This window comes from Tauraco erythrolophus, chromosome 20 (genome assembly GCF_009769465.1).
Source record: "Tauraco erythrolophus isolate bTauEry1 chromosome 20, bTauEry1.pri, whole genome shotgun sequence".
NCBI classification, from domain to species: Eukaryota; Metazoa; Chordata; class Aves; order Musophagiformes; family Musophagidae; genus Tauraco; species Tauraco erythrolophus.
In genome coordinates this window covers 2,879,315-2,948,460 of record NC_141484.1, presented here as the reverse complement: position 1 = coordinate 2,948,460, position 69,146 = coordinate 2,879,315, and the positions used below count along the sequence as shown (strand labels likewise).

The window sequence follows — 69,146 nt, the reverse complement described above, 5'->3', positions numbered from 1 at the left end:
CAGCAGGGTTTTGGCAGTGAATGAAGAGCCAGGGAGGCTGTGGGAGAGCTTCTCACCGGTCCCACAGCACAGCCTTGTTCCCCACTTCGAGACAAATCACCACCTACCTCAACACACTTGAGAGTTATAACGGAGCTTGGAACCAAGAATTCCCATGGATCAACAACAACTGAGGGACTCGCTCCTTTGCACAACGACGACTTTTTCACAGAGAGATCAAATCAAAACATGCACCATTTGGTGGAGACCTGTTCCTGTTTTATTTGCCACTGTTTTCCTCTGTTAATGCCTTGTATGGGATTTGGCTTTCTCTGGACTTTTAATGCAGTATCGCTGTCACACAGAAGCCCGGGCAAAAGGCTCCGGTGTCACAGCACACGCAGAACCTGTCACCACTTTAAATCCTGAATGTAGACTGAAAAAGTGATTTCTCTGCTATCTACCCAAGTATCTGCAGCATCTTCAAATCTCTCCAGGTTTGTCTGTGTTACGGCTGGAGGATGAGCTCAGCCCAGGATTTGAATCCAAGTTCATAAAGCAGCCAAGGAACGCAGATGCATCATCTTCAGGCCATCTCCACAGCAGCACATGGGGAAAAGCCTGAACTTATTTTATCCTCACACTAATCTCCTAGAGCTGCTAAGCAGAACCTCCCAGTTTATTTTTATGCATATACATCTATCTGCAATTCAAAGAAAGTCTTTATTTTGCCAGCTCCATTGTAAGTTTAAGTGAAAAAAATCAATTTAGGACAGATTTAATTGTAGTACAGGAACTTCTGGTCAAACAGAGCTTTACTGGAAACTCAACCCAGAGTTTCCTTATGGGAGAGCCTTACTGCAGGACTCACTGTTGCTAACTGAGGAGAGGCTGATTATATACAATTACACAGACTGGTTATTTCTTCATCATAAAATGTCCTCTGCTTCTTATGGCATATACTTTGAAAATAATTACGGACAAAAAGAAAATATGACTTAAAATCCTCCAAAAGGGCTCCAGCTTGCACGAAGCTGTGTCAGTTCAGAGAATAACACTCTAAAAACCTTCTTGTAAGTGGCCTGAATGTTTTCTATACCTTTAAAAATAAAACAAAGCTGCTAGCAGTACTTGAGAAGCAGCCTTTCACCTCATCCACAGAGTTCAAGTTACTCCTGGGTTTAGTTACCAACTCTGAAGGTCTGATCTGCAACCAAGATGGCAGAGGTGGGCCTGAAGTCAGGATGTGGAATCCAAGGGAGGGAGGAAGATGAAAAGGTGGCTTTTTGGCAGAGCTGCATGCTGAATAGGCAAGAAGGCAGGCAACAAAAAGTCTTTGTGTAACTGCCACAAAAACAAGGACTCAGCTTCATTTTACTGAAGCAAACAGTTGTGGCAGATGGTATCTGCAGCCATCCTGCTCCTCTGCCAGAGGTCACCAAGCCTGGAGTGGAGCTGACAGAAGAGGACAGGTACCTACCCCTCCAGCCCCACTTCACAGTCTCTGTGCAAACCTACCCAGGCCGCCAGCAGGGTCCCAGCTGGAAAGTCATCACTAGCAAAGAGCCAGAGTGGGAAAACTCTGGCTAACACTTTTCCCAGCCTCTTACCTGACGGTTCAGCCGGATGGACAGTATCTTACTGGAATAGCTGTAGTTGCAGATCTCTGTGCCTTTCTTGAAGTGGTAGACATTCATCTGCTGTGGCCTGGCATGACTGACCACAACCACAAGGCTGCTGGAGAACAGACGCTCCACGATGTAAACATCTGGGATTTCATCTGGGCACAGAAGGAAAGCAAGACAGTCTTTAGCCTGGCTTATGGTTGCTTCGTTTGCAGCAACCAGTGAGACTCAACTCAGAGGGAATCGGGTTGGAAGGCTCAGTGCCAAGGTCTTCAACATCTGCTTTTGTTAAAAATCTCTCCTACCTGGCACAAAGCATTTAGGTGAGAGCAAGAAGGGGTTAATAAACGTTCCCCTGAAGGCAGAATTTAAGCCAGGCCCCTTTGACATCCCTGTTTGGCCTTTCCTGGGCAGGGCCCTCCAGCTGAAGCTAATCCTTGGGAAGGGGATAAAAAAGGGAGGAGCTCAGCCAGCTTGGTTAGGGGTTTTCTTGGAGGGAGTGAGCAAGCTGGGCTTTATTGAGGTAAGGAACAAGCTGTGTGTAACTCACTATTTATTCTGTGGAGTGTCTGATTTCTCCCAGCCTCTTCAGGGAAGGCTGACATGTTTGAGCCCTCCCTGTCACTGTGATTGTGGTCTCTAGAGAGCTCTAGCATGGCTGTGGTGAACAGTCATGTGGTAGGTCTCGCAGAGACCATGTCTGGGATGGTGCCTGTTGGGTTGGGAAGGCACCATTACAATGGTCCTGGAGGACCTGTACCTAAACCATGAGGTGCTGTGACTTCTAGTGCAGGCAGCCCTAAATGGTGCTCAGTGCTGGGGCTGTGTGGTGTTGGAGGTCCAAGGACTGCTCCACGGCCATGATGTGGGACTGCTCATGTCTCAGCCCGTCACTTTGTGTGTCACCAGCAGGGATCTGTTTCTCTTTGGCTAGACTCTGGGGGCAATCCAACCCCCTAAATACTCTTTAATATAAGTTTATGGCTTGCTGCTGTATAGCAGCTCAGTTATCCTGTGAGACAGGAAAGGAGCCTGGACTTTGCTCCAGATGATGCAGCTATGTCTGGTTGCTGAGGCTCCTTGTATTGCCAGTGGAGACAGACTAGCACCTCCCAGGAGTGAGGTGTATTTTTGGTGCATCTTAGCTGAAACACTTCTGGCCGTGGCCTGAGCCAGGCTAGATAGAGTACATGCTCTGAGGCCTGACTTGTTTTGGGCTGTTAAGTGCATTGCATGCTGCTGTGAGCACAGCTAATAGCTGAAAGCCTGCTGTGAATGACCTTCTTACATGGGAAACCTGTTAAAAACATCTTGCTTGTAAATACCACATTGGATTAAAAGCCTGCAAGTTATCCAGCATCCACGCTGGGATTCTGCAGTCTCCTGTCCATGCATCTGAAACATGCTAGTGATAAACTACCTCTGAATGCTGGTTTGCAGGACAAACTACTGTCATCAGACTGACAGCAGTGAAAAACAAGCTGGACTCTAAACTTGTGGGACTCCTTCAACTTTATTAAAGTATTACTGACTGTTCAGAAGCTTCTCCAAGGCTGTAGCTCACTCTAAAGGCTGCTGCGCACAGGGCAATAACCAGAACTGTTCCTCTCCTGACATGGGTACAGCAGAAACAGCTGCCACACATGCAATGGCAGAGCAGAACCAGCCCCTCGGTGCAGTACTACAGGTACAGTCTGTCAGCCAACATTCCACTGCAGCAAAACAGGAGACTTACTGCTTTCATGGACCTGGTCCAGTTGCTCCACAGAACTTAAGGAGAAAAGCCTGTATCCAGTTGTTGTTCCAATTGCCAGGGAGCTGCAAAGACAAGACAAAAGCTTGCTAGTGTAATTCTTGTGGCCTCCAGGTGATAGCAAGAGTCCCTGCATGTAGGGGAAATGGGTATTTCCTGGTACAGTGATCTGTGAAGGCACAACTTCAGTTTCCAATCTCAACCTAAAGCATTTAAGGTAACAAATGAAGAATCCTGCTTTCTATCTGAGGCTACTGCAGCCTACAGAAGGACAGACTTGTGAGGGCTACAGAAGCTCTGCTCGTGGCAGTGGGTGCAGGCATGCAGCACAAGGCACAGCCATGCCAAGCGCTGGCTCTGCTCGGTTCCAGATATAGTAAGAAGCAACGTCCAGGTCTTAAATCAGCAGCCAGCCCAGAGTGCCAACGCACAGCATTCGTGCTGCTGGTGGTGGTGGTGGCCAGCAGGTTCACGTCAGCAGCGTGTTGCCACCCATCGAAGCGCTTTTTGTTTAGACACAGTAAATGCAAAGCAGTGCTGCAAAGGTAATGGTATTTCCAGGTGTGAGACTGTTATTAGTGATTCTTATCTTGCACCCCATGATCTGGGCTGATCCTGGCTCTGAGCTACAATTCCGGACACCGTGCAGCTCTCTGCTTTGGGATGTCTATTGTCCTGCTTGGAAATGCTTCTTAAATGACCAGCTTTGAAGCAGGTAAACCACAGGTTAGCAAGAGTGTAAGGGTGAGAGGCTCCAAGGCAACCCTCTGGTGTCTTGAGGTGGTGGTGGGGTGGTACTTTGGGGGGTGCCTGTGCAGGGCTCTCGGCACAGAGCCCTGGGCAACTTTGCCACCTACAAAGTGGCCGCAGCACAGGCCAGCCAGAGATCGGCACGGAGGGGCTGTCAGCAGACAAAGCCCTCGCAGAAAGTCTTCTCTGATCATCCGAAAACTCTTCCCAGACTGCTGCGGAAGTAAAACGCAGTGATTCCTCTGAGTGTGCTGCCTCCCTCGGGCTCCCAGAGACCGAACTCGGGGCAGCTGAGGATGTCCAGCGAGATCCCGGTGCCCCAAAGAGGGGCCCGGGGGATCCTCAGGGCCAGCCCCGTTCGGGCCGCGGGGGGAACGGCCGAGCCCCACGGAGCCGGATCCGTGGGGGGGTCCCCACGGGGATCGCCCCAGACGGGCTCGCCCCTGCAGGACCAGCGCTATCGGAGGTCCCGTGGGGCCAACCCCGCTCCGACCTGCCATGCCCCGCGGGGGCTGTGGGACCAGCCCCGCTGCGGGACGCCGCGGGGCCGAGCCAGCCCCACCCGGCCGCCGTCGCCCCCCCCGCCCCGCGGCGCCCGCCCCGCTTACGTGCAGTCCTGGTTGTAGGAGAAGCAGCTGAGCGCCGCGGGCGCCCCCGGGGCCTCGGCCGCGGCCTCCATGGAGCGGGCGCGGCGGCTCGGCCCGCTCCGGCCCCCGCGGCGGCTCCGGCCCCGGCCCCGGCCCGCTGCGCTGGCGGCCGCCGGGGCGGTGCCGCCTCCCATTGGCCCGCGAGCCGCCGGAGGCACCGCCCAGCCCGCCGATGGACTCGCGGATAGACCTATCCGCTACGGGCGGCAGGAAAAGCCCCGCCTCCGAGGTTGGCGGAACCGGCTGCTATTGGCTGGCGGCGGGGAACAGCTGTGCGTGGCCACGTGGTGATGTTGTGGTTGCATCAGACGCGCCCGGGCAGCTGTGGCGGGCGGGGAGGGGGGGGGGGTGGCACATCTGGAGGGGGCTCACCGCTGCCTACAGCGGCCGGAGCGGCGGTACAGGGAGGGGACACGCGTTCTGCCGTGGCGCGGTACAAGGAGGGGCAGCAAGTGGATGTTGGGGGGGGGGGAGCGGGTCTGGCGTCAGGGAAGCGCCGTGCGGGGTGGGCGAGGGGCTGGAGCCTGGAAGGGCTCAGGGGTGCGGGAAAAACACCGGTGTCTCACTGACCGGAAAACAAGACAGCCCTCTTCTCTGCCCCCTTGGCTAAATAGTGCCTTGAAGGGTCTGGTTTTTCCTCCTTTACACAATTTAAACTTCCTGCGTTCGTGCCCAGAACAGCTTTATTCATGCGATTAGTGCCGCCGCTACCTGGCGGGGTCAAATCTACCGGGGAAAATACAACGAAAAACAAACCCTAGAGCCGGTCGCTAAATGACAAATGTTCTGGAAGTCGGTACAATGACATTAACAGTGCACAGAAACACAGGGGCAGAGCCTGCAAACCCCCTAATTAGATGAGTAATCCTCATGTGAGTGCTGAAGTCATTGGCCCTAGATCACTTGATGTGCACCACAGGACTTTTGGAAAAAGAGCCACACGCAATACCACGTAAATGAGGCCGATTCCATGTGGACACATATATCTGCCTAGATTAATCCCCCTTTGCAGCACGTAGGCCTTTGAGTGTCCGTAATATTCTCCTGTTACAGAGTTTAAGACATACAACTGTGAAGATGATTGATTTTTGGAAGGAAGTATGAAAACACACAGCTTCAAAACAGCATTCGCTTGGAGTGAGGCTAATGGCAGATCGTCCTTAGGACACGGAGTACATGAGCGACACTGTAAAGGCAGCAGGGGAATAATTTTAAATTCATCATGTTTTTGGGGAAAACATCTATTCATAGGGCCCTAGTGGGAAGCTTTAATAAAACCCAAAAATTAAACAGAAAAGCTGGTTTTGAATGTCCTGAGACTGTCCCTGTGGATCAGCATAGTTTGATTTTGAAACAGGGATGTCAGATGGCAAATGGGGTTGCAGAGCAGGAAAAAGTCTAAAAACAAAATAAAAACCCCCAACAAAACCAGAGTCAGTGCCTTGTATTTCAAAAAACAGTCTCCGAGCAACTGCTACAGTTGGATGTTTGCTGTTTGGGTCATCACCATGAGCTGGTTTTAAAATGAAGCCTTGATAAAGCAGAGCCGCAGGAGCATCTGAGACTTGGGCAACATCATTTTTGTAGCTTGACTGATGCAACCATGTTGGTCAATCTTCCTTTCAGTTAGCTGCATACAATGGCTACTTCATTAGTGGAGGTGGGAGAAACAAACAGTTCTTGTCCTCTACTATAGCGTGAAAACCTTTGGTGGCCTTTGGAGCAGGTGTTGCTGTTGAGTACAGCCATGCCACAGTGATGACCGTGGCTGTAAGACCAGAGCCAGCATCAGGGCAAGCTGTTCCTCTGGCTGGAATAGCTTCTGGGTGTTGGTAAGCCCCAACTTCGTAGGAGCTCTTGGAGACCTCAGGATCTGTGCTCTGGCAGATCGGGGCACTTGGGCTTTGGGCATGAAATAGAAGTTGAGGTGCTGTGTGTGGAAATTGTGGGTCTTGCTGGTAAAGAAATGAGGTGTCTCTGGTGTCTAAAAGAAATAGCTAAACTGTGGTTTTCAGGAACACAGCTTTGGAAGGTTATAGTTAGGCGCTGAGTTCTTTCTTGGGATCTGAGTATATGTCACACCTGGGGAAAATGGTCTGAGACAGCAGAGTCACGCCAGACATCGGAAGGACAGTTCTTGCTCTGATGTGTGTGTGTGCTGGGAAGAATATACCAGGAGTTGGCTTCCCTTTCCTGACAGCCCTGTGACTGCAGTAACCCTGCTTCGTGTGCAGTAACCATTGACAGTAACAACCTCAACTCAGTCATTAACTCTAAAACTAATCCAGAGTGTGACCATTTGATAGTGAACATTTTTCAGTGCAGAAAACTTGGTACAACAGATGTTGGTTCGCGTTCTCCACCCCGGATGTACGTATTCAAGCCTTAAAGAGGAAACTGAGGTGAAGAAGCTGGGAAACCAGCCACTGTGCCTCAAAGGGTCTTTCCCAGCCATGGCATCCTGCGCGTTGCCGTTCGACGTGAAAAGGATTAGGCATCTTTTGATGGTTTTTAGGCTTTTCCCTTGCTCAGTGTTTAAATTCCAGCCGTGCTCTTCCCTCTCAGGTAAAAGTCTGCTCCTACTGATTTGTCTGGTATTTGAATGAAATCTGCTACAGGAAAAAAAAAAAAAAAAGGTCTTGACAGGGGCTAAATCAGCTCAATGTCCTTCACTGGTATTCATGATAACTGGGAGCCTGTTGAGGGACTAGAGCCTGCCAGGAGAAAAATAGGCAGGAGGTCCAATAAGGAGATCAAGCATTTCACATAGCAAGGAAACCATCTTTTGCAGGTGAAAGGAGTGGGGAGAGATGGCACATACACGTTTGCTTTGCTCTTCTCTATTACCCTCCCCAAGTGGTATCATGATCATGGAGGAGGAGGAGGAGGAGGAGGAAGAAGGGGCTGCAGCATGAACTATCAAGCACTGAACTGCCAGTCCCGGCTGTTCTAGGACATCCTGACAATAAATGCTGCCATCTGGTGCCCCGAGACCTGCTGCACACATCGTTCGTGTCCGTCCGGCATCAGCACGCAGCGATGTTTCTACACAGCACTTGCTAAACGGAGAGAGCAGTCTTTGCGTGCTCTTGGGATTAGCCACTGGATTATCTGCAGCTCCACTGGCTTTCAGTTCTGTTGTAGTAAAAGCCACTGACTTCAGAGAGAGTAATCCTGCTAATAAAACGCTATAGAAAGGAATATGGAATTTATGCCTTGCATTCTCCTCTTACTTCGACGAGCTAGTTCTTTTTATGCCAGGACAGATAAGTTTTGTTTGGTTGGTTGGGTTTTTTTTCTCTTATACAGTGGAAAAGTAAGAAAAAAGTGGAGAACTGGACTGTATATGTCAGAGGCCAATCTAAGTTTGGAAGAACCCTGATCACAAAATCATAGAAACATCACAGAACAGTTTGAGTTGGAAGGGACTCCCTTCAAGATCATCTAGTTCCAACCCCCCTGCCATGGCCAGGGACAGCTTCCCCTAAATCAGGTTGCTCAAAGCCTCATCCAACCTGGCCTTGAACACTTTCAGGGATGGGGCAGCCACAGCTTCTCTGGGCACCACCTTCAGAGTGAAGAATTTCTTGAAGAACTGGACACCAGTGAAGTCATCAGTTCAAAGCCTTTTTATTCATATCATGATTCCTGCATCAGATATAAAATGTGGGAAAGAAAAAACCATGGACATATTTGTGACAGTCACCAGCAGACTGGCTTTTCTTGCTAAATTGTCTGGACAGATACTAACTCAGTGTGGTGAAGGGAAGGGGTACACAGTGGAAGTGTGTGTGTCGTGTGCCTACAAGAAATCTCATTGCGCTCTGGTTAGGTACAGAAGTCAGGAAAGACGCATCGAGACCTCGAGAGCCATCTGCTGGCACTCACATCAGTCAGAGCGATGGAAGGGCAAGAGCGGTCGTTCCTGACTCCACAGCCAGTCGGAATGTCATCAAAGTTTTGAGAGTTTTGCTTCTAGTAGTTTTTTCAATGCTGACCCTGAGCCAGGTCCTGCCATTTACAAGCTGTGTTTGTGAGCAGCCCTTTCAGAAGTGCTTGCCAAGGTCAGGGAAGAGCTTGCAAGCTAATGCTATGTTTCCTTGTAAGTTGGGTTAATGCTCCTTATCTTGTCCTCTGCTTTGGCAAACATCCCATTTCCCTAACTAGGATTAGGACATCGCACTTACCCTGGTAATGGATTATCTCACTGGAGGCTTTCAGAGGTTGACTTGACACACTGCTCGCAGGGGTGGCTGATCTTCATGTCTCTTTGGGGTGCACACTGAACTCTTTAAAGTCGTGGAATCTCTTCAGCTGTAAGACCTGCACCACAGAGAGCAAAGGGGTTAAAACTGGAAGCGGAGAGAGAGAAACTTTTGCCTTCCCCCTAACTCTTGGATACAGCACTAACTGTAATTCCTCTGTAAGTATCTAAAGAGCAAAGAATGTTCTGACATGAGAGATCAGAACAAGTAACATTGCAAGAGGGAGACTGGGAGCACACGGAGTCCTGGACAGACAGGGGAACGTTGGGTTCCTGCAGAGCCTGGTGTGACCAGACCAGAGGAGCAGTTCTGCTTAGTGAGGCTGTGGAGGGATAACGTTGGGAGACACAGGCTCACTGCCCGAGCTCCTAGCACGTAAGCAAATCTCATGACCTGGGTGACTTTCTCCCCTTTCATGCTAGAGGAGACAAGGAGGGGCTTTGAGGAGAAATGGCACAAAACATTGGTATAATAAAGACATTCAGCGCAGGAACAACTTGGGTTTTGTTCAAACAGAGAATGCAGGGAGGTGTCTACGCTGTCCATGGGACTGTGGTGTACACAGAGCCAAGGTAACCGCAGCCACTGCGAGCCGTAGCCTCCAAGTTCATGTGGATGCAGCTTCATGACTTCTTTTGCAAACCGCATTGCATCAGCTCTCGCGTGACTGGCTTAAAGCTTGTTCAAGTAATTCAACTACTGATCCTCGTTACTGGAGCATGCAAACATCTCATGAGCTTGGCTTCATCCTCGGCCCAGAAAGCGCTTTTATCCTCATCCTGCTGGGGAGGCAGAGATGGAGCGAGGCTACGAGACTTCCGCAGGAGAGCCTGGAAGTCAGCAGCAGAGCAGGAAACTAGACCTGCACCTCTTAATCATCTTGCTGCTTCAGATTTAAGGGTTACAGCTGGAGAATGGAAAAGGCTATATCGTATTCCTGCGGCACACAGCACGTGCCAAACAAGCCTTAGCTGTGACATCTCAAAGACCCGTTGTTTTTCAAGTGGGTTCCTTCCATCTGGGAAAATGTTCTATTATCTTGGGGGGAGAGAGGCAGAAACTTGCTTTAGAAATCGCTTGATTCTGTAGCCGGTTTGTTTGATGTTGGTCCAGACATTGTTGGGACGTCAGTCCAGACCAAGAACAGTGGATCTGACCGACTGCATGATGTGTTTACTTTGCAACCTGCTTTCAGAGACAAGCACGGAAGCGAATGGCTGTTTTGAATGCTTTTATGTGTGCATTTAGCTTGCAACAGAACTGTGTCACGGATGGTGCTCAGAGAGGGAGCTCTCCCCAACCTGCTTCTATGTTAAAAGCACAGGAACTGAGGATTCTTGTCAATGAGGGTGTTTGAATTCTATCACAAAACAAACACTGGTAGTATTTCACACACGTTCCCGGAACAGCAGTCAAAAGTAGCTGCCTGTTATCTCATTGCTCTTTAGTTTGGTTTGCGTCAGAGAGATCTTAAAGTCAAGAATCACATTTGCAGATGCTCGGGCAGTCCGAGAACTGCTGAAGCTGCCCAGAGGTTGTGTAAAGTTAACAATGCAAATCACAGATAGTTCACATCCAAATTGCAGGAGGCAAAGACCTGCCGCTCTCCCATCTCCTTCCTTCTCTCTGGAGGACTGAGCCTCACAGGGTCTTTTTTTTTCAGTGCTCCAGATGCTGTTTTTTGTCTCCCAGTTCTTGTGAGGCAGCCCAGCACTCAGACCTGCATCTGTTTCCCACTGTGCTAATCCCTGTCCTCACTCAGAGCTGAGGAGAGAGAAAGTGTCCCTGAAGTCCTTCAGACTTGTGCATAGACACCTAAGCAAGGTGTTTCCAATAAATATTTTCAGGAGGGTGCTTAGAAACTTCTTGCCCTGTTGCTGAGGTGCAGGTTAATTGCTGGTCTAGGCACAGCTCCTTAGGTCAGAAGAAAGAGAGAACACTGAGTTCAGGCTGAGCACGGTCGGATGGCAGACAGAACACCATTGTCTGTGTTAGAATTTAATCAGGGTATCATGGCTTTTTCAAAGTGTCATTGAGCCTGTCCTTAAGCAAACACTGGAGAGTGATGCGACATACCTCGGATAATGATGGCACTCGGGAGGGCTGCACTGCCTCCCGCATGCTGCTGAGCTGTTTAGCATTTAGTCAGGAGGCAAAATGTTCCCAAAGTTGCCCCTTGGGTGTTGGAAGCCCTCCAGCTGGGAACCACATCGAGTGTGTGACGGGCTGTGTTGCAGCAGATGTAAATGTAGATGTCTTGCAGATATAATTGGATTCCTGACTGTCTTTAAGATCTGGGCACTTCAGGGCATTTTTTTCTTGGCTCTTGGTTACTCTGTTTTGAGTCTTACCCGTCATTTGCTTCTTCAAAGTAACATATGGAGATGATTTGAGATCTGCTGCTCAAAGCAAACTCACTCTGCACTGGGGACCATTTCACACAGCTGTCTGCCCAGCCGATGTGCAGCAAGACCAGAGCCAGCCTCCACGCACCATCTTTCAGGGGCCTGAGTGGTTTTCAGCCCATGGCACAGGTCATGATGGGGTTAGAGCAGGAAGCTCAAGTGCTGTCTTTCAGATTGCACATTTTTTGATCACATCAATCCCTTGCTTTGTTCCTTTGTCGCCGTTCCTGTGGCAAAATTACAGATGTTGATACTAGACTTATTTGTGCTGCAACTCATCCAGAGGCTCAGACTACCTGGCAAACACTGTGCTTTGCTGGGCACTGGGTGGCAAGTACCCTTTTTCTCTCCTTGCGTGCAGGTATATCAAAGTGTCACAGTGAAAGCTGTCAGGCTTGTACAGTCAACTCCAGAGTTTGGCATGGAACTCAGAAGCCCTCAAATAGTCTATTGTGAAACAGGAATACATTTTTTTCTGTCTTTTGGCTCCTAATCTATGGATCTTCCTATGAATCACACTGTATAGTCTCAGAGAGATGAGGTGTGCAGCAATAGGCATTTACTTTCTATGCTTGTTAAAGAAAAAAAGTACAAGAAGACATGCCAAAGGACACAGCATGAACTCTACCTCTGATATCGTCATGGTCCGCAGTGAGCTTACAGGTTTTAGTTCCACTGACTTTCTAATTGCTGGTTGATGTGGATTTTAGGGCTGTTGGGGCTAATGGCAGCTTCTGTTGGTAGAAGAAACGTTTCTGTACCACTGGAGCTTCTTCATCCCCCCTTTCACCCTGCCCCAAGGCAGTCACCCCGATCAAGTGCTGCCTGTTGAGCTGTGCCTCTTTGGACCCTGCTTGTACATCAAGGGTGATAGATTTGCCATGATTTAACGTGTAAAACCGTGTGGGACAAACATTGGCTGCTTCAGTCTGACACTTGTTTGATTCATTTGATTTCAATCCCAGTGACTGCTCTGAGGTGGTGGTACCTCATGGGCAGAACACGATACTCCGTTGGGATGGTATCTTCAGTAGAAACCCCTGCTGTTGTAACTCCTGTGAAGTATTCCAGCTCCCACAGGCACTGTTAATTTTGCTGCCACTAAAGTACCAATCAAGCAGCTTTTTCAGTTCTATGCACACAGCAGGGGCAGACGACTTCTATGCTCCCATTTGTCATCTTGGCTCATATAAGTTTTTTTCCCCCTGAGCTCCCCAGTCACTGCCCCACTGCTATTCCTGGCAGAGTGCGATTGCTCATGGAGGTATTTTTTCTGGCTTAGTGGTCTATGATTTTTTTTTTTTTTACATTTTCCTTTCAGTTGGAACTAGTGACTCCTCAGCCACTTCAGCTTCAAGCTGCTTTCACACTCCTTTAACACTGCTCCTTGTGCCCTCTCCCCATGTCATCCTCGCTGTGCCACGCACAGCCGCCTTACCCAGCCGCCTTGGCCTGGATCTCCTTCCCGCTGGAGCTAACCCACTGTGCTCTCATTTACTTCCTCGGTGAATGCTGCAATGCTTTATGCTTACAGGATAATCCTGACTCAGTATCTCTGTGGGGTTTATATGATTGCAGGATGGTAAGCAGAACAGAAAGCTTTGACTTCACTGCTTCCCAGTGACCATTCTTAGCTTCTATTGCTGCTGATCATGATGTTGATGAATAGCACCATAAAAATTAGAGCAATAGATTTAGTCTTTGTAAGAGCTTCTGGGAAGCTTTGTTAAAAAGCAAACAAATTATCTTCCCACTTGGGATATTTCAGATGCTTTTTACAGGCAAATTTATTGGTCTTTTATGAGACGAGAAATATGTATCCTACATGACTTAAAGCAGAATGGAGATGAGCCAAATGCCTAAGAATGATGAGGTGGCATTATCACTCAGTTGATGAAGGAACTGTGATGATCTTGAAGAGGACTGCTGTTTTTAATCATGAAAATAGTGCTTTTGAATCCTCCTTTGGAGGCTGAAGCAGAATATGAAGTGGCTAAATACATAAACCTAACAGTAGAGCACTTTACAAAAACGAGTGGATATACTGGTCCAGGTTCTCCAAGAAAGTTAGGTAGCCAACTTCTCTTAACTTGCAGGGACTTAAACACCTTCAGACATTTTCTTCCAGAATCTGCCTAGAAATATACTTCAGGCAGTGTTTCTTGGTTTAAAAGTAAGAGCAACCAGGCTGCGAAAATTCGGCAATTCCTACCTGCAGCTTTCTGCAAGTCCATGCTGTGACACATGATGATTCACAGCCCCTGCCTGGAGAGTCATCTCTCCTCGTCCATGCTCAGACTTCACCACTATTTACCAGTCTAGAAAACTGCATGTCCCACCAGTAAGGACATGATATGCTTACCATTGCTGAAATCACTACCTTGCCAACCCTTGGTCCTTGCCATTGGGGTTTGAACCAGGACTGACTTCTAGATTTGTCTAAAAAATGAATAAAATGGTGCTTCAGGACAGTCTCTGCTACAGGATACGAGATGAAACCGAATTGGGAAAAATTATCCTGTGGAGTTCTTATTAAATGTAACTAAAAGCAGCTAGTACAGCTCTGTGAGAGTCCCCACCTCACCTCTCTTCATGGTGGCTCCCTGGCTGCGTCACGCCGTGTCTCTTAACGTTGCCTTGGTATATTCTGCTGGCAGTCTGGGCAGCTCCCTGCTCTTCAACAGCCACAGCCTCGGGGAACAGATTGCTTCATGAGAAACTCTAATGCATAAAATTGTTTGAAATGAAAACTGTGGGAATAGTGCTGATGGTAATGCAAGTAATTTACTCCGGAATGTTTATTATTTAATTAGACAGTTAATACCAGAGTCTGACTGTAATTCAGACCAGACCAAATGGAATAGGGCTTTGTTTGATTTTAATTTCTCTCATGTCTTTAACAGCGCAAGAATTAACACATGAATATGCACGAACATATGCTCAGGAGAAGCATGATTTAACTTTCAAAGATAAATCAGTGCTGACTCATGGTGAAGGAGCTGTGCACAGTTAACAAGAGGGACCTCAGGTTGGCATCACAGGGCTCCTTCTGAAAGCCTGTTCTGTTCCCTTGATGACACTCCTGCCTTGCCATCTGAACTCTCTGGCTCCAGAGCTCAGCAAAGGATTGGATCAAGAGCACACAAGAGCTGTACAACAGCGTATTTGTTTTCTTAATAAAGAGAATGTTGTAGAACAGGTTTTACGTACGGGTCTGATCTCTGTTCCAGATGGGATCTATCCCAAAACAGCACCGGGACTTGTCCAAACAAGGAGGAGTGAGATGTGACAACAGCAGACAGCTTGCAAAAAGGGAAGATAAAAAGCAGGGGAAAAAAAAAAACCACAACAAAAGCATGTAGGGAGCAATGCACACAACTTTTTTTCAGTGTTCAGAAACATGTAGTATTTTTATGTCAGAGAAAGTAATATTGTGTTACCCGTTGAGCAGGTAGATTTGCCATTCACGAATACTGTTCTCTGACAGTATTTCACAAATATTAATGATTCCTTACAATTAATGCTGAGATGGAACTGATTTTTCCTAACAGCTCCAGCTTTTGGCTCAGTGTCAGAAAATCCTGAACCCTGGCTTCTAATTAACCCTGTAACAGACAGAAGCTCTGGAACGCTGAAGGATTCCCGTGAACTCAGGGATAGCTTTGGTCCGTCACAAAGGCAGATCTAAGCCCTAGACCTAAGCTGTTATCCTTTATTTCTCTAGTGTGAGAACCAGTAAACAAGAAATGCCATGACAGACAGCTCCTGGTGCCTTGTCACGTCATTGCAAAAGCACCAATATCTTCTAAGCTCAAAATGCACATTAAAACCAGTTATTGGAACTATTTTGGTTGGGTGTTACACGATTCTCCCGAACAGGTGAAGCACTGGTGAATTTTGGCTGAAACGCTGTCCGGGCAGTTGTAACACCGGGTCGTACAGCTGCGTTATGCTCTCGGTTACAGGGAGATGGGCAGACGCGGGATTTAGGATTCACTCCCCAGGTCCTCGCACCGGGTCCGGGAGCCTCTGCCAGCGCTTCCGAGGCCTTTGGCGACATTGTTACCCAGCAATAAAGGGGTTAAAGTTTTTGTGTAAGATATCACGAAGGGTTTCGCAGGCAGCAGGTGATTTACGCACACCTTACGGGATGTAAGTGCACACAGCGGAGGGACGCGAAGGGCTCATCTCAGCCACAAAGACACGGGGAATAATTCTGCAATTTTAATTCGATTACGCGAGTTTTGAACCGATTACAGCGGAACCTTTGCCGAACTCGAATCCGATTTGTTTTTTCCCCCTAACAGCCTGTTCGCCCGGCGGGGCCGAGGCTCCCTCCGCAGCACCCGCTGCCGCGAACGCCATGTAGCGGACCGCGGTGCTGTCGATCGCTCCGGGGGAGACACGCGGGGCGGAGGCACCGCGGCTCTTCTCCGGGCGCCCCCGTTACCGGGGCCAGGGGGTTCCCTCCTCCCTCACCCCTCCGCGGTGACCCTGCGGCCCCGGCGGGCGGCCCCACCGCGGCGCCCGCTGCCCTCCGCGCCCCGACCGTTCCCTCCCCGCCAGCCTGGGCGCTCCCGCTCCCGGCCCGCCACGGCGGCGCTGTGCGCGGCGCTGCCCCTTTAAGGTTACCGCGGCGACGGGCCCGGGTGAGAGCGAGGCGCATTGACGTCACGGCGGGCGGTGATTGGCCGCGCCGGTTGGTTTCCGGTGGGAGCCGCCGCCGCTGCTGTCGCTGAGGCCGCGGCCGGGCCGGGACGCGACGCGACGCGCGGGGGGCGGTGGGGCCCGGCGGAGCCGCCCGCGCCGGGTGAGCGGCGGCGCCCGGCCCGCGGGGCGGCGAGGGGACGCGACGCGAGGCGAGGCCGGGCGGGAAGGGCGCGGGGCGGGCGGCCCGCGGCCTTGGGGGCGGGCGCCGCCGAGGGGACCGGCCCGGTGCCGGGACCGGCAGCCCCCGGTGCCGCTGGGGGCGGGGAGGCGGTGCCCCTTGTCCTTCCCTGGCTGGTGGCCCCGTGTCCGAGCGGGGAGAGAGGCCACGCTGCGTGGCGGGCTCGTCGGGCCGCGCCGGGCGGGGCGCGGGGCCGTTCGGCCGCTGGAGCAACCCCCCGGCCCGAGTAGGGCTCGGCGGGGGGTGTGTGTGTGTGTGTCTTCCCCCAGCTCCCGGGAACGCCGTGTCGTTCCTTTCACCGTGGGGCCGCCGCCCGCACCGCCGGGCCGTGGCGGTGGCGCCTGCGGGGAGCGGTGAGCAGCCCCGGCGCCGCGGTGAGGGGCGGGCCGGGCCGTGGCGGTCGGAGTGCAGCCGTGCGTTAGGGTGCTCTGGAAGATTGAGAGTTTGCAGAAAAAAAAAAAAACCAACAAAACCTGTAATCTCCAGCAGCAGAATCCAAAGGGGACCAGTGTTATATTGCCCGTGTGGCCTGCGTTCCTCACTAGGATAAAATGGCTAATGTGGCTGCACTGCTGGGCTTTTCAGTGGCTTGTCACTTCTCGAAATCGTTTTGTCTGAATCCGTTTTTTCCTTTTTAAAAGCTGATCCTGGTATCAACATATCTTACTGCATATTCCTAAGCTGTTGCTGCTGTCCCTTTACCAGGTAACTTTCTTTGTATTTCATCCAAAATGCCCTGAGGAATTCTTTCCTGTTTCTTTAGCTGTTTTGGTGTTAATTACTTTATGAAAAAACGATGTGAAATATTTATATATATATATGTAAAATATATATTTAAAAATGGTTCTATAACCTGAAAGGGGGGGGAACCTGCTTAAGAACGCCTTTGTTACAGGTGACGCTGGCATTTTAAAGTCTCTTGAAAACCTAATGTTGTTTAAAGATGTGCTTTTGCTCATTTGCAACTGAAGAAATGTTTATGGGATTGCAGTGAATCCACAGAGATAGTTATGAGGGGGGGACCAGTTTAAACTGGAGAGCGGCTTTGTAGGAGTAGCGCCTCTAATTCCTTAACTTCCGTTAGCGGGCTCTGCCTTGGCGTTTGGTGAACTGGCTCTGGCTTCAGCCTTAATATATTTCACTTCCTGATGCTTTTCATACTTGCCTCTCAGATTCCCAGCTTCCTCCCACCTGTGTCTGGTCGTCATCCACATGATCCCATACAGCTCTGTGCACGAAGGGAGCCTCGAATCCTGTGCAATACTAGATTCAATCAGCAGAACGTTTAGGTGGAAGCTTTCTGGACTTTGTGTGCTCACAGCACTTGAGTTGTTGAAGCTTTTCCAGCTTAATCAGATGCTTTTACTTGTGCCTGTAGATCACTTGGGCTTTTTATTTCTTTCCAGGTGCTAAATTAAGTTCATAGCTTTTTATTTCATGGTTTAGCTTAGTTACTAGCCTTATAAATACAGGTAGTTTGGTGCTGTGATATCAGTAAGATGATAATGCAGCATAACATGCCTGACTACATCGGGCAGCAGCATCTTCATTTCCACTAGTTATTTAACTTTCTTTTATCTTCAGCGATGGCAGCTTCTAGCAGCAGCAGCGAGGAGGAGCGTAGCCTTCGGGAGTGTGAACTTTATGTCCAGAAACACAACATCCAGCAACTTCTGAAGGATTGCATTGTACAGTTATGCACAGTGAGACCTGAAAGACCCATGGGATTCCTCAGAGAATACTTCGAAAGATTGGAGAAGGTAAAAATATGTAGCGGGAGGGGAGTGGAACAAGCTGAATTTACATAATCTCTTTGTCATTTAGAGGCTGAGCTGCAGATTTGACCCGTGTTTGTATTGGCTGTTTGAAATTGGAACTGATGCTTTTGGAAAACAAATCCTGTTTTTTCAGGAGTTTCTGCCAGTTGGTCGTGGTGTAAGAGCACGTCTGTTGTAAGAAAGCGTGAGGGCAGAACCTGAGCTGACAAGCAGACCTGCCTGGCTGGGATGCAGATGCCATCCTCATCTGATGCTTACTCACAAGCTAACGGATAACATACCTGATGTGTCTGTGGTTAGATGGTCACCGTAGCGTTGACCTTGGTCAGACACTGGCATTTGGTTTCTTACACTGAGACAAATGATTTACAGTCATACAACAGCACGGAGGTGGCTGGCCAGTTGTGGTTAACCAGGCCTAGCTGAAGCCAAATGGAAGTGTTTCCATTCCAAATCTCTTGCAGAGCAAGCCTGCTTCTGCCTTCTCTTGAGAGTTTGATGTTGGTGTTTTGCTTGGTTGTTCCTCTTGCTTTTGTCCCCAGGGTCTTTTTGTTGTTGGTGGTGTTGGAAGCGTTCTGGGATCTTGGAAAGGGAAAGCATTTTGTCATATTTCCGGTACTTAAAGGGGGTCTACAGGAAAGCCGGAGAGGGACTTTTGATAAGGGCATGTAGTGATAGGACAAGGGGCAATGGCTTTAAACTGAAAGAGGGGAGATTTCAATTAGATATAAGGAAGAAATTCTTCCCTCTGAGGGTGGTGAGGCACTGGCCCAGGTTGCCCAGAGAAGCTGTGGCTGTCCCATCCCTGGAAGTGTTCAAGGCCAGGTTGGATGAGGCTTTGAGCAACCTGGGGTAGTGGAGGATGTCCCTGCCCATGGCAGGGGGGTTGGAACTAAATGATCTTTGAGGTCCCTTCCAGCCCAAACCATTCTGTGATTCTATATCAGTATTCATAATTGAAACAATGATTTCATGTTCTTTGGAATTGTTCATTTCCTATATTGATGTCTAAGTGGACAGGAAAAGAAGCTGCTATGAGAATGTGAGATTTTTTTAAAGGCTGATGCAGAGGAAAGGTCAGATACAGCGACTCTGTTCAGAACATACATTAGTAAATGATGCAGCTGTGACCTTGGGCAGCAGCTGTTTGCAGGTGCTGCTTTCAGTACTTGTATATGGGAGGGATATCTTTTTCTTGCTTCTTTTATTCTAGCTAGTTATTAATTGCTGATGTAAAGCAGAAGGAAATTAACACTAGAGGTCATAAATGTGCACGGTGGAAGTTGCCTTTTAATGGAAGTGTTCAAGGTAGATACAAGAAAATGACCAAATGGTGCAAGCTGACTTCCTGTACTCACAATGTGTTTGAGGAACATTTTGCTTATTAAATGAGCAAGGACTTTATGATATATCTGACTTTTTTTGGGGTGTGTGTGGTTGCATCTTTAGTACCTTCTCTTTCAGAGAATACTAGCAGCAAACCAGGTGGTAATCAGGTTCTTAAATATCCATTGTCCCTCCCTGTTACTGTGCCTCCTTCTCCACCTTGTGTCCTCGAGTTTCTAAGTACTCATAGATTCATAATTTTTAAACTTAACACAACAAGTGTTGCTATACAAAAACTTTACAAAGTGAACTGTATTACTGCACTTAGAATAAATTCTAAACCAATCCATATGCAGGGATATGAGGATAGGAATATTTGGATGCTTTTGTGTAGTGGACTCATGGTCAACGTGCAGTATTTCAGATTAAAGGAAACTTAATTTGTTTTTAGCAAGACAAGTCTAGCTCTGAACTTAATCATGTGTGTTCTGGAGTTCAATAACTCCTGATGATTTTATTCTGGGGCAAATAGACTGTCTGTATGTTCCTGTCAGCTTATAAGGAAGCTAAAATTAAAACTGATGTTTTTTCCCCTGAAATTACTCTTACAGTTTTGGTCAGGGTCTTTCATGAGTTGTGTTGGTGGGGGTTATCCATGCCACTAGTGCAGCTATAGCTAAAAGTGAAACTGTAGCATTTTTCTTCTTGCCTTCTTCTATTTAAAAAATTGCTACAGCTTTCTCCAAGCAATTCCACGATTCAGTCTGATGGGTTGGTCTTGTTTTAACCAGGTAACGTGCTATCTTAATAGCTATCAAGTACCAGAACATGAACAGGGTTGTGCTACGTCAGCAAGCTCCCGTGACATCCCTGTCTGGAAAGCACACATGCTAAGTACTAAATTAACCAGCTCCAACCTGGTCCTTAGCTCTGGTAGAGCAAAAATGTTTGTGGAATGGCGTCTGTTTCACCTTCCAGAAGTAACATCTGTTACATCTTTGATAAAGCAGAGCAATTTTTCAACATATTTTCTAAATCTGTTCATCTGTTAGACTGGATGAAGTCGAAGTTGAGATAAAGGTTTTTTTTTAAGACTGAATTTTGTAGGAACACCATTTAAAACTGAAGCGAGGTTGCTGTTTTCTCTCTGGTTATCTTGACAAGTCATCTCTTCCACAGCGTGCACACGGAGCTGATTCACTGTCATGTTGTTAAAATACATTGAAGATATTTAAACACGTTTGAATTTATGTTCAGAAACATGAAAATTACTGCCTCTGAGACTGTTACAGCTGCTGTAGAAATTCAAATGTCCTCTTCAGAGTTGTGAAAGCTGTTACATTAATCTAATTACTACACATTGATTGTATGTTTTTACAATACCTGAGTATTTTCCTATTTCCTAAGTGCTGCTTTTGCAAAAGATGATAGTTAAGAAGGATAGAGTGTGTAGTTGTGAATTTATGGCAGAGCTTTTAACGCTACTTTTTTAGCTTTGGAGTGTTTGTGTTTTTTTTTTTTAAATATGTGGAGAACTGATATAAATTAATTGCTAATTAACCAGAAGTTGAGGCTGGCTTCTGGTGTGATGATGATTACCAGATGCCAGACCATACAGTATAAAACGTTATTCTGAAATCGTGAACGTCGTCTTCAGTAGCTGATAGGCTTAAATGTGAGTATGTGAAGTCTCATCACTTTAATGTTTCTCACTTGTAATAATTTCAATGAACTTAATAACTATTGCTTACTTGTCAGGAAAAATAAAATTCACAGTTAGTGGTTACTGACACTGAAAACTCTTTGAACTGCTTCCTTAGCTGAAAGGCCAGGATAATGCTTGGATGTAATAAATCACAGAATCATGGAACGGTTTGGGGTAGGAGGGACCTTAAAGATCATCTCGTTCCAACCCCCCTGCCACAGGCAGGGACACCTTCCACTAGACCAGGTTGCTCAAAGCCTCATCCACCCTGGCCTTGAGCAGGCTAACTTTAGTAATAAACCTTTTAAAAATCCTGGTAATGGTTATCCCGGTCACTACAGAGCAAAATTAATGCCTTTGTCCGTTAAGTGTTTAATTTGAGGAGCTTCTAAACCTGAACAAATACATTTTCTCACTTGTAAACACTGGCTAAATTCTAAGGTAGCTGCTGCTCTTCCTTCAAGGCCTAGTGTAATTTTTCTCTGATCTGATGGTGTAATATATGTGGTTGAGTATTGGAAATTATAAAAAATTATAGGTTTTAAAAAGATGAATACATGAAGAGCTACTGCTTTGAAAACAGTGAGATTATTTGGAATAGCTGGTGTATTTTAAATTAATGTATTATCTTATTGATACGTAACTTGTTTTGTGTCCATGCCCTACCTTATCATACTTTTTAAAATAGTCATGTTAAATCTCAGATCAGGCAAAGTTACCAGTTGTATTTTTTCTGTTAGTGCATTTTCCTTGTTCCTTAAGTGGACCATTACCCTGGTGAGCCTCTTGTTGAGCAGTGTTTGATGCACAGCTCCCTAGCTAAATGCTGCTGAAGTGCTTCTATCCCTGAAAGTTACAGGATTTCAGTATTTCATGTTTTATGTGATACTGGAAAAAACACAGCAGCTGATGTTCATATATGTAAAAAGTGTCAAGTTTTTTTAATGGGTTAAGTGTTTGGTGTGTGAACGCACAGTATGTTTCTGTGGTTGGTGGTGGTGCCCAGTTTGTAGAGAGGTGGTTTAAACTGGACACTTACTACTGTGCTTAACAAAGCTATTTTTACCTTCGTCTCAGTTGAGACCTGTTTCTCTAGAATCAGGAGAGAGAAACAAGGTTTTAAATATGTTTTGCTCCCATCGTTTTAAAATGTAGCACTATTTTATCCATGTGCAAAAAGCAGGAAGCGAAATGTAATTTGATGGGTCAGGGCTTTGGTTATCTGAGAGGTGCAAGATGTGAACTCGCTGTAATGGTTATCTGATGGCCCTTTCCTCAAAATGTTGTTGTTATACATAGCCTCTGTGCACCTCCGGAGTGGAGTGTGGCAGCCAAGCTGCCCAGCTGGGCAGGGTACGGTTTGATCAAGGACACTGGGACAAACTGGCTTTTAAAAGTGCTGCAGCTCTCGGAGAACAGATGACTCCTTGGTCTTCTAAGGCTTGTCCCAAAACTCTGTTCCCTTAACGCTGGGCAAGTCGTTTATCTGTTACCATGCAAATGCTTTGGCTCCAAGGCTGGCTTTTTTTGGTTTGTTTTTAATCTGATTTTAGTTGATTAAGACGAATCTTCTGGTATGTAGAAGAATCAAATTTCTGTGTGTCAGATTAGGTACTCTTCATTTTTTTGAAGTATCCTGGTCTTCTACACTATCACTGCAAGGCAGCACAACAGGTAACTGAGAGAAGGAAGGAAAACGTGTACCGTCGTGCAAAGTTGACAATCTGTAGAATCAACTTGCTTAAACATACTGTGCTGTTAGTGTAACATACTAAAATAACCACCATTGTGATATGAATGTTATGAATGAAAGACATATCTGCTGTCTGCTCCGAAAGGGCTTTGATCTTGGTTGCTGTCGCCTCCTGTTTGCCGTAACGTTGGAGTAATAGTACCCAGGAAACCCCCTTGCACTGGCAGACTAAGCTCGAATATGGTATGTGATGACTTTTTTCTCTGTTGGATTATGTGACACAAACACGTCTCCCTTCCTGTTTAGGAGGAAACAAAACAGTTGTTGAATCAACAGAAGTCTGGTTCCCGCTCAGACTCACGGGAGGATGAAATCTCTCCTCCTCCTCCTATGAACCCTGTGGTTAAGGGCCGAAGAAGGCGTGGGGCCATCAGTGCAGAAGTCTATACAGAAGAGGATGCTGCATCTTACGTTAGAAAGGTGCCCCAACTTGTGAATGTTGCTAAAATTTGCATCTCCAGTCAAAGAGTTCATCTAAGACCACCTTCTATCAGTGTATTAAGTAACAGAGCTCCTGTAGCCTGTTGGGTCTTGTAAAAAGCAAGACCTTTTTACAGTTGTGTGTATAGGTGTTTAATTGGAGGTGAGAATAAACTGTTGTGCAATTAAACCGTTTATGCATAACGCAGACCTGTTCCCTTTGAAGCAATAGGTATTTATCTGCACATATATTTGTATATTATATATATAAACAAAGTGCTTCCAGTTATTCAGCAGCTGCAACAACATTACGTTTAGCCTAATGGCAGAGCAGACTTGTTGCTATTTGTAGGAAAACACAGGTTGAACAGACACTTGTACTCTTGCAAAAAAACTTACAAACTTAGCATGGAATGATGTTTTTACAGTTACATAAAAAAATACCAGATTTTATTTACTTTGTGTGTAAATTGGCTGTAAACATTGACTGTATTTGGGTTTAGATCTATGGTGCTTGAAAGAAACTGGAAAAATGCAGCCAGTGGTTTACAGTAATTGAATAATTTGTTTACCCAGAGGAATGCAGAAATTTTTCTTCAAAAAATTAATGGGTTACCTTTTCTGATCACATCCTAGGTTATTCCAAAAGATTATAAGACTATGGCTGCTTTGGCAAAAGCTATCGAGAAGAACGTGCTGTTTGCCCATCTTGATGATAACGAGAGAAGGTAGGAACAAATCTTTGGAGTCTTAAAGTTTCTTAAAGCGCAGACTTCAGAACAGCTAAAATGTGTCATAATGTACAAAGCTGCCCAGCCTTTTTGGAACAGTCAGTGTCACCATACAGAGGTTGTAGGAAAAGGATTGGTGGGTTGGAGGTACAGATGTATGGATGCATGCAGGGCAGTTGTCCAAGCGGTTGTCTAACTTTGATGTCCTTTTTCCAGTGACATCTTTGATGCAATGTTCCCTGTCACTTACATCGCAGGAGAGACTGTCATACAGCAAGGCAAGTGACAATGTTCACATTGATCAATAAGTTTGAGATGTGAGCAGACTGGCTGAGTGCTCTTGTTGTGTTTTTTTTGAAAAACATTGTGTGGATGAGTGACCCTTTCTTGCTATGGTATCTGAAGCACAGCTCATGCTGAAGTGGGGACTGGAGCAATTGCAGGAAGATGTAGTTTCTTTGCTTGTGTTATCTGTTGTTAAGATTGTCATTTGATGGCTCTGTAGAAGAGATTATGTCAGTTTATGGATCCAGTATGCCTTGCCAGTAATCCTGGAAGTGCTGCTGATCTCCTGTGTACCAGTAGATGTCCCCCCTCACAGAACTGAGAGGAGTGTGAAATCAGCAAAATGTGAAATTTCACCGTGTAAGCTGTGCAAAATTTGCCTGTGCCAATCTGATCAGAGTCTAAACTTCAAAGTTGACAGAGATACTAGTTCTGTGAAATGTGACTGCTTGCATAGCTTTACTCTCTTTTTAGTGTGTATTCAATTTTTTTTCCCCCCTCTTTAGGTGATGAAGGCGATAACTTCTATGTTGTTGATCAAGGAGAAATGGATGTAAGCATTATTGGTAGTTTATTGATGATATGTTCATTCATAGCAGAAGAATAGGCTCGTATTTACAGGCCTTTTCTACAGGTCCCTCCTTTAGCAACTTTTCTTATAAGTTCTTACTTGTAGAAGCTTATTTTCTCTGGAGCGTCCTTGCTCCGTAGCAGCTCAGTGTGGCTGCACAAACGATGAGTTGTGTTGAGTTTCAAAATGAATGATTCCGAAACCAATACAATAGTAATGCTTTCCAGGGGGCAGGGTGGAGTCTAGTGGAGGTGTGGGACAGGCTTTAAGAATGACCAGGCTTTTTATTTTCCAGTCTAACTAATCCATAGCCTTCTCTGACAGAGACTTTTTTGAGATTTTATTTCCTGTTAAAGGATCTCAGGAGTCTACGTGTGTAGTCTCTGTGCATGTGACGTAGGAGAAGAGTCCCTGTGTCAATGAAAGTGAAAATTGTGGCTGGGACTGGGGTTGACTGTGGAACATTGATGAAACCCTGAAGTGGTCAACTCTGTGCAAACATGAGAATTTCCCTTTATAGTAAAGGAAACGTGAGGTGGCACAAGCTTCATGTTGTCTCTGACCAGCTCATGGGACACCGTGGGCCTTGGCTTATCACCATGTCCTGCCTTTCAGGTTTATGTGAACAACGAGTGGGCAACCAGCGTTGGTGAAGGTGGAAGCTTTGGAGAACTTGCCCTTATATATGGAACTCCTCGCGCTGCAACTGTCAAAGCGAAGACGAACGTGAAGCTGTGGGGCATTGACAGAGATAGCTACAGAAGGATCTTGATGGCAAGTATTTTTCAAGCTGATGAGTGGCTTATGCCATTGACTGAAGTAGCTCTGTGCTGATCTGGAGTTATGCTTTGGGTTTTACTATTCACTCAACTTATACTGATCACTTGACCTTCTTATCTGTGCCTGTCCTTTGCCGGGTGATTTATTCAAAATCCTGTTGTCTTTTTTTTGCAATCAGAAAGCTGATCACTCAGCATACGTCAGGCATGGAGCAAGGGGGAATGTTGCATTAGCAAACAAAATAACAATGCAGTTTTAAACTGGACTAAAAGAGTAGTACCTCCTGGTTAACTTGTCAGTAGTTTTGATTCTGCTCTCTCTCTAGCTTGCCATGTGTAAGTAGTGCACGTGAGCAGCTGTAACTCACTTTTGAGCATATTTGTGAGTTTGGGTAAGGTTGTATGGTAAGAAAATGCGTTTAAGAAACATTAAGGCTGCAATAAATGCTAAGTGCTTTGCAGGGGTTGCTGAACTCTGGAATATTGCTGAAATAATGGAATTTGAAAACACAATGTTGTGGGTTCGGAGTCTGAGAGACAGGATGTGATATGTGTGGTTAAATATATTTTTGTCTTAAGTTTTATGTCAAGCCTCATGTCAAATGTGAAGTAAAAAAAAACGTTGTGCACTTTTTTTCTAGGGGAGTACTTTGAGAAAGAGAAAGATGTATGAGGAATTCCTTAGTAAAGTATCTATATTGGGTAAGTGAGAAGACTTTTGTTCTGAAGTGGACTAAATTGCCATATTGTAATAAAGCTCTTAGCCAGCATTATTGTGATTACAGGCTGTTGTGGTAATCAGTTAAAACTGACTGCAAAGCCTGTACTGCTTCTCTGCATCATTCCAAAATAATTCTCATTCAAGTCTTGGTATCTGATGTACGGATGTAGCCAGAAATAGGTTGATGTCTGTATAAGGACAGAGCAAAAAGTATAATTTGTGCCTTGAAAAAATACTCTGTTAATGAACTATTAACTCTATAGAATCTCTGGACAAGTGGGAGCGTCTCACTGTAGCTGATGCATTGGAACCGGTACAGTTTGAGGATGGGCAAAAGATTGTGGTCCAGGGAGAGCCAGGAGATGAGTTCTTCATTATCCTGGAGGTAAGTAAGGCCAAAATTAAAAGCTCAGAACTTTTTTTAACATGACTTACTCTGCCCCCAAATAGGCACTTGGAGAAAAACGAAATATAAGAACGTACTTCCTTAAGAGATATAATCTTGCTGGACGTATAGAAGCTTATATTTAGTTTTGCTATTTTTACAAATGGTACTTTCAGGAGAAAAGTAACAAGTTTCTGGCTGAAACTATTTTTTTTTTTTTTTCCAGAAGAGTAGAGACCTGTTCTAGATAGCTAGTCAAGTCTTGCTAGTTGTATCATTGTCTTCTGTCTGGGGTTTTAGTGGTGGTGCTTTTTGCTCATCATACTGTAATATTCTTAGTGTTATGAAGAAACACAGAAGAAGTCAGTGCTGTGGATATATACATACCCAAGGCTTTTATGCTTAGAGGAGGGAGGACCAGCTGTTTTTATAGAGCAGGCTGGTGAACTATGCAAAGACTGTGAACTGATTTCTTAGACTGAGACAGCGTAACAGTTGTTCCTGCAAAGCAGCTGATTCTGTGTGGAATTCAGTGTTTCAAGTGATACTGGCAATTCCAATTGTTTAATTGCTGTGATTTATTGAAGGGCACAGCTGCAGTGTTACAGCGTCGATCAGAAAACGAAGAATTTGTTGAAGTGGGCAGACTGGCACCTTCTGATTATTTTGGTGAGTTACACCGTGACAGCTGTGATTACGTACACCGTGGTCACCGTTTTACCTGTGCGGTGTGGATGACTGCTGTGGGTGGTAGCGATGGGATGGATTTGCTTAATTACTGTTTTGGCTGACTCTTGTGGCTTCAGTCAATGTCAGGTGAGTATTAGAGGCACCTGCCATGCAGGTGTGCGTGGATGTCTCAGAAATGAGATTGTTCTAGAGGGCTTGAATTTACAAAGGGCCTGGTGGTGATTTGCTCTGACCTCCCTCCTCTGAGCAGAGCTGACTTTGAAATTGCATCATATCGGCTCAGGGCTGTATCCAGTCGACTCTCTTGTGTCTCTAGGGATGGAGATCCCACAACCTCTCTGGGCAATTTCTTTCACTGTTAAGCCAGCCTTGTTGTGAAGAATTCTTTTTCTCTATGCCTGACAAGAATTTCCTGTTCTGCAACTTGTCGCTTTCTCTCTGCCTTTCGCTGTGCAGACAGCAGTCAAATTTGTCTTTATAATAGCTCATTATCTAGCTGAAGACAGCAATAAGATTCCCTCCTTAGCCTTCTTTTCTCCAGGTCAGACTAACCCAGCTCTTTCAGCAGCTCTTTGTACATTCTGTGCTGCAGTTCCGTAAGGGTGGTACTGCTGACTTGCTCTGCTTTGTCAGCATCTTGCACTGGAGACCCTGAAACTGTGTGATGCTCTGGACATAGTCTTCCAAGTGCAGATCAGGGTCTTCTCTTCTTCTGTTGAAGGTGTTCTTACTTAGCTAAAAGTTACATGGTGTGTAAGTCGCCTTGGCTTGAAAAAGCTTACATGTGCTGGCAAAGAAAAGGGCTAAGATCCTATTGTAAATATTTACTTGTGAGGACTTGGAAATAATCTTCACATGGAACTAGTCACTTGTCTAGTGCATGTTGATTTGTTTTGGATCACAGATAAGGACTGGATATGTATGCTCACAGAGTGTTCCTGGAGCATAATGTAACAGTATATAACAAGATATTCCTGGCAGCCTTACTTTGTGTTCAGAAGAAAAGTGCTTTCAGTTCTGAAACAAAAGCAAGCAGCCGGTTCAGAACCTACTATTTAATGTTTAAATACTTCCCTGTCTCTCTCTCTCAAAAAAAAAAAAGTACTTAACTTTTTTCTCATGTTTTCTCTTTCCTCACTACTCTTTCTAACCAGTCCTCTTGCTAAAGCATTCTGGTTGTCTGTTCAGTTTTTTGCTTTGTAGGTGATGTAATCAACAAATACTCTGTTGCAAGGCCTGGAGTGGGATGTACTCAAGAGTGCAGTAATAGTACTGAGTCTGACCAAAGGTCTGCTTAGCTCGGAATCTAGTGCTAGATGTTTGTTCTATGTATTTCAGTCTGTACTAGTATTTCCCTTGATGTGTACCCTTGAGTTTCCCACTGCTAAACTAAATGTTATCTCTACCATTGTGTTCAGGTGCTGCAGACCTGTCCCCCAGGGGTTTAACTCTCCCTTAGAACCTACTTATCCTTTTGCAAGTCTGTTTTGGAGGCTAGTGAGTTCAAGAGTTTTAATTGGGCACAGAGGAAAAGTTTTTCTTGTTTCTTCTGAACATCCCTTCTGATAATGCAGGCAGATTTATTCTCCAAGGAGCACTGAGTTCTTTCCTCAGTGCTGAACATGGAGATAACCAGCCCACCTGCTTAAAACCAGGCAAACCTAAAGCTGATGCTGAGGTTTCTCTCACACTTGGTGCTAGGAATGTTAGGGGTAGCTGTTGTCAGTGATGGAAACAGGGGCTTGTTGAAAACTTCATTTCCAGATTTGTTGTTTAGCAGTTGTAACAGTTATTTGAAACAAAGCTTTTGGTATGTTTGTACATAACTTATGAAGTGGGAATCCAACGGAACCTCAAGATACTAATCTTCCACAGCCCCATGGCAAAGTCAGATACTTGGTTCTGGCTAGCTATGGGTCAAAGGCTTCTGTCTGCATTCATTTTTTATTTTTTTTTTTTTTACTTCAGTACCATGATCATCTTGTCCTGAGTTTCTTAGCAATATCAGAATTGAACAGCAGCATACCTTGCATATTAGAAAAACAACTACTTGTAGTAACGAAAAGAAAGCTACATGGTTAATTGAAACATGACCTTTTCTCAAATAGAACCAATGTTGAAAATTCTTCAGGCCATCTTGAGAGAGACTTGAATGCAGATGAGCTTTTAAATAAAAAAATCAAGTAGTTTTTTTTAAAACTGATTCACAGTTGCTTCTAATGTAACTACAGAGATACTTGTTCTGCTCAGTGTTAAAACCTGAATTGCCTTCGGTTCCATTCCTGCAGCAGTTTGAAATACAACAGGGTAACTTCTTCAGCTCTTTTGCACGTTGATTTTTAACACTGTTCGTGCTTTCCTGTTGCCCTAGGTGAAATAGCTCTGTTGATGAACCGGCCCCGCGCTGCCACAGTCGTTGCTCGTGGCCTGTTGAAATGTGTAAAGCTTGATCGACCCCGATTTGAGCGTGTCCTGGGTCCGTGCTCGGATATTCTCAAGCGAAACATCCAGCAGTACAACAGTTTTGTATCACTGTCTGTCTGAAACCTTCCTCCCTAACCAAAACATGCTTCACGAATGCAGACTGCTTTATTACCCTTGTGCAGAGCCACATTGCCACTGGCATTTGCAGCTTCCTGTCTGTTAAAAAAAAAAAAGAAAAAAATTGCTTATCATGGCACTATTTTTAATTTAGAGCTCTCTGTCCTATGAAATTAATAGAAAAAGTTCAGTGGAGACATTTTTTCTTACGGCTTCTCTCTGTGCAAGTGTCCAACTCGGGCAGGTGCAGCCTTGCTTCAGCGAGGGGCAGATCTCCTGGCACCATGCTGATTGCCATAGAGCCAGGAGGTGACAGTAGAGAGGAGAAAAAAGTTGTTTTAAAGGTGTCTCTCAAATTGTTGGACAGATTTTAAGGCTGTGGTCATAATCTGCTGTATTTCTTTTCAAATGAGAACTGCCCTTGTAATTGAGCTTCTTGGGGCTTGGGTTTTTTTTTTTTTTTTAAATTTTCTGGGTACTGTAATTCTGGGTTCAGTCGTGAGGCATCAGCTGCTAAGAAAGCCACAGTTGGAATTTAACAGTATAATTGTTCCTGTGTCTGCTGGTTTAAGATTGCTTAGTTATGTTTGTCAAGTGTAAATCAAAGCTTTCAAGGTTCATAGTTCTGGTGAACTACCGCAGTTGTTCCTTAATTTGCTGACTTGCTGCAACTGACTCTTTTCTTGTTCTTTCTTCAGCGATAGTTGCGCCATTTAAAACTCTTCCTGTTCCAAGTGGCAAGAACCAAATGTTACATTCAATGCCTGACTTTGGTCTCTAGTACATAGGTCGGTGTAAGAATGGTGCAGCTGTCCAGCTGTTAGTAATGTTCAAGTACTTAGATTGGTGTAGACATTGGAAGCAAACATTTTATTTTCCCTGTGACTCTTGCTTGCTTTGTATTCCTCAGTTGACTTTTTTTTTTAAAAAAAAAAAAGATCATCAGTTCAGGTGACCCTTTGATACCAGGGAGAATAAATGTTGAGTATTTATGGCCAGCATCAGTTGCAGGTGGCAAGATTGCTGGTCCATATGGATGCCATTATTCTTGGTACACAATGTGAGGCAGAAAAAGTGAATGTTTTAACTTTCCTGCAACACTCAGTTATTTTAAGTTTTTTAAATCAGTCAATTCACAGTTTTTAAAATGGTTAATTATAAATCTAGTTTAAATACAAAAGGTGCATTCTTTTTCGTTGCTGACGGAATTTGTGACACGTATTTCACACTCACTCTTTTTTCCAAGTTCAATATGTTGCAGAGTCTTAAATGTATTTCAGTATTTACCAGCTTTGTGTTCCATTATTCTGTGCGCACCAATACTTCCCAAAAGTTTTTACTGAATTCCACGGTTCAATAACGGTAGGCAATTTTTAAGGTTTCCTTTAAACTGTAATTTATATCAAGTAGCGTAGGTTTGTATTTGGGAGTGACAGCAAGCAGTTTGGCATTTGTTGTGCAACTACTTCTAACGATGGAGCCCTCGTTTTATTTCCTTTCTGAGGTGATGTGGATTCAAATTCAACAGACTTTCTCCCAGGCGTGTAGATAATCAGAAAGAGTCTGCTAATTGGTGCAAAATAATACTGAGGGTACCAAGCCTTTACGGAAGGTTTCAGGGTATTTCTGACCCTGAAATCCCAGTAATGGGATTTAAACACTTGTGGTTTGAGTTCTCTATTCCGAAGATGTTGAGTGGAGGATTTCTGCCAGAGTCCTTAAGTGGTAAGCAAATGCTACCTTTTTGGTTTTTTCTTTTTTTTTTTTTGGTAAAACTGTTTTCTTAAGTTTTGACTCTATCAAGGTTTTTTTCTTCATATGTGTTCTTTGTGTTACTTTAAAGCACCAAAAACTGTGTAAACTAGTTAGAGCTCCACAAAAAAAATGCACATTTTTTTATATAAGGCTTTCTAATCAAATTTCACTACTGCATCTTTTTAGCTTGCTGTTTACTCCCTTTTGTAGTTTTACCTACAAGATTTTAAGATAAATCAGCTAAGTCTGAGTTAAATATTAATCACAGTTATAGCTTTACCTTTGTGTGCAATTTAAATATGTTTGAAACTACGATTGGCATAGTTTTGCCTTAGCTAACATTCAGGGCTTTAGAGGTAATTTTTTGCTAGTCCACCTTTAGCGAATTTGAGGTCTATTGCCCTAGAAAGCTATAGTCAACCAGAGGACCATTTTTGTATTGTTACCTGACTATATAAGTCTGATTTACTGTATGTGCTAATATATTATATTATATTCCTTTTGTTATAGATTGTCCTTATGGCAGGTAAAGCAATAAAATGATTTAAATTCTTAAATGCAATCAGTCTCTGTATTTTTTTCCCCATCCCTATGTTGTGTTTTCCTTTGGCCTTAGAGGATACATTATTAATGAGGTGGTAGAAACAAAGAAGCTTTGTGTTAACTCTGGAGGCTTGAGTTCAAGTCCTGGCTTACAGCAGAACTGAACCTTCCTCTCCAGAGCCTGCAGGAGAGCTTGGTCTCCACGAGCCAACCTGTGACCCAGGAGCTGCTCTGGAGTTCTGGCATTGGGTGCACATGGCTACTTTGGAAGTCAGAAGGTGCCTGTGTCTTGCGTGAGTGTCTCGTAGCCACCTCGTGCTGCTTTGACCTCTTGTTAAGGTTGTTAGTGCTCAGCCACTGCTACTGGAGCTCGGAAGCTTCTGAGAGTTGTCTGCTCCCATCTGTGCGTACCCTTAGTGGATGTTTTGAACAGGTGATGATTAATTGTGAGTGAGTTCTGGCGGACAGACAGCGAGAAATAAAGAGGGGAATTTTCACACTACGATGAATCATAGAATCACAGAATGGTTTGGGTTGGAAGGGACCTCAAAGATCATCTAGTTCCAACCCCCCTGCCATGGGCAGGGATACCTTCCACTACACCAGGTTGCTCAAAGCCTCATCCAGCCTGGCCTTGAACACTTCCTGGGATGGGGCATCTACAACTTCTCTGGGCAACCTGTTCCAGTGCCTCACCACTCTCAGAGTGAAAAATTTCTTCCTTAGATCTAATCGAAATCTCCCCTCTTTCAGTTTAAAGCCATTGCCCCTTGTCCTGTCACTACATGCCCTTGTCAAAAGTCCCTCTCCAGCTTTCCTGCAGGCCCCCTTTAGGTACTGGAAGGCTGCAATAAGATCACCCCAGAGCCTTCTCTTCTCCAGGCTGAACAGCCCCAACTCTCTCAGCCTGTCTGAAACTTTTCTGAAGCAGAAAAAGTTTGGGAAGTGATGACCTGAAGCAGCTCAGACTGGACGTTTTGCACCCAGCTCTGAGAAAGCTATTGCCCAGTTTTGAAGATACATTAAAAAGCTACCATGTAAGGGAGGATAAAAAGTAAGAAAGCAGCCTCGCAACCCCTGTTACTGTACCAGCCACTTAAATATCCTTGGGTTTGTTTCCTTCATCCGGCCCTCCCTTTCCCCCATCTCCTTGCCAAAAAAAAAAAGGCTGAAAACTATTTTTTTGTTACCTAAAATGAAACTTTAAAACTTCCACTTCTAACCTCATAAGTTTACTTTTAAACTTATCTTCTGCTGCCATGTTCTTCCTGTTCAAGCAGCCAACAGTCACCATTCCATGACATGGATCAAATGAATTGTGGGCTTGTGTGTGGTAAGCACAGAAAGCCACCATTAGAGGGAGATAGGACTTTGGGAATCAGCGTCCTGTACTGAACCAACTGCTGCACCGTGCACGCCGAGAGTGAGTTAGGTCCTTTTATTTTCATCTGCTCTCTGTGCACAGGAGCAAAAAGGTCAGGAAGGCCACCAATGTTGAGAATTCTGTTTGTTGGATTGAGACTGTCTAAAACCTTGCTTTTGTGGAAGCTGGAAATGGAAGGACGTGGCTGAATCACAAGTCAGGAGAGACTAAAGGAGCGTGGTGTGGGGTTTTTGGTTTTGGTTGGGTTTGTGGGGGGTTCTTGCTAACCTTTGTGGCTTCAGAATATTGGAGGAGTCTCTTTGCTAAGTAGAAACCCTCCAAACTTCCTCAAACATACAAATGAATAGAATAAGCACCTGTAAGGACATATTCAAATTACAACTACAGTCTCCTGTAGTTTTACAGCGTGGAGACAGGTGTATTCTAGAATTACTGTGGAGTCCAATTAAGCTGTGAAAAACAATAGCTGTGGCCAAACGAGTTTTGTCCCTTCCTTGCCTGATCCAGGCACTTACTGCCAGCGTCACAGAGTTCCCTTTAGCTTAGGCAAAATTCCAGCCCATGGGAAAATGAGCCAGTGGTAGGTGCAGCAGCTTGAGAGCCTGTTAACAACTGCTGCCTGACAACGTCTGTGCTGTGGCGTGGGGATTCTCCTCTGAAAGGTCTGCAGTGCTGTAGATGGTTATTGTTTAACTTAAGGGTTAGTTTAGAATGAGCTTCTAGTAGATTGACTGTGTTTTGTTTTTTTTTTTTTCCTTGAGGATGATAAATTATCAACAAAGTTCTCAGCTACTTTCCCTGCGCTGCCAAAAGGCTCAGTGCAATTGTTCTCAGACAGTTAAAGGAAAAAGCTATTAAAGAGAGCATCAGTACTCAAGTTATTCTTAAGCTTTGTTATTGTGAGGCAAGGGGAAAACTACAAATTGAAAGAGCTATGAAAACTCCCTCCCCATGATTTTTTTGGTCTTCAGTTCCTATTGCATCTCAAAATGCACAGAGATGGGGGGGTGGGGGATACCATTTGTTTTCCGGGGAATTCTGACAACTTCAATGACTTTACAGCTACGAGAAGATGACCTGAGAGAGATCCTTCCACTCTGGCAAAATGTTTTCACCAGAAGTGGGTGGCTGCTTTAATTGTAAATACAGTCCTACGCCTCTGAGCAGTTTGTTTTGGTTTGGGTTTTTTTTCCCTGGGTGTCCAAGGTAGCACATATCTGCCTTTCTCTTATAACCCAAACTGGCTCTTCTCCCCATGAGGCAGGTAAAAGTAGAAGTGGTTTTACTGCCCTGTGAGGCAGTGGGCTTTTGAGTGACAGGCATAAATCGAAGTGGAGTGGGTTTGATAACTGTTGCAGAGACCAAGAATCAATGGAGAGGCCTGATGGTGAATACTGTGCAGATGCTCTTCCGCCTGGCCATGCTGAATCACCGTGCTGTCGTGTCTCAGGGGCAGGTGCTGCCCTTGTGAAGTAAGCTTCCTCTTTCCTCAAATACACCGTCTTGGTTACAGAACAGAGACTTAGTAAAAGGAAAAGGGTCTTGGCATCTCTTTATTCGAGTCTCATCCTTGGATCTAGTTTGTCCTTCACTAGCAAGACCGAGGTCCTGTGCAGGTTGAGCAAACCAATGGCCCCGTGTTCCTGCGCCATCCCAAAGGCATGACCACCTGCAGGACAGGAGATGGCTGCTTTTCCACCAGAGCTGGTGATCAGGGTGTAAAGGTCTGTTGTGGTCAGACCACAACTTACCAACACACTGCCCAAGCACAGAGGCTTTGGCTGAGTATCCAACATAGAAGCCCAGTGTGATTCTTGAAGATCTTCTGATGAGTTTCCCCTCTGAGTCTCACAAGCATTTGTAGGTGGAAATTGGCAGCTATTAAAACTTGCTGCTTGCCTTGCAGGGGTTTTCTCTACCTCGGAGAGGTAAGGGCTGTTTTAAGTGGTTGGCTTCACTCTGTCGGACGCAGGAGCCTCCGGCTGCGTGGTGTCGTTGGCCACCACCTTGGCTTCTCCGTATGTGTCTATGCATTTCCTCACAGCTTTCAGGATAAGCTGTAACCGTCTGTCTAAGGCCAAGAGATGGGGTTCGGTGAGGACAGGTGCCAGGCGGTCCTGCAAGAGGGATTCCCTCATCACGTCGCTGAGCCGATACTCAGGCTCAGCCAAGAGCTGCAGTCGCAATAACGTCGTCCTCTTTATTCTGGAAAAAAAAGAAATTGGACATCTTAATGCAAACTTCTTGTGGCATCCTAGTGAGAAGTAGATTGAGCCCCGCGGTAGTAGGGGAAGGAGGGAGGGCAGAGATGGGTGAAGATGTTTGACAAAGACCTTTGGAATAAAAGCTTTCCCTTTCTGAAGGAAATTAAATTTTTTGCAGAAACCTCTGCTTCCTTATTGTTTTTTTCCAGACTGCAGAGTATTTCTACTGCAAACTTCTGTCATCAGAGAGAAAAACATCATAGATGATGTCATTATTGAGTGTTTTTCCTGTGAGTTGGAGGTGATCCAGTTCCCCAGACTGCAGGGTGGTGCCATGTCCCCAAAGATGGTGTTTCTGGGGTGGGGGCAGAGGGGGACGTAAAATGAAGAGGTATGAATGAAGGGGAAAAAAAATATATCTTCTGGCAAAACTCTGAGCAAAAAGAGGGACTATTTCCTGGAATTGATTTAACTGTGACTTTTCATCTTAAGAAGCACTGAGATTTAAATATTATTTTCCTTTGACAGAAAGTGAGATGAAAAGCTATAATCTTGGAATACCTCTGGGGACAAAACTAAGTATTCTGAAATCATTTATTTAATCCTCAGCAAAAGTATTTTGACTTCGACATCTCTAATACCGAAATTAATCAGCGGTTTTAATTATTGACCTTTAAATTTTGGAAACAAAGTAGTCCGTGTTCCTGCAGCCAGTCCTATTTAGCTGAACCAAAATTTCCAGATGGAAAAAGGTGTCGTCAGAAACATTTTTAACCAGCTCCAGAATTTGCCCCTGTTATTTACGCAGGGCATGGATTGGGAACAGTGCTCTGGCTCTCTGCAACTCCAGCAGGACAGGTGCTATTCGGATGCCAGGGGAAAGGGCTCGTTGCTGCTGCTGTGCCTGGCCGAGCTGTGGCTGAATTGCACCAGGTGCTGGTCGTGCTCTGGAGCAGCCCAGCGAGGTTTGTGTCTGGTCAGCAAAAAAAAAAAAAATTAATAAAAAAAATCAATTTATCGAGTGCTAAGGCTGGCAACGAGGCTTTAAATCGCGGCTGTGAGGTCCTGCTGCCGGAGAAAGCCTTATCCAGAGCAGATGGGAACTGCGGCAAAGGAGCACGTGGAGCCCCCTCCCAGGCGAGGGGTGACCCCGAGGAGCTGCTGCGGGTAAACACCAGCTGTGTTTGCTCTGGTCCGAGCGGTGACGGGGCTTGGAGGTGGAGAAGGGGCTAGTCTGACCCCGTGGGGAACGGCTCAGTGAATGCTCTGACAGTTACATAAGGAACAGGCAGAACCCGGAAAGGGGTGTGAGATGGGAATCCTGCCGCCGGCCCCGCTCCTCTCCCCCAGGGCAGCTGTTGTACTGAGTTGTTGAAGATTTGACCCAGAGCCTTCTAGGGACTTCATCAGCCGAGAAGACACATGAGCCAGGTCAGCTGGGGGCTGTTTTTAGGCCCATCCATGCCTTGTTGAGGGTGTTGAGTCTTTTAGGAAAAGGTCCGTCTCTACTGCATGGCTGTGTTTGTGCCGTTCGCTGTGCTCGGAGCGATGCTGGGAGAGGAGAGCAGCAGACTTCGGCGTGTGGCACACGGGTTGGTGGGGGAGCTGTGAAAGGCAGCTAAAAATACCAGACTTAAATCTGCTGGAAGCCAGACTTAGAGTAAGAACTCAGCTGGGAACGAGCCGAACGTGTTTAGCAGGGCAGCGAGCAGCCTGTTGTTCAGCATCCCTGTGGCCCAAGTGGTCCCTCTTGTCTGGAGGACTTTGTTCCCCCTTAGGTGTCCACGGCTCGACTTCACGTAGGAACAAGAAGGTGACTCGGTGGGGCTGGTCAGGGCAGGCTGAAACCTGTGGCCTCTGTGCTGACTCAAAGAAACCTTTTTATTTCCTTTCCAAGTGTTTTTTGGATGCTTCTCCACTCCGAATGGATTGGCTGTTGTGGGAAATGAAGTTGTGTGTGTCGCCCGCAGGCAGCATGAGCTGCTCCTGGCCCTCGTTGGCTTATTACAAGGTGTGACTTGCAGGTCTTCTTACCACTGTCTTTTACAAGGAGAACTAAATTAAGAGCAGCTTTGGGGAGGTGGATCTGGAAGAATAGGAAGGGTCTGACCTGTGGATCTTACTGTATACGAGTCAAATTAAGAGGCAGAGTTAATTTAAACCACACAAAACAGGAGTTTGTGAGAAAGATTCACTGTGAGCCTGCAATTATAAATGAAAAGACTCACTGGGTGCAAAAAAACATGCTTAAAATTAGATCCAGTAATACGAGTGTACGGGGAGAGAGTGCAGTGAACAGCCCGGGGCTGGGATGGAGCAGGTACAGCAAGGAAATAGGTTAGGCATCTCCTAGGGAGAAACCACAGGGAAGAGCAGCTTTTTCTGTCTCTTAGATCATCAGCTGGAAGTTACATTTATGTGATTTAATAGAGAAGATAAGATTCAAGCAGTAAAATTTATGAGCTTCTGCTTATTGCCATGGGAAGAAGAAACCTGATTAGCTGTATTAAAGTTCTACCAAGCTTTTGGATGGAAATTTGAGCTTCATGTCAGGTGAACGGGGCCGATAGCATGTCACGTCCATGGGCTGGGAAGTGCTAGGAGACCCTTCCAGAAGGGTCTGATCCAACGGACAGTGTCTCCTGGTCCATCTGTGAAAGCTTTTACACTTGAAGGTAGCTTCAAGGGGGAAGTAGCCGGGAAGGACAGCTGTGTGACACCGGAGCAGGCTGCAGCACGACGGGATACTCTTAACTGATACAAAAGCTTAATCCCTGTTTCAGGGATGTTGTGATTCCCGTGCTCCGTGTCTGGCCTGGCCCCTCGGCCAGGATTAGCTGGGGTCTTCCCTGTGCTGCTGGATGGAGCCAGGCCGGGGTGACTTCCCGCAGCAAGCGCTGCCAGTCCGGCACAGTGGGAACACCGGTGTGGCGGGGAAGGGAGATGGAGCTGGCACTTACGTGCAACACTGGGAGAGCGGTGCCAGGATGGAGGTTTCATCGTGGGAATGCCGCCCAAACCTGGGGGGGTAAGCAGAGAGAGCCCAGCTTTAGTGCCTGCCCGCTGCCTGCCCCCTCCCGATGCCCTCCCGCAGCCTCACCCTCGGGCATTGTCCAGATGTAGGAGGAAGCCGTCGTCCCCGAACTTGGTGAACATTTCGTAGTGGTGACGGTCCATGTTCCCTGGCAAAGGGCAGACAGAGGAACAGAGTTTCCCGTCCGTGTGAGCAAGCAATTTTCTAAACTATCCTACTTTTCTTGCGGATCTGCATGAAATGCTTGTTGTCTTGCTGGAAGCGTCTTAGGATGCTCAGAGCTGCTGCTTTCATCTTGCTGGACCCCCCGGGGAGTGGGCTGGGGTGGGCCTGGGGGCTGCCCCTTGCCTGCACGTCAGGAGGGGTTGTGCTGGCTGTGGGCACACAGCAGTCTCCCAGAACTCTCTCTGGAGCAGAAGGGATGGCTTTGAGAAACACCGTGGCAGGGGAGAGCGGACAGACAGATGCCGAAGGCCCACACGGAAGGAAGGAATGTTATTTCCCCCTTCATCATACCTATGAGGAAGTCAAAGATGGCCATGTCAATGATGTTCAGCAGCCGGTTGCCGTTGCTGTAGGGGTAGATCTCCCTGACCGTGTCGCAGTAGAGCGGATTCACTTCCCACCTGCAGGAGAAGGGGGAGACGCACTCAGTGGTTGCTCCTGCTGTGTCCCAGTAGCACCCAAAGCCGGTCTGGTGCGGAGGGGGAGAGGAGGAAGGCTTAAACCTCCCGCCCTGCATATGCAGGAGACTGGAAGTCAAACCCACTCAATGCCCAGACATTAAGTGTCATTAAACTAATTATGGGCAGTCTCTGAACGTCAGCCTTCCTATCGCTGCCTGGACATACAGCTTCTGTCCGTGTGTCCGTACCCTGCTCGTTCTCCTTCCCGCACGCTCCCTGCAACGCAGATACGGGAAGCAGCATCATTTACCCACTTACTCCTCTTTTCCATCAAACGAGTAGGAGCGGATCCACGGGTTTGGGATGGAGAGGCGTGGTGCCAGGTTGAGGGATGGCAGGAAGGCGGAGAGGGACCCTTCCAGGAGGTGAGGGTTCCCGCACACCGCGTACTCTGTCTTGCACATGTACGGGCACTTGGCAAAGAAGCACACGTTGCTGGCTGGGAGGAGAAGAGAGAGGAGAGTGGGGAAAGGAGCTATGATCTGCAGGAGGCTGCAAGGTATGGAATCATAGAATGGTGTGGGTTGGAAGGAACCTTTAGAGTTCATTTAGTCCAACTCCCTGCAGTGAGCAGGGACATCTTCAACTACATCAGTTTGCCCAGAGCCCCGTCCAACCTGACCTTGAATGTTTTCAGGGATGGGGCATCTACCACCTCTCTGGGTAACCTGTTCCTGTGTTTTACCACTCTCATCATAAAGAATTTCTTCCTTGTGTCTAGTCTAAATCTACCCTTTTCTGGTTTAAAACCATTACCCCTTGTCCTATCGCAGCAGGTCCTGCTAAAAAGTTTGTCCCTGTCTTAGCAGGGCAGCCTGGACTGGTCTCTTCCCCATCACATGATGGTGACTGTGTATACTGTGGCATATGTAACCACATGATGGATCTGAAACTGCCAATCATGGAGGATACCGGCGTTTTGGTTGATGGACAGACCTGGTCTCACGCTAGGGGAAAGTTTGGGGAAAATTGGGCTGGTGAGTAGATCTGGCAGATGATTCCAGCTGGAGGCTGAGGGGCTCCTCTGCTGTAACCATGTCTTTGTGCATTTTTCACCCAAGAACTTAATTTCTGCTCAACAGCACAAGCCCCGTCTGCCCTTCCACCCACATGGGCCAACGTGGCTAATCCCTGCCCGTGGCAGCCGAGTGCTCGCCTACCTGGTGAGACGAAGAAGACGCTCTGCAGGATCTCGTTCTTGGTGACCTCCAGGATCTCCTTGGTGATGTTGATCAACCTCCCAACTGTGGGCGGCACCCTCCGGAAATCCAGGATCCTGCACAAAAGGGATGGCTGCTCAGAGCCTGCGGTGTAAAGGGATGTTATCGCGCAGGATGGCGGCGTGGGACGGCAAATACTGCCTCATCCCTCCTGTTGGTACACCAGGGGCCTTTTGATGGCTGTAACCACATGGATTTTTCTTCTCCCAGTTTCTTTCTAGCCCATAGCCAGGATCATTTTACTCTCCGGACCAAAACACAGCTGAGTTTGGATTTTGGTATTTTAATAGCTGCTGCCTGGAACAATCTGGATGTTCTCCAGGACTCATGTCTTTTCCCTAACTGTTTCTCCCATCCCCTCGCACGCAAGCTGGGTCCCTGGGGAGGCGGACCAGCCCTTCAGGCCCTTCTATGATGCTGGGTTTGACACGGAGCGAAGATGCGCTGAACCTGGTAGAAGGCGGCTGAGACAGCGGGAGGCGCGGGGGCATCGCCCCTGCTCAGAGGCTCCGCTCGGCTGATTCATCTCAAATAGTCTTCAAAAAAGTCAGAGCCTGGGGCAGGCAGGCACTCGTGTCAGGGAATGGAAGCTCCTCTTGCTCGCTGAGCCAGGAACACGAGGTGAACCGGTTCCTGCTGTACTTTGCTCCTTGGGTAATGCCCTCTGCTTCTGAGCATCGGGCACGAAACAGGATTTAGCCTGTTATTTATTGAGCAATGTTTTAAAGGAAAAAAAAAAAAAAGTTTGCTTTTATCTAGCGTCTTTCAGCTCTAAAAAACCACAAAGCAGATCAGAAAAGCAGTCCGGCCTCATTTTTCTGGCGGTGGAGCTGGGATGTAGAGAGGCAAAAGCTGATGGCAGCTGGGCCAAGCAGAGTCACCGCAGTGGTGTAAGAGCAGAGCGGGAAAGGGAATTCAGCTCTCTCCATTCCTTGGCCCAGTTTGAGCTACAGGACTTACAGTTGGTCCTGCTTATCGTGGAAGGTGGGCTTGGGAACAGGAGACCCCCATCCACCATCATCACCAGGGATCACTTCCCCTTCACGTTCAATACTCAGCCCATGCAGGGGAAGGCGGCTGCTGCCCTCCTCTTCTAATAAGGGTATTTTTGATTTTATTAAACACAAAGCCTGCTGGGAAGGGGTGCCAGGTTAATTGCTCATTAGCTGAGGGCTTGCAACTGCATAGCTGCACTTGGTCTCCATCCCAAACACGCCTGGATTGCTGATTGAGCGTCTGACTCCGGCACCGGGAGGGGATCCCGGCTGCGCCCGGAGCTCATCCTTGCGCTTCGATGCGCGGGAGGGACCACGTGCGTGGGGCTGTGTGGCAGGTACCTGACCCGTTCACAACCCGGACTTCATCTGGCAGCCGGAGGAGCGGATGCCGCAGGGGGGTCCTACCTGTCCAGGTGGAAGGCGGCGATCTCCGCGTTGTGCCGCTGGAAGTCGACGAAGTAGAAGAAGTCCTCGGGAGTCTCTTCCTCGCGTTTCTGCCTGGGAGAGAGCAAGGGGGTTAACCTAACCAGGCACGGGCGCAAAGCGGTGGCACAGGGACAGCCATCGTGTGGCCATGCTGGTGCCAGGGCCACCGGGCAGAGCTGCCCAGGCCGGGACCTGGAGCGCCCAGTGCTGAGTTGGCACCGACCCGCTGTGCCAGAGAGTAGCACTTGTGCCCTGTCTCGGTGCCAGGTGGGCGAGGGAGGCAGAAGGACTGACGATGGGCTTTAAAAGCATTCGTGCCAGAGTTTAGACCTGCTTACTTAAGATGGCATTTTGGGTGGGTACAGCACCGGTGGATGCTGGAGGCCACGCTGCACCTCTCACGTCCCCGTGGGAGGCAGAGAAGAACTCATGTTTGATGCTGTTATATCCTTGAGACAGTAACACCAGCAGCAGCTGATTTAATTTCATTTTCTGGCTGTCACGCAGTGCCCCAACATGTGTGGCAGGTGAATTTGCACACTCAGCCTCCCAAGCAGCTGCATATCCCAGGAAAGGCCACAGGCATTGCTGAGCCTTCCCGGCTCAGCTGAGCGCACGGACACTTTCCTCCTTCTCCTGGACTTGCTGGACACTGGGCAGAGGTGGATGGAAACCAACAGAAGAGGAGCTAGCTGCTTTGGGGATGAGCAAACCATCTCAGTCGGCGTGCTGCCAGCTGCCCTGCGTGTGCGCGGAAAGTAAAACGACTGAGGGCAAATGTGAAGAGTCCCAAGGGGCTACAAAGAAGTGCAGAAGCAAGTTAAAACTCCTATTTGAGGTGACTGGGACTGGTGGTTATTTATTGGAAATACTCTGAGGAACCCAAGGAGAAACAAGGTAAAACACCAAGTCCATGGGGGAAGAGGAAGAAATGGGCAGTCCCTAACGGCAAGGTCCTTTGCTGTCCGGCAAAGAATGGTTTGGGTTGGAAAAGACCTTCAAGACCATCTAATTCCAACCCCCCTGCCATGGGCAGGGACATCCTCTACTACACCAGGTGGCTCAAAGCCTCATCCAACCTGGCCTTGAACACTTCCAGGGATGGGGCAGCCACAGCTTCTCTGGGCAACCTGTGCCAGTGCCTCACCACCCTCAGTGTAAAAAATTTCTTCCTCAGATCCAATCTAAATCTCCCCTCTTTCAGTTCAAAGCCATTGCCCCGTGTCCTGTCACTACACTCCCTTGTCAAAAGTCCATGAATGGAGAAATTTCCAAGTCACTAAGTGGTGTGGGAATGCTGGTGTTTATCCACGGGCATCTCTGGGATGGTGTGAGCAGCCCAAACCCATTAAAGGATTTCAGCTGTCGAGGCAGCTGAGCACAGGGGAGAACAGATGTGGCCGTGGTGTGCCCGTCCGTGCCAGGGGTGCTCGTACCCCTCGCTGCCAGGACCCCTTGGCTATGGCTCCGCGGGGCGGTGGGGGCTCGGGGGGGCTCTGCCGGCACACGCACCCCTTACCTCATGGGCTTGAACATGGCTTTCCCGAAATCCTGGAACCTGAGGACCAGCTTCAGGTGCACACCGCTGGGCTTCACAACTTGGGGAGGAAACGGGACGGGATGTCAGCGCCTGGAAGTGTTGGGCTTTCCATCCCATCGCTCCTTCCAGCTGCTCCCTCTGCTTTGGGGCTGCTCCCCTCTGCCTCAGCAGTTATTGTTCCTCTCCCCTGTGCCACAGAGGAGGTTTCCCTCCAGCACTTCTCCCGACAGCCATTTGTTACATCCTCGTGGGGACTTTTTCCTTCCCACCCAGTAGAAACCAGTGGCACACTGGTGTCCTGGCACCCACATCCCAGCCTCCGCTGGGTGGAGGGGTTCAATGGGAGGGAGAAGAGCCTGGCATTGCCCAGCTTTACATCTCCCTTGCTGAGGTCAGGGTGGAGGAGCCAGGGATGGGGGTCAGCTGAAGCGACGGGGTGCGGGGGGAGAGCGGGGACCCGAATCGTGGCACTCACTCTGGCTGCAGTCACACGCCCCCAGCAGCGCTTTCTCATCCTGGCTGTAGTCTGCAAGGGCAGGAGGGATGGTGAGACCCCCGCGGGGCTGCTGACCCCCCTCCCAGCACCCGGCATGCAGGCGACAACCACTGCACAGCACAAAATGGCACAGGGCTCGGGGCTTCCTCTGGCAGGTGACGGCCCCCCCCTTGGTTGCAGAAGTGACAGGGGGGAGGCTGGAGCCCCCCAGCCCCATGCAGCTCCCACCGCCCCCTCCCCATCCCCGCAGCAGGAGGGGGCTCACCAGCACTGATGGTGGTGAAGTCCCGCATGTCCTGGAGGAGCCTGTCGACGGTGGGGCTGGAGCGTGGGTAGAGCCCGTCGCGGCTGATGCCCAGGTGGAACTGGAGCCAGCTGGCCTCCGGCCGGAGCGGCAGTGGAGCTGCCTGGGAGGTTAGGTTGAGCTCCTCCCTGTAAAGCTTGTGTCTCCTGGAAGAGAGCGGTTACGGGGTGATGAGGATGAGCCATGGGGTGGAAATCTGTACTGCTGTGAGCCCAGAGGCTGTCGGGGAGCAGGGAGGATGCTGGGGAGCAGAGCTGGCAGGGAACAGGGTGGATAAGGACTCTGGGTGCTGCCCAAGGGGAAATCTATCTTTGATTAGATATAAGGAAGACATTTTTTACATTGAGGGTGGTGAGGCACTGGAACAGGTAGCCCAGAGAAGTTGTGGATGCTCTGTCCCTGGAAGTGTTCAAGGCCAGGTTGGATGAGGCTTTGGGCAACCTGGTGTAGTGGAGGGTGTCCCTGCCCATGGCAGGGGTTTGGAACTAGATGGTCTTGAAGGTTTTTTCCAACCCAAACCATTCTATGATTCTATGAAACTGAGGCAGAGAGTGATGCCCAAGATGGTCAAAGGTCTCACAAATTGTGCCTCCTTCCTTCTGCAAAGCCCTGGGAAAGCAGCTTCAAGCAGGAACACAGGGACTCTGTTATCTTCTCCTTGCCCCATCAGGACCAGGAGAGGTGTCAGGGCATGGCTGGAGCTAAACCACATCTCCAGCAGCACAAGAGCTGGCCTGTGTGGTGGATGAGGTGCCTCCTGGAGGGGCTGCAGGCTCCAGGCTGGACTTGGGGAGGGAACACGATGTGACAGCAGATAACTTGGGTCTTGACTGCTCAGTGAGGTGTCCAGAGAGCCCAGAAGAATGACGGGGTCTTGTCCAAGCGAGCCTCTGCAGAGGACTGTCTTTATTGTCATCACATCTCTGCCAGAGATTTTTCCTGAAGCTGGAGGTCCCAGGCAACGAAAAAAAAATTCATTCAGTTAGAGCCACAGACTGTCTCCATGACCAGATTCACAGCCCACGGTCCGGCAGTGTCCTGCCCATCACCTCTTCAAACCAAGGTTGAACTGGGACCTGTCTTGGCCGATGTGGAGCCAACTGGGCTTTGCAGGTCGAATAAGAACATGAAGACATCTTCTCCCTTGATCAGCATTTCCCTGGACCTTGAGACCTCCCTGGCAGGACCCACGCTGTGCTGAACTGCCATCAGAAGGTCACTTGTTCCACCCGGCGGAGGACGGAGCGTTAGTTTCTCCTTAGTGCTGGCCGAGCCGTGTACGGAGCAGCCGGTCCTGATAAAGGGAAAACGAAGTTCACTTTGCACTGAAAGTGCCAAGATAAATCAGTGGAAAAAAAAAACAGGAGCTGGGGGCTGATAACGAGTGGGGCATTAACAAAGGCTGGGATGGAGCAGATGAAGAGAGGGAGGTGCCAAGCACCTCGCTGGACCTAATCCAGACCCTTGGCAAAACAGGCGCTGGGAAACACGAAGGATGAAAAGAGGCTTTTCCCTGCCTGCTTTTAGTTTTTCCTGATTTTTTTAGTTTTTGCCCAGTGCAAACCAAACTAAAAGTGGCCAGAACAGGGAGGCCGGACACCCGCGCTTTTCTGGCCCCAAAGGATGCAGGAGGCACAGTGGGAGCAGGGAGCGCGCCGGGGGCTCTGCCAGGCTTTGCCACGCCACGTGGCTCATGAAGGCGGCCGCAGCAAGTGGGCGCTGACCGTGCACCGAGGCACTGACTGGCCAAGGAGCTGGCACTGGTGGCTGGAAAGGGCTCTGCCTCGTGGGTGCTGCCGGTTTGTTTGCTTCAAACCAGCAGGAAAGCGTTGGGTTTTGGATGGGGTTTTTTTTTTTCCATCATCTTTCTCCATCCAAGCAGGTCAGTGGTGTTAGCCTGGTCTAACCATGAGCAAGGGATGAACTTCCTGGCAGTGAGGGATGTGTTTCAGCAACGTTCTGGGAGAAATCTAGGAAATGGAGAGATGTGGTGTATCTGCAGGTCAGAGCAGCCCGTTCCTTCTCCCAGTTTGTTTGCCTTTCAGCTGGATCAGGTCAGCCACAGTGCAAAGTCCACGTGCACGTGGTCAACAAGGGTTTCAGAGCGTTTCTCCCTCGGTCCGGCCCTTTGCTCAGGCCATCTGCAAAGGGCACAGATGCTCCCCCCGAGCTGGGAGCAGGCGGACACAGGTGCGTGCTAAGACCCGTGGGGAGGTTTGCCGGCAGGTTTGCCGGCAGGCTCTGCACCAGGACGTGGCCCCGGGATGCCATCAGCTCTGGAGGACATGCCTCGGGGCTCGCATGGGCAAGTCTTTAAGGCACAACCCCGATGTCTGGCTGTGGCCAGGGACAATAAAGACCCCAGCCTAATTTAGAAGAATGACTCAGGATTTTTCCCGAGGGAAGCTGCCCAAATATTTTACCATATTTGCTCTCCTGCCTCCCGTACACACAGGCTATTCCTCCCCCCCCGGGGTGGCAGTGAGCAAAAGATTACTGATGGGGAAAAAAATGCAGTGGTTATGCAAGGGGAGGCAGTTCCCGGCCGGCGCTGAGCCCCAGCCCAGCACCCGCACGGTCCCGGCCCCGGGCGAGCTGCCGCAGGGCCAGCGAGCCCCTTCCCAGCCGTTAAACCCGAAATACAGCTCCCGCTGCCTGCTCGTTTCCTTCAGGATTCCTGAAATATTTCCCTGTAAGAAGAGAGCTCTGCCAAAGGCATAAGGATATAAAAACTGGGTTAATTTCGAAGTTGCTATAAATAGCTCGGGGTTTGCCCTGGCTCCGGGCTCAGCCAGCTCGCTGCTGGGCTGCAAGGGACACGGCGCGGGGTGATGCTGGGCACAGGCCACCTCTGCCCGCTCGCCCTGTGCCTCCCCTGGCACCGAGCCGGTTACAGAGGTCGGGGTTTTGAAGCTTCTCCTTCAAGGATAAAAATAAGCTCTGGAGTTTTTAAGGTTTTTTTTTTTTTTTATGGTTTTGAAGAGGTGTGGATTTTTCCTGTTTCCTTCCTGCATCCCCATCAGTCTCTCCAGCTGGTTCTGCATCCTGCAGTGAAACTCCTCGTGCTAATCGATGTGCCTGGGGAAGGCAGGGTGCTGGGCAGCAGCAGTCTGGGAGGCAGGACATGCGCTGCTGTGCTCCCCTGGCCGTGGGCATCTGAAACGGGCCGAGTCCTGGGGCCGCTCCGCGAGCTGGCAGAGGGTCCCGCTCCAGCCAACGTCCATCTCGCTGCAGAAATGAAGACAGTCACGCTGCGCCGTGGGTACAGGGGGAGCCTACAGCTTGTTCCACTCAAGAGGAGCATCCAGCCACTCCGAAAGCTGCTCTGCCAACAGCCAGACCTGCGCGTGATGCAGAAACGTGCCGTGAGCCAGCCAAGGGGGTGGCTCGTGGACGCTCAGCTCCGACTCTCTTCTGCTTGGTGGCAGATGTGTCACCTCGGTGAGAGCCAGTGCAGATCTTGCTCAACCACAGCATCTTTGCTAAACCTATGGATTGGGAGAGGAAGCCATGGGTCCCTGGGTCCCACAGAGGACACCGCCTTTCCTTCTGGGCAATTACAGGGACAGCTTTTTCACTGACCATGTCGGAGGGGACGTGGGCTCCGCAGTGCATCTGGGAGGCAGGAATCCCTTGGTACCCACAGAAAATTAACGGTCTTACAAAACACATCGGCCCTGGCAAGTGCTGTCTTATATGTTCAATTTGCAGCGCCAATGGCAGGAGAGGTTGTGCATCACCTTGGCCTGTGCGTGCTCTCCGAAGGCTTCACCCGCTTAGGAGCATCATATATTTTATTTCAAAGTGACTGAGGAATAATCAATACTCTGCCTCCCTTCTCCTTCCTGGAGGTGCAAAGCGAAGTCAATCAGGGACAAATGGCATCACAGCTTTCCTCCTGGCCGTGTCGTAACCACTCCGCAGGACAAAAGGCAACGTGCAGCCACGGCGTCGGTGCAAATAGCACGTTTAAACAAAGAGGTAAATAAATCAGGGAATGCAAACTTCTTATCAAACAGCCGGGGCTGTTGCGCAGGCAAGGCTGCCGATGTAACGCCAGCAGTGCTGCAGGTGCTCAGCACCGGCTGCTCAGGACTTCTGGTGGTGCTCAAGAAGCCATCAAGTACCTGCCGTGAGCTGCTTTGGTTCAGATCCCCCATCCCCACTGGGCTTTGGCTTGGGACACATCCGTCTTGCTGCCCGCCTCCTGATGTCCTCAGGAGGCATTGCTCAGCTCTGAGAAGAGGCAGCCAGGGGTGGTCCATGGCACAGGTATCCCCATGGCCTGGGGATACCCAAACCCGTGGACTTCAAGCGATGTGAAGCAGGATTTGACCTGCTCCAGACTGACTCGGGCAAGGGACGAGCCTCGCAGGGGTGACTCCTGGCCAAGCACACGGGGTGGCTCCAGGCCCCGGGTGCTGCTCAGGCCATGGAGGTCATTCTTTGGTTCCTTCCATTATCGCTTCCCATCGTCTTCTCCTGCGAATCGAATCTGAAACCGGGACTGGGTGAGTCCCACGGAAATAAGAGGAATTCGCATAGAAGTGGAGAAAGTGGGAGCTTGGAAATCCTGCCTGCATGGTTCAGCAAATGGCACATGGATGGCAGGAGGAGCGGGGCCGGCTCTGATACTGGAAACCAAACCTGGGCAGTGGGCAAGTGGCAGGACAGGGACCTCTGAGGTGACCCCCAGGACAGGCTGCCGTCCCCTTGCAGATGGACACTGTCTCTGTCCCATGAAGGGGGTGGCAAGGTGATACCATGAGCTTGGTGTGCTGGGAGCCTCCGAGGTGACCTGCTCTGGCACTGCATCACTGTGGCCATCCCTGTCGGATCCGAGTTTGTGCATGAAGGAAGAGGCTGGTGGGGTGCAGCGAGGAGCTGGGAGACACTGGAGGACGTTGGCTGTTTCCAGCTTGGCCACAGCCCTCCTTGCAAAGGGGGTTAGATCAGGGGTTCAGTGAAGCGTCAGTGGTCGGATCATGCACAGGCGGCCGATGCTCAGAGCTGGTGCTGAGGGTCACCGTTCCCCCTGGGGCAGGGGCCACAGGGGTTAGTGACAGTCCCACCCCAGGAGCATGAGACGGGGGAGTTTTCCTGCCACCATTGCTGGGGCTGGGAGAGGCAGCAAGAGGAGGGCTCTGAGCTGGGAGCCCCCTTCTCTCCAAAAGGAAAAGCCTCTGCACCTTTTTTTTTTTTTTTTGCAGAGAAGTCAACGGTGGGAACAGGAGAGGGGCTGAACGGGGAGCCAGCACCCCACTACTGCTGTGGTGGATCAGAGGAGGAGACCCCTGTGATTGTCAGAGGCAGACATGGAGCCGTGCAGGGATCCGGCCTGGGGGACTGTGGCTGCTGGAGCCCTGGGGCTCCAGTTGTCACCCACCCTGAGGGCTGGTGGATGCAGGGGCTGGGTCTCGGTCTGCCCCCAAGCCGAAAAGGCAATGTGGAGCAAAGGAGGCTCTTACCCCTGGGAGGACCCAGCTCACAGCGTCTCACCCTGTGCCCCAGCAGCCACCCTTCTCCTTCCTTGGGGATCTTACAGCCGAGCGGGAGGCACCCTAGGAAGCCCCCTCCCAGCAGAGTCTCCTCTGCTCAGCCCTGCCTGTCCATGGTGTGCTGCTGTTGGGGATGGGGGGTGATGGGGAGGATGGTGGGGCAGAGAGCTGGGAAGTGGGGCACAAGCTGGGCTGGGGATGCCAGGGGGTATGCAGCAGGTGTGTGCCCAGGCAGGGGGTGCTCAAGCAGGAGTGCTCAGGAGAGCTGCCCGGAAAGGGGGTGCCTGTGGGGTACCTGTGCAGGGGGTACCCGGGAGGAATGCCCAGAGAGAAGGTGCTCATGCAGGAGTGCCCGAGGAGGGGCTGCCAAGGAGATTCCCGTGCAGGGGGTGCCTGGGGAGGGGGTGTCCGGGGGAGTACCTGCTCTTGGGATGCTCATGCAGAGATGCCCATGCATGGGGTGCCCAGCCGATGCCCGTGCACGCGATGCCCGTGGAGGGGGTGCTCGGGGAGGGGTACCCGCGCAGGGGGTGCCCGGGGCGGATGCGGCGGGGGTGCCGCGGCGGCGGGACGCACCTGTTCCAGCGAGCCGCCTTCCGCCGGTAGTAGCGCAGGGCTTCGCGGGCGCCCAGCAGCGGCTCGGCGGGGCCCCGCGGGGCGGCGGCGCGGTACAGCGGGTGGGCGAAGAGGCGCCGCAGCGCGGAGGCGGCGCGGGCGCGGGGCGGCGGGGCGGCGGGCGCGGGGCGGCGGCGGCACGGGCAGCCCGGGGCACCCGGCGCCAGCTCCCGCCGCGCCCGCGGCCAGAGGTGGAAGTAGAGGTCGGCCGCCAGCAGCGCCCCGAGCAGCAGCAGCACGGCCGGGCGGTCCCGGCGCGGCCCCGGCATGGCCGGCGCCGGGAAACCGGGAGCCGCGGGCAGGGACAGCTCCGGGCGCGGGGAGCAGCCGCCGCCGCCTCCCGGGGCAGAGCGCACGGGGGAGCTCGAGCGGCGGAGCCGGGGGGTGCGGGCACCTCGGGGCGGGGACCGGGCAGGGCGCTCGGGGCCCGGGGCGGGGGATCGGGGACCGGCCGGGGCGGGGGATGGCGGATGGGGGACGGGGTGAAGGGAGCGCGGGGGGTGCTGGAGAGGGGTCGGGGTCCGGGTCCGGGTCGGGGTCCGGGCAGAGGCTGCCTCGGAGGCGGCGCCGGGATCGAGCCGAGCCGCCCCGGGCTGTGCCGCCCGCCCCTCCGCAGCGAGCGGAGCACCTGGAGCCGCCCGGCCTCCCTCCGCCTCGCCCCGGGCAGGCTGCAGGCTCCCCCCGCCTGCCCTCACCCCTCGGCTCCTTCGGGGGGCTTCGTCCTCTCTCCCGCAGGCGGAAAGTCCACCCGGCCAAAACCTTTGGCAGGAGCTGGAAGCCGGCGAGGGTCGCTGCTGCAGGTGACTCAGGGCGGTGTTTGGGTCGGGGGATGAGGCGCCTCAACACCTCCGGGTGGGCGCTGGCTCCGGAGCTGGGGCTTCTGCGGTGCTCTCCGGCACATGGTTCGGACTCTGCTCTTGTTTTCTTAATTGCTAAAAAAAAAAAAAAAAAAAAAAAAATAGTGGAGGAAACTCCTCCCTGCAGTTTGCTTGCAGAGGCTTGGCGGTGGCGATGCGCTCGGGCTGGGACCCATCGGGCTCGGCGTGGGGGGAAGGAGGGTCCCGCTGCGAGCGGCACGGGGAGCCCAGCAAGGAACAGGTTGAGGAGCACCAGGCCAAGGGAGGGAAATGGAGGAGAAACTGGCTGTAAACAAAGGAAGCGTGACTAGACTAGCCTGGCTCCGGCACTCTGCTGAAGGGAGAACAAAAAATAAACTGCAGAAAGAGGGAAAAGTCAATTATGTTTTCAGCTGGCTGGAGCAGAGTTCAGTTTTGCGTGCAGCACTGCAAAGGGAATCTCTGGGAGGTGTGCTGGGATCGGGGCTTTTGGGGCTCTGCAAGCAGGCGTCAGTGGAGCTGTTGGCTGAGCATCTGTCCCGGAGCATGGGATGCTCCTTTTGGCGAGGAGGAGAGAGAAGATGATCCCTGGGCTGGGCTGGGTTGTGGCTGGAGGGACCTGGAGCACAACTGTCCCCTCAGTCTCTTGATCTTTGGAAGATGGGGACTAGTTCATGCCCTCATTTAGAAATGCAATTTCAAAACTGCTCCATCTGTTGATACTCGAAGACTTTGGGTTTCAGTTTCAGGGGGCTTACTCTGAGCTTTTTTTCCTACAATACTGAATTTTTTGTATTTTCCACTGTGTGTCAGAGAAATCATAAGCACAAACTGCAGCTGGTGCTTCTACAGGCCAGTGAGGACCAGTGGGAGCAGACGACATGCTCTCCATGCTGCTCTGCTTCTGCTCGGGAACACTGGCTGTGCCCGCACTTCTGCATCATTTGGGGATGAAATTGGTATCATGATTACACTTGGATTCCTTTATGCTCTAAACCAGCCCTGAGGTATCAAGGGGGAAAGTTTTGGGGTCCTGCCTGCATTGGAAAGGCTTGGGGAGCACTGGGCAGGCAGGGGCTCTGCTCAGAGGTGCTGGGTTAGGGTCTGCAGGATGGGAAGGGATCAGCCCTAGTGCTGATCCCCCTGATACCGAAGGAGAGAAGAAGCTTTCAGGACATAAAACGGGGTGTAAATAGAGCAAAAACGATTGCCAGCTCTCTGGCCACGTTGCTTAGGAGAGAGCAAAGGGGTGTTGCAGTGCAGCGGCACGCTCTGTGTGGGGACACTGTGGTCTTCAGCCCATCCACGGGCCAGGCAGTTTGGCAGCTTCCCCAACCCAGCCTGATAATAAGCAACAGCCTGGGACTAACAATAGGATTCTTTTTTTTTATTATTATTTTAAAACCAATGAGGTTAACCAGCTGAAGTTAACAAACTCTGGAATTCAACGAACCCAAATGAATCACCAGGACCAAACGCCGCCCCGTGGCTGTCAGCCCTCTGAAGGGCACGCGTTGGCTCACTTTAAACTTAAAGAGCAACTTTGGGCAAACACTCCATCAAAAAACTGGCTCATACTTGCTTCACTCTTAATCCTTCCTGAGCGCTTTCCCCGTTGCTAATCTCTCCCAGAAACCATTATTAAATCTTTCCTGGTTTGCAACGCTAATTCTGAACAAATGCATCAGGAACAAAACGTCAGCTGGGCCTGTGTCTGCGTGTTATTTGCATGCTCCACCGGAAGATCGTTTCGCTTTTAATGAGACTGATTAAAAAGAAAAAAAACCCAAAACAAATCAATCCCATTAGTCTGTAATAAACGGAAGCACTACAGTCCTTCCCAAAGCGTTAGCAACTGCCAGCTCCTAACACGCTGGAATGCAAAATCGCTCTTCTCTTTATTAATTAAAACATCTCAGCGATGCCCGGGTGATGCCAGCGCTACCTGGGCTTTGCTGGCATGACCACCAGCCCAGCTTCACTTCCCCACTCAGCTGTGTCTTGGAGACCTGTGGGAGCAGGGATGATCCCACTGAAGCTCGTCTCCATCCCACGCACATCCCTCGGCGTCTCACTGTGTTCTGGTTCATTGCTCCTGCTGCCAGGCTGTGCCCAGATCATGGGCAGCCGCTGCCGTCCCTGGGCTGGAAGGTACGTGCTGCTTTCCAGCCTGGGTTCATCATTCCAGCAGGGCTCATCCGAGCGGGCCGGAATGGGTGAATGTGTTCCTAAAATTAACCTGCAAAAACTGATTTGATGGGACGCTGACAGCTAAAGCGGAATCAAATTATCGTTTGGAATTACCAGGAGATAATTGTCCTCATTTACTATTTTAAGACTCAAAAAAAAGGCTCCCTCTTCCAGACAACTGCAAGGGAGAAATATTCAGGAGTAGATGATGTCCCAAAACATGTCATTAAAGCTTTAAATAAATGTACGATGACATCTTGTGTTAAAAAAGACTTCCTTTTTATTTCAGATAGCAACCAGCCAGGTCATTTTCAAAGTCATTTTTTAAGAAGCTAAAGATACTCCTCTTGTTTTTCCAGGCACGTAACTTAAAATATTTGGAGATGTAAGTATGTAATTTGAATTCTTTCACACATTATTGATTTAAAAATCAACTTCCTTAGAGATGCCTCTTACTTGCCAAAAGGTAAATGCCTCTGTCTGCTGCTTTTTGTCTTTTTTATCCTACTTGAAATGCTACAGAACTGACCCAGTCCCACCCTGCAGATAATCGTGTTTGTAAAAGGGAGAAAGAGATGAGAACTATCCCTTTCTCACTCTCTCATGAATTACAAGGATTAAATTCCAAGGCAGCTACACAACATTATAAAGAAAATAAAAATACGAATTGGAGGAGCCAAGTTCTGCGTTTGCTGCTTCACTATCAAGATGTGTCTGAGCACGTCGTGGCACAGACGTGCCAGAAGCACGTCCTGCAGCTCCAGTCCTGGTCCAGCTGCTCTGGTCGGGGCTCAGAGCACCAGGTCCAGCTTCTCTTTATGCACCAGAGTTTCTCCATGCTGGCAGCAGCCACGGTTTGGGGGGACTGGGATGCGATGGGGGACAGGGAGACCACAGTGCGGCGGGGAAAGGGATTTGCTCTGCACGTGGAGCTGCTGAAAAAAGGTGGTTCCAGCTTGTATCCTTGGTGTGGAGGGAGAAAAACCCACAAGGAGCAAGGGAGCCTGGGGCTGCGTTAGCACAGGGCTGGAAAGAGGCAAAGCCGCAGCTTGGACCCTCCCAGGGGAAAAGCAGGCTGATCCGCAGCAATCCTGGAACGCGAGTTCGTGTCCGAGGCCTCTGCTGCTCCCCTGACCCCGTGGCGCAGACGCTTTTGGCTCTGCAGCCGGGGCCCGCTGCGTGTCCGGCTGCTCCCTCCCGTCCTCGCAGGGCTTTGGCTGCGAGTCCCGGCCGGAGCCCCTCTGGAGCCGGCCACCTCTGCCACCCTCCTCTCGCCCGCCCTTTCCACCCGGGACGTGATGTGGGGGATGCAGCTGCTGGCCCGGGCTCCTGCCCTACAGCAGATGCTCAGCGCTTGCGTCCGACCTGGATTTTTGGGGCGGGAGGGCCCCGGATAGAGCACCGCTGTGCTGGTCGCTGCGCGCAGGGAACAGGGAGGTGCCGAGACCCTCGTGAGGTCTCATCCCCCCTTTCCCCTTTGCTCTCGGGGCTGAGCGCCCACTCCCAGCCCTGCTGCCAGAGCTGAACCCCCTTGTCTGGCAGCACAGGGCAGGAATTCCTCTCCTCCCTTTGGAGCGGCGCATCCCGCCTTTGCCAGCGGGAAAGCACCGGGCAGCGCAGGCAGGGGCTGCAGGCAGGGGTGGTGGGCGAGGGTCACTGCCAGCCCCCGCGGTGGGGGGAGGAGCCACGGGCGAGGGGCGGAGCCACAGACTGGGAGCCCCACCCAAGAGGCGTGGTCAGGAAGGACCAACCAGGGGGCAGTGGTGCTTATAAAAGTGCTGCCCATGCCCAGCTGGGGAGGGCAAAGGGAGTTGGGATGATGCTCCCCAAAGGGCATCCCCCAGCCTGGGTGCAGCCTTGTGCAGGGGCTGGGGTCTATTTCCCAGGTAAGAGGGGAGGTGACACCTCATGCAGGGGTTTGGTGGGGTGTCCTATGCCCCAGCCCCCCAGGGTTGTGTGAAATCCCTCCCCAGTCTCTGCCGTGCTGGTTCGGTGGGGGAAGTGCTCACCGTTGCTCTGGGCTGTCTCGTGCTGTGCCTCAATTGTAATTAAAAATGAAATATTTGGGCTAAGTGCTTAAATTAAGAACACATTTTTGTTAGCTAATGATACAGAGAAAAGCCCTGGAGACCCTAACAGGGCAATTAGTGCCTCTCCACTTGCATTGGAGATGAATCTTTTGAGAGAGGAAGCCTGTTCCCTCCAGAGGAATTTTGTGGTACAAAATGCAATTATAGGGTATAAAAGAAAGTGTTTAGAAACATGCAAAGTGGGAATGTGGTCTGAAGCCTCCTTTGCTGTAGGATGGGGAAGGCAGAAGGTGAGAGATGCCCCAGGCACACACCCCATTATGTTCCCTGTCCAACCTGCCAGGTCTTGGCAGCAGCTCCCGTCAGCTTATGGTCTCGTTTTCCTCCTCCCGTCTACCTCTCCTGGCTGCTCTTCAGGGTGCATCCCCTTGGCCTTGGGAAGCTGTCAGCTGCTCTGGGCTTGGGAGGCTGGGTGGTTCCCATCCTACTTGGCAAACAGCTTTTGCACTGCTAAGCACAAACTAGATGAAACCACCTTTGCAGTCCAAGAGAGCGGCTGTTGTGTGCTGGGAATGTTTCTTGGTCATCTCCTCCAGCTCAGCTTTGCTTTCCCCCCCTCACCTCTCTCCCTCCAAGCGTCTATGAAGCTGGTGTGTGTTTAGAGCAAAGACTTAGATGCCTGTGGCAGGTCCCCATGCTCGACTGTGGCATCTGACCACCCTGTCCCAGGAGGGACAATCCTGATGGTGACCAAGTCAAGAAACCCTTTGCCCAGTGCATGGGGTCTGAGAAGGCTCCAACTGTGCTCCCGGAGCTGCCCAGGTACCTGCTCTTGTCCAAAGTCCAGCTGATGGACGCCAACCCTTGGAGCCTAGAAAAGGTCTGTAACAATCAGAGCTCCTGGAGAAAGGTGGTGGTGACCTGCAGGCAGCCCAGCACGTGGGCAGGGCCGCCTGTACGTCCTCCGCAGAGCGGGTGACGTGGGGCTGTTTGTCTTGGATGTGCTGGGGTTGACTGGAAAACAGCACTGACCTCTTAAGCAACACTGGGGGATTTTGGCCGTCCGGCCAGTGGCTCAGCTCGCGTTGAGTTTATGAGATCTGATTTCCGAGACAGTAAAACCAAAACAATCCTCTCCAACAGCCGGACTCGCGGGCTGGCGGCGCCTTTGCCAGGGAGGAAGGAAACAGCGTGTCTGTGTCGTTAAAGGTTAAATAACGGCGAATCACATTTCTTGTCTGCGGATGGCGCGGGGCTGGGCGCCTTCTTTAATCAGAGTTTAGTTTGTCGAATTACTTTTATTGGTAGTTAACTGTGAAACGGTCTCCATGGAACATCTGGGCCATGATTTGAAAAGAATATTCTTCAACTCTTGCTGAGTGTGATTATTTTTGGATGCAAGTGGAGGCTTTCCAGCTATTAAGAAGATAAAATGCAGATTGTTTGCAGAGGTTTTTTTTTAATTTTAATGGCTTTCAAAGGGAGGAACTTTTTTTTTCCTATTGTTTGCAGACAGTGCAGTGGAAACCAAGCAGAAGGGCTGGGAAGAGGCATAGATGTTCCCTTTGCCATTGGCTGGACCAGACACCCAAACCCAGGGCAGAGGGTTTGAACCTTCCTCTGAAGCTGCTGTAACATTTTCCCAATCTTGCAATAGCTCATTTCCCACCAGTTTCTCAGTAAAACCACTGAGGGCTGATGTGAGACTCCCTATATAATAATTTAAAAGCCTGTCAGTGGAAGGGACAAGGATTGTTTACAACACAGAAAATGAAGGGCTTTGTGCTTTCTTCCACTGATGGGAAAAATCACAGATGGATCCCAAACCTCTGACTCCCAGCCCAGCACCAGTTTATCCAGACCACAAAGGAAAATAGCCAGTCTCCCATTTTTGGGCATGGTAGGCTGTGATAGCAACTGCGACACCTTTATCCTCAAGAGTATATATTCTCAAAAAAAAAAAAAATCTTTGATTTATCAGTAGATAATAAGTTATTTTCATGAGTTAAATGTAGTTTGTGCATTATGCCCCTCCATGGAGGAGGCTGGCTGACTCCTCTTTGTCTGCAAGAACAGTGCTTTAAATTATTTAGAGGAAACTGTACAATCTTGACCACTGTTTGCTACTACAATTGTGCATCTTGTCCCGGTGAAAACTGCAGGCAGACAGGCTGTAAAATTATGGCTGTTTTTAGTAGGAAGATAAAGTGAAACTGTTAAACCAGGTAAGGATGGATGCTTTTAATTTATCCTGGGGACATACTGTTACAGGGAAGACCATGGATTTCAGAAGGACCTTGGGTGGCATTGGAAGTGCCAAGGGATTAGGCATGACATGAAGGAGAGGCTTTGGCTTTGTGTGTTCTCAGGTGAAAAGGGCACTGTGGAGGGAGACGGAGGAAGAGGTGGTGGCTCCCTCACTCCTCCCTGAAAGCTTAAGAATAAAAAGAGTAAAAAACCAGCCATGACCTCAGGGTTGTGTGAGCACTTTTCTTGTGGCTTGTTCATTGATGGGGCATCTCTGCCAAGGCAATGGTTGTGTCACAGCCAGGTGGGACTAAGGGCAGCAGGTCGTGGAGACCTGAGCCTCCAGAATGCTTCCAACCTCATCTGTGGCTGCATGGGGCAGGCTGGGGAGCAGAGCTGAGTCCCCCAAAATTCAGTCTGAAGTCAATCATGTGCTTGTTTGGGTTGGGGCTCAGTAACAAGTTGCAAAAGGAAAGCCTATGTCTAATAATAGTAGTAGTAATAATAATAACAATAATAATAATAATAAAGCCAGTGTTTCATTCCAGCACCTCTGTGTATCTTTATTTTTTTTCTGGAAATGCCCTCGTGTTTTGAAACTGCAAAGGAAAGAGAAGGAAAGGGAGCAAACTTCTACACCACAAGGTGTTTTTCAGTATTGTTTGTTTTCCTGAGGGGAGGGGGATTCAATCCACAATTAACATTGTTAATTAAAAAGCACCAGTGAATTAGGATGGTCAAAAGCAAACTGCAGCAGTAATCCCACTGGGAGAGGATGCTGTGGGTGTGTGTATAAGCACACTGTCAGCTGGTGGGGAAGATCCTTCCTCTTCCCAGGCAGCCTTCGTGGCACCGTATCCCTGCTCAGCTTTTCCTGAGCCTTTTTTTTCCTTTTTTTTTTTTTTTTTTTTTTGGTGTGTGTAATTGTTTTTCCCCCTCCTGACTCTATCAATCTCTGCTGCTCACTGGAGTCATCTTAACCTTGGCTCGGCGGCTGGCTACTGGACAGCCGACGGGAACGGGCTGTTTGGCAATAACTCTTCTGGGGGAGGTCTTTTCATGGACGTAGTGTTTAGTCATAAAAGTAATGATTTTGGAACAGAGTGCTCGTGTAGGGAGCTACGCCACAAGAATTTATTACATAGCTTATTCTGCAATAAATGCAGCATAAATTAAACAAAAAAAATATCAGAACAAATGGAGGAGCTGGGGAGGACCTCAAGAGGACAAGTACTCTGTTCCTAACGATGCCAGAATAGATGTGTTTGCTGGATCTGGGCGATGGACATCCAGGTTGATGGCCTGCTGGCTCCTCCAGCTTTCTTGCCATCAAAACAGCTTGAGCTGTTTGGGCTTTAGCTGCTTGTCAGCTTTGCTTCCTGCTTTCTCACTGTTGGAAGTCAACAATAACGTTGAGATTTATTTTTTTTTCTAGCCGAGAGGATGTAAAATCAGGAGAATCAGTGAATCTCTTGCACTAACAGAAAATCGGTGTCCTGCCGAAGAGCCGCTGAGCCTGCGCGTGCTCGCCCGGGGGAGCCTGTGTCAATCTTCAGCACAATCGTGTGTTCAGGTCAAATTAAGATGCAATTATGGCACTGGGACCTCTTGTAGGTTAAAATGTCTCTGTATTAAATGCCTCTAGCATTTTAAACATGAGTTCTTGAGCCAGAGTGATGATCTTTGACTTGATCCGCCCTCTAGTACAGCTTTGGGGGTCAGTTACCGTGGAGGGGTTGGTTCATCCCAGTGAAGATACAGAAGACTCACTGTCTTGCTGGAAAACCAGCAATTAGATATTTTTTTGAAGCAAGAAAATAAGCAGGATAGTTTTAATGAGGCCTGGAAGGAGGAGTTCCTTATCAGCAGGAAATTCAGCTGTTTTTCAACTTGGTCCTTCCTTGACTTTGTTATTAACCCTCGGTGACCACCACCGCGTGAGCACTAGGGCAGGGAATGCCATGGGGAGCAGAAAGTAAGTTGCCACCTGAAGGGAAAAGGTCCATCTGGAGAACAGGGTGGATACAGAAGTACCTGGGCTGCTTACAACTGCACTCATTTTTCAGCACATCATCAAATTAGCATGTTTTCCTGGTAGCCCCTGAGAAAAGTACTTGAACAAAGCTGTTGACTGAAGTGGGTTGAAGTGCAGAGAAAAGGTCCAGGATGGGTGTCGGGGGCAGCTTATGAAGAGGGGACACAGGGACGAGCTGGGTGAGTAGGGGTGAGCTGCCATCTCTGCACCTGGCCTGGAGTTTCTGGTGGTTAATCCTTCATCCCTACATGGTGTGTTTTGCTGGGGTTCAGGGCAATATTAATCACTTTCAGCTCTGCCTCTTTCTGCTTCTGTTTCTGCAGTGTCCCAGCAGCATGAAGTTTTGGGGTGCTGTGATGAAAGCCTGGGGAACCGAGGTTCAGCCAGGGTCTCTGAGCAGGGTCTGAGAAGGTCACTTTTCTCCTCCTCTAGGACCTCTGAGATCAGAAAACATCTTTGTTTCTCTCCGTATTTTCAAGCCTCTGCGGTCCCTGGGAAGGACACAGATGGACTTGTGCACCCAAGCACAGTGTGCTCAGTAGAGAGAGCCTTGGAGAGAGGTGATGCCAATTTTGATACAAATTCCTGCAGCAGAAGTAGATCCTCCTGAGCACACACTTAAATCTTAGTAAATCATATCTCAGGTTAAACTGTTTGCTAAAGTGCCACAGGGGAATTTCAGGCTGTCTATATATATCATCACAGAAGATAGGCTGAAAATTACAGCAATTTGGAAAGAACATGGATTTGAATATTAGAGTCTGTGCTGAAAGTCAATGCACGAGGAATTATTCCACTTCACAATTCATGTTCACACGTGGATTCAGCTGGAGCCAAAGTATTTCGGGTTCTCCATTTTTGCCACACTCAGGAAGATTTTTTTTTTTCTCCTCTCTCCCATCTTGCATTTAATTTAAAATGAGTAATTATTAATGCCAGGGTTTCTTCAGTCTATGAACAAATGAGATACTGGGGAAAGAAGAAGCTGTGAGATCACCGAATGACTGTTTTGTTCATCTCCACCGCTAATATGCACATGGAGGCATTTGTAAGCATTAAGGCTTTTAGAGGAAAAATTTGAACTGTATGTAATTTAATAAACATCCATCATAAGCAACAGAATCCTGTGGATTTTGATATGGAAAATCTTGAATTTGGCCTTGTCCTTTCTGTTTTGCTGTGGAGCGTTCAGTCACTGTGTTTAAGTCATGTGCTGGGGATGCCGTCCTGTGTGGGATATATTGGCACAGTCAGGAGGTATCTGTTGATGTGATATTTTTTGGAGGGAATTGCAGTTGTAGGAGGCCTGTGTTGTCTGTGCAACAGCTTTGGCTTTGCTGAACTTGATCTCTGAGGATGTGGAAAGGTTTGTTTTTGGGTAGGTTCAGAGGTTGATCTGTATCTCATGGGAATTGCAGCCCAGGGCCTCCTGCCATGCAGGCATGAGTCGATGGTGTTGACATGGGTGAGCCGTGGCTCCTGGGCTGGTGTCATCCTCAGCATCATCACCTGCTGTCAGGGTTGGTGTCCATCTGGTCCCCCTGTGGACCCGCTCCTGTGAGTGCTCCCATCTCAGTCCAGAGAAGGTATCAGCTGGCTGTAAACATTTTAAAGAGCTGAGCTTGTCTGCAGAGCTAACCTGACTTATTCCATCAAAAATAAGTCATAGAGGAAACCAGCTGATGTGCAAAGATATGTTTAATAGCTGGGAGTAATAACCTGATCTGGCAGATCTGGGCGGTACAAGAGGTGTTCGTTCTCCTCCTCCACGCTGGCACTGCACTGTGTTGGTTGGATGGGGCCTCTTGTGGTTTCAGTACTTTTTCACTGCACAAAACATGACCATTTAGTCCATGTGCCCAAAGCGAGATCAAAATAGGGAGTTTTCCCCTTGGCCATGGTGTGGGTGCCCTCCTGGCTCCGACTCTCACACTCTGAAAGCTGTTAAAAACATCTGTGAACCAAATGGCTGAAAGAACAGCAAGAGAAAAGCCTCAATTTTAGTTGTGGTTAAAGTCTTTTTTTTTTCCTTTTCCAAATTACCCACCTTTCTTCCCATCCCTCAGCTCGCTCTGGGGCGGACGGGTGGTTTTTGGGGTTGTGCAGAAGACAGCTCGGAGAGGGAAGCCTGCGCACTCCTTTCCTCTATTTGTTGCATGGGGCCTCCACAGGAAAAATGTTAAGGACCTGCTGATAGAAAAAGGTTGAAAATTACGGCATATTTACACAGCACTCAATTGCTGTCCATCTTCCCCACCGTTTTATTTCAACGCAAAGAGCAAATAACCGCGTGCCGTGATTGCAGCTATTGCAGAATTACGTGGTTATTCATGGCATGCAGATTACAGGGCAGTAATTATAGCTGAGGTTGCTGTCATTTTACTGGATCCCTAAGCACCAAGATCTCCTAAGTGCTGGGGTTTTTTGCTCATATGGCAATATTTAGCTTTAGCTGGAGACACGGTTAAGTAGGAGCTTTCAAAATGCATCTTAACTGCCAGGGAATCACAAGTGCAAAATCTCCTTGAAAATAAGGTGACAACTGAATCTTTTTTTTTGCCTGGACTGAGCTTCTCCCATCGCATTCTGGCTGTCATTCTGAGAGCTGGCACAGGCTCCGAGGGGCATTAGCGATGCGAAAATAGCACTGGGTTTGGCTGTGTCCATGTTGTTGGTTAGGAGCTTGTTGATATTTGGGTGGTGGAGAAGAAGGGCTGAAGATGGCTGGAGTGGGAGGCTGGGGAATTAATTCGTTACTGCTCACCAGGGGATCTCACAGCACCAGGTTATCTTCTCTTACTGAAGACAGGAAAGCTACAGTGCAGAAAGACACATTAAAAAATAACTCAACGTGCTTATCCAAGGGGAATTTGGGCCTGAGCCTTGGCATGGTTGGCCAGGGGACGGCTGCTCGGGCGCGGGAAAGGGAGCTGGCTGGTTGGCAGGGTTAGCTGTAAAGACCTGAGGTCTGACGCTGTGGTACAAACCGTTTCCTTGCTCAGCATCTGGGAGGTCACGGATAAGCCCGGGTGTAAGGTTGGCTCCTGCACCTCGTGGGAGACAGGGACCCACAGGGAGCACGTGGGCCACCCCTGGGAGAGATGGTCATTGTGTCCTTCTCTACCAGAATCGCTTTAGCAGCCGAGCACGTGTGAGTGTGTATGGATTCTGCTTGGAGGAGCAATGCCGGAGTGGATTTCTAATTATAGCTAATTGCAGGGTTGATACTCTCTGGATTTGGTCTGATACAAGTCAAACGATTTCCTGTTGTTCAGCACTTTGCAGACACGTACCCAGAGGCACCGAGATGGACGTGTTTTCTGAAGGCACCCAGCTGGGAAAACACACGCTCTTCCCTCTCCTTCCTGTGCACGGACCTTGGTGGAGCAAAACGCCCTGCTCTGTGCTCTTGGGCGATGCCAACGATGTATTTTACTAAATAGCATAGAGGTCCCTGAGCCAGGTGAAATGATCGGGTTTAGTTACGCTGAGGGCTCCTGGGAGGACAAAGGTGGGTTGTCCACGCTGAGCTTCTGTGGTTGGACCTTTTAGGCCCCCAAAAGCACAGCATCTTTCTCTGCACAGACTTGCAGGTGGTGTTGCTGACAGCACTTTGCATCAAGCACTTATGAAAGCTCTACCACAGATAAACTTTCTGAAAAACAGGAGCCAGAATATCCTGTGCTCCCTGCGCTGGGACTTTGTGCATTAATTGCTGAAATATTTACATGCTTTTAAAGTCAAATATTGTGTATGTTCTAAATTTTATCCTAGGTAATTTCATACTTTAAAGCCCATTTTTAATGTCCCCTAATGGGGATGTTAAAAGTGTATTCCATGTAGCTGGTATAGTTGTGACACTGCTGTCAAAGATCCCGAGCTATAGAAAGGGAACTCATTAGCCCAGGTACTGGGTACACAGACGGGCAGATCTCGAACACAGAAAGGATCGAAATTAAACAAAGGTTTAAGAAGAAAAACAGCAGCTTCTTGAAAGGAATAAGGTGAGCTTGACTTCAAATGTAATTTTTTTTTTCAACTTTGGCTTTCACACAAGCCAGGATCCAGAATGACAGTTTCATAGCCGTTAAGATGTTTCAAACAAGCAGTATTATTCTCCAGGAAAAAAAAATCTCCCTTCTCTCCCAGGCACCCTCTGCAAATTGAGTCCACAGTCCTGAAAACCTGGAACTGATGCTAAGCATTTTCATCTTACTAAAATTAAACACTGAGCATCAATTTACATAAGAATTGAATTTAAATATGATTTCAATGTTAACATTGTAAGTGACACTGTAAGTACTTTATGTGACTTTGGGTCCGCTCAGTGCTTTTTAAACGGACACTGCTCTTACAACAGATGCTGGTCATGTTTTTTGTCACATGTTGGTAGGAAATTATGTGGAGAAATAGCTCAGCTCTAGGAAAAGCGCAAAGGAAAATGGAATGAAAAGAAGGAGCGGGTTCTCCAGGCACCACTGAGTCTGGAGATCTTCTTGAAGTCTTCCTGGCGGGAACACTTGCTCACGGACTTTTCTTCTTGCTCATTTTCCACATGTGAGAAAGCTCTGGGAAGGAAAATGGGAGTAAAATTTGTTTGTGAGGGCAGAGACTGAATTAAAGAGCAGCCTTGGTGGGAGAAGGGCCCTGGCAGCGAGAGCAGCTGGTGCTGGGCTGGCCCGTGCTGTGGGTGGAGGCTGGTGTGTCACATAGCAAATGGCTCGAAATTATCAAACCTCTGACCCTGTTTGCTTGCTGGATGAAACATTTTGGCTGTGGTGGAGAGCAGCTCATACGAGATGTTTTAGTGGCTGCTTCTGATCCTGAAACCGATGAGCCCTGAATTGCTATCCAAACCGAGAAAAACATCCTCATAGCTACCCTGGCATTTACTCTGTAAAGATGTACCGAAGTGTATCTCAGCACAGAGTCTGCATTATCAGACCTTTGGAGATTACTTTCATCTTCTTTCCTCTATTAAGCATAGCTCAGCTCTGCTGTCTCGCATGCAAATCAAATTTGCTGGCTGTTACTTCTAGGAGTCATCCATTAAGTGCTTTTAAAATGCTGTTCAGCCCCGTGTTTGCGCTAGATGGGAATGCTGGTGTGCAATCTCCAGCGTTCCCTGTGCACAATGATGATGATTTTTTGGGCTCATTTACATAGGAAGTAACCTTCACTGCTTTGTATGTCTTTTAAACCAAATCTGAACGCGTGGCAGATTCTCTTCTCTCGAGCTGTGGGGTTTTGCCCTTGGCTGGAAGCGTGGAGTGGGCAAGGTCAGCAAGAGGGAGATGGTCTCACCTGGTGATTTCTCTGGCTGGAGATGGTGTTTGATGGCTGTTCAGGGTTGCTTTGCCCAATTCCCTTTGAAGATCTGCAGCTGGGTGATGCTGATGGGGTTGGAGAATCGACACGTGGTAGGTGGATTTCAGCAGAGAAAGGGCAGGGTCAGGGGAGCACAGCTCAGCATACCGCTGGAGGAAGGATGCTCTGCTCATCTCCCGAGGAGAACCCTCGAAGGGAGGAGGAGGAATCACACGTATCCTGTGCTAAATGGCATATGACTCAAGTGAAAAAAAGAAAATCACACCTCTGTTACATAGATTTATCTCACTGCGTTGGGGCCTGACAATCACCACCAGCTGCTCATCTTCTCAGTTGCTTTATTGGATTCTGGGACATCCTCCTAATTGCCATAAGTGGGAGATGATTCCCCAGCATCTGGCATGTGTTAATACTGATTCAGAGCTCTTATCAATCCACTTAAGGAAAGAGCATACGTGCTCAGTGTGCAGTCAGAGGCAGCCTGGCAAATTCTAAAGGATCATCATTTGATCCCATTTTTTCCTTTGAATTGCTGCTGAATGGCCAAGTCCTTGCCACCAGCCCCTGCTGCAGTTTGAACAGTTAAAGGTGCAGAGGCATCACCCAGATTTAATCCCTGTTTCTGGCACTGGGTAGGGAAGTGCTGCCCTGTTTCCCCCAGCCTTGCCCCCAGGTTGTATATCAGGAGCTGCTGAAGTGCTGTCTAAGCAGAAGTTGCCCCTCAGCTCATGAAAAGTGCATCTGAGCGGTTAAGGCCCCACAGAAATCTTCTGATCAATTAAAACAACTTCTGTTTTAATTTTGGTTTAGGTTCAGAAGGCCTTCTGCTCTCTTTGAGGCTGGCTGCGGGTACCGATGAGCACAGCTGCTTGGATGCTGTTCAGCTGGATGTCTCCTGGCGGAGGAGGGAGCACTGCTTGGAGGTCTACGGAGCAGTGAAGTCTCAGGCAGGTGGGTTTCCTGGTCAGCTCAGAGGGAGGAAAAGGGGAGAATAAAACTAGCTAAAAGTAGATATTTCAAGAATTGCTCCAAGGGTGCTGTTTTCAGTCCAGGTAGGAATAAAAACATGGGGTTCAGGCTGGTTTTTGAAAGTTCTGTTCCCTGCTTCCTTCTCTGAGGAGCTCGGCAGCGTTTGGTCAAACGAGGGTTCTTGCTGGCGCACATGCAGCCACGCTGGTGACCTCCTGTCTGCCAGGCAGAGCTTTGCAGATGGAGGTTTTGAGGGAGAAAATGGCTCAAAAAGGTCTGTTTGAATATGGGAATTAAATATTTCCCCGCGTCGCTCCTTGTTGAGGAAGGCTGCTGGGCTTTGAACAGTACGCGAGGGCAGGGAAAAGGCATCCTCCAGCACTGTCTAGACTTCATAATACCATGGTGCTCGCTGCCCTGCATTGAACTTCTGCCACAACGTCTCAGCGTGCCCTATAAATGGAAGCTGCAAAGCCTTTGCTTGGCCAAAGCCTTGGTCACATTAATGAGACCCTGGTTCCTGCCGAATTTGGTGTTTTGTCCCACTAAACCGGGGAACTTGCAGCAGGTGGTAGTGAAGCTCATTTCCTAAAACCACATCCCACTGGAAGCAAAAAGCCATGCCTGACTTCCTGTTGGTGGGGTGACCACATCTCCCTCCAGGCCATGGGAGATACCCAGCTCTGGGAATGGATGCTCCTGCGCAGGGAACCTGCAGACCGCTGCTCTGCAGAGGTGATGTTTGGACTGGTACATCACTCTTGAGTCAAATAACTGTCAAGTCATCTTAGAAAAGTGACACTCGTTGCTCAAAGCTCATCCTGTTGAACAGGACACTGTCTAGGGCAGGTGGCAGCCACCAAAAGAAATCTGATTTTTAGATATTTCTGTCCTGTCTGGCTCCACGAGTCTGCTGGCAGAGCTCGGCTGTGCAGAGTTGGTTTGGGTCACCCCTGGCATTAGGAGGCATTTCCTTCTCCACCCTCCTTTCTCCTCTTTCTGGGATCACGTTTCTTGCAGCAAGCGTACTCCTGTCTCTCTGTATTTCCCACTGAAGGCTGAGGCAGGGCTTGATCACCTCTGTTTTTCTAAATTCAACCCAAGTAATGAGCATCTGCCAGGAGGCAGAGGTTTTCCCTAAGCCTGTGGTTTGAGCAACTCGTTCTTTGCAGCCTCGCTCCTCTCCCAGGCACACGCTGCCCACGAGGAGCGGGAAGGATGTCTCAAACCACGGGCTGCTGCCTCCTGGGGCAGTGAAGGAAAGGAAACCAGCATCTTCCAAGTGCAGCACTCCAGTGCCGGTGCCCTCCAGCCCTGGCTTGTGGACACTGGTACCTGGCACAGCACTTCGCTAAACTCACCAGCCAGGCTGTCTTACTGCAAGCCCAGAGAAGCATTGCTGCTCCTATTAGCAGGAAATTAGGATCTTAGTTGTATTTTAAAAGAGCCTGAAGGTTGACAGAGTGCTTTGTGGTTCCTGTGCTGGCAGTTTTGGGTGCCTGGGAAGATGCTCCTCGGAAAGCTTTGGTTTCAAGAGGTTAAGTCCCAAGCAATGCAGAGCAGATCTCTGCTTCTCTGTGTGAAAATAGAGGCAGCTCAGATCTTTTGTCATTTTGGTGCATAGTCCTGCACTCCATCGAAAGACAGCACCTCCCTGTGCCAAACTGTTGGCTGTAACAGAACAGAAGTGAGATCAGTGAAATGCTGCCTAGATCTCAGTAGGAGGTTCATCCCCACTGTGAACTTGAACTTTGGATTAACAAGCTTTTCAGACCTGCTGAAGCTTCTGGTTTGAAGTATTTTTGCCTCTTGGACTGACACATCATGTGTGGGTTTTGCATCAGGGACTGACATGTCAGGACCCATAAAGAAATCTTGTTGTCCATAGGAATGGGCTGGTCCAACTTGTTCTGGTGTTAGCTCTGCCTACCCCGGGAAGGATGGAGGAGCTGCCTAGACTGAACAGAAAGATGGTCAATTAGTGCCTTGCATCTCAGATGAGCAGTCACTTCTTAATTTACATGCAGAGAAATGAGCACAGAGAGCTTCTGTGCTAAACTCTGTAACAAAAGCTGAGAAAACCTGCAAAGTCCTGCTCCCGTTTCCTGCTCTAAATCCCGCACAACAGACCCAGATATCCAGGGCCGGGAGCCAAACGCTCTCAAGTCAGTGGAAAGATTCCCCTTGACTTTAATGGTCTTTGCATGAGCGCCTAATTCCTTCCTGTTCACAGGCTCTCTTGGCCTTGGTTATGGAAACAACTGCAGATACAAAGTGCTGCAGTGAACTGCAAACCCTTCCAAGCGGTGCGATGGTGGATTTTGCCGTCCTCCCAGACGGTTGGAATGGGTTTTGTTTGACAAAAAAGCCTGATGTATGTTCTTAGAGCCAGCGCCGTGGCTACAGTGTGAATGAGTGTTTTAACAAATACATTCATGCAGGCAGGGTTTGTGGTCAGCCCGCTGGGTTTGGAGCCAAGCTCTTCCCAGCAGGATGGGAAGGGCAGGGAGCCTGTGTCCGTGTAGGCAAAGCTGAACCTCCGCAGCTTTGACACACCAGCATAGAGCCATAGAACGGTTTGGATTGGAAGGGACCTTGAAAATCATCTAGATCCACCTGCCCACCCCACCATGGACAGGGTCACTTTCCACTAGATCAGGTTGCTCAAAGCCTCATCCAGCCTGGCTTGAACACTTCCAAGGATGGAGCGTCTCTGAGCTGTGGTCTTGTAGCTCCTAGGAGCTGGTTCAATTCCCTGCCTGCAAAGACCATGTCACTGGTAGAGACTAGATGTTGCCCAATTTTGTTGGC

The 69,146-nt window shown here is 49.0% G+C and overlaps 3 protein-coding genes across 5 annotated transcripts in view; 1 reads left to right on the top strand and 2 right to left on the bottom strand.

The window, feature by feature from the left end:
- WIPI1 (WD repeat domain, phosphoinositide interacting 1) overlaps positions 1-4,786 on the bottom strand; it is a 20,873-nt gene extending 16,087 nt beyond the window's left edge. Inside the window, exons 1-3 of the mRNA XM_086623897.1 lie at positions 4,716-4,786; positions 3,340-3,422; positions 1,590-1,759 (exon numbers count right to left, since the gene is read on the bottom strand). Of these exons, the coding sequence (XP_086480023.1) occupies positions 1,590-1,759; positions 3,340-3,422; positions 4,716-4,786 (324 nt within the window). The remainder of the gene's footprint in view (positions 1-1,589; positions 1,760-3,339; positions 3,423-4,715) is intronic.
- Positions 4,787-16,206: 11,420 nt separating this feature from the next.
- On the top strand, positions 16,207-32,314 carry PRKAR1A (protein kinase cAMP-dependent type I regulatory subunit alpha). 3 transcript variants are annotated; one of them, XM_086623838.1, is made up of 12 exons: positions 16,207-16,234; positions 16,954-17,017; positions 17,897-18,072; positions 23,121-23,294; positions 23,931-24,022; positions 24,242-24,303; positions 24,817-24,863; positions 25,497-25,655; positions 26,302-26,362; positions 26,645-26,766; positions 27,354-27,435; positions 29,828-32,314. In XM_086623838.1, exons 3-12 carry the CDS (start codon positions 17,899-17,901, stop codon positions 29,998-30,000), a joined length of 1,146 nt encoding a protein of 381 aa, XP_086479964.1. In that variant the 5' UTR covers positions 16,207-16,234; positions 16,954-17,017; positions 17,897-17,898; the 3' UTR covers positions 30,001-32,314. The 3 variants fall into 3 exon arrangements, with proteins under 3 accessions (XP_086479964.1, XP_086479966.1, XP_086479965.1); XM_086623840.1 differs by having other exon boundaries at positions 17,872-18,072; XM_086623839.1 differs by lacking the exon at positions 16,207-16,234 and having other exon boundaries at positions 16,729-17,017.
- A 3,305-nt stretch (positions 32,315-35,619) lies between these two features.
- Positions 35,620-50,969, bottom strand: FAM20A (FAM20A golgi associated secretory pathway pseudokinase). Its single transcript, XM_086624052.1, has 11 exons — positions 50,662-50,969; positions 44,549-44,733; positions 44,263-44,313; positions 43,767-43,845; positions 42,227-42,319; positions 40,764-40,879; positions 39,862-40,042; positions 39,434-39,543; positions 38,984-39,065; positions 38,844-38,903; positions 35,620-35,884 (listed from the first exon to the last, which is right to left on the bottom strand). Exons 1-11 carry the CDS (start codon positions 50,967-50,969, stop codon positions 35,620-35,622), a joined length of 1,530 nt encoding a protein of 509 aa, XP_086480178.1.
- Between the last annotated feature and the right edge of the window lie 18,177 nt (positions 50,970-69,146).

Coding starts and splice junctions, on each gene's coding strand:
- PRKAR1A (XM_086623838.1), top strand. CDS start 17,899: ATGGCAGCTTCTAGCAGCAGCAGCGAGGAGGAGCGTAGCCTTCGGGAG. Junction 24,023..24,241: donor CTTGATGATAACGAGAGAAG/GTAGGAACAAAT, acceptor TCCTTTTTCCAG/TGACATCTTTGATGCAATGT. Junction 26,767..27,353: donor AGTTCTTCATTATCCTGGAG/GTAAGTAAGGCC, acceptor GATTTATTGAAG/GGCACAGCTGCAGTGTTACA.
- FAM20A (XM_086624052.1), bottom strand. CDS start 50,969: ATGCCGGGGCCGCGCCGGGACCGCCCGGCCGTGCTGCTGCTGCTCGGG. Junction 42,320..43,766: donor GCCATGTTCAAGCCCATGAG/GTAAGGGGTGCG, acceptor GCTCTCTCCCAG/GCAGAAACGCGAGGAAGAGA. Junction 40,880..42,226: donor GCCGCCTTCCACCTGGACAG/GTAGGACCCCCC, acceptor CCTTTTGTGCAG/GATCCTGGATTTCCGGAGGG.